A 72,089-nucleotide genomic window follows, 5' to 3' on the forward strand; every position below is an offset into this window, starting at 1 on the left:
ACTGCTCACGTAGAGTTTAAAAGGATGCTGGTTTTATTAGTTGTATTATTGACCGGTTTTTGTGCAGAATGGGGTGGCCACACCGTTCTGCAGTCTATGGTCTCTGCTGTTTTCACACTTTTCTGGTGCCATAACACCTGGAGTTTCAGTCTAACACCCAACTCGGCCTCTGCCAGGCCATTATGTGCTTCTTTCTAAATTGTGCGTGGAGTAATTTCTAAATGTTCTGTACATTGTAATGCTACAAAATTAGTTTATATCATTATATTATTATAATATCCATAAAAAAGTAATAAATAAGGTTATGACACCAAATAGATAGATAGATAGATGGATAGATAGATAGCTTATTTATAAACTTCCTAGAGTGTTGATAAATAGGTAAGAAATGGATGGATGGATGGAAAACATATTTAAAAATTTCCTAGTGTTGATAGATAAGAAAGGATGGAAGATAGATAGCCTAACTCATATACGTTTCAAATATTTGTCAAAAATAAGTAAACAGTTAGTAATAAATAAGAACAAATAATCAAAGTATGAGCAATAGCACAAATAAATACAATAGCACAAATATACAAATGCAATAAACAGTGTTTTTCACTGTAGACTTCATTGTGTTAATTAAATATTAATATTATATTAAAATATTCAAGATTAATCCTTATTAAAGTTACAAAAGTTATTCAGTCAAGAGCAGTGAGTGAATTTTTTCTTTGTCCTTTTGTTGTTTGATTAACAATGACAGACAGCAGGTTTATTAGGCTGCTGTCACCCAGATCCAATATACTGTTACACATTCGTTTTATTTCTCAACGTTAGAAATAACAGACTATGCTGATTAGTATACTCACCAAGACGGGCATGTTGACATAATATTTTGTGAATATGTCCATTCAAGCGTTATAAGACGTGAAAAAGAACTCAATAGCTGTTTCCATCCACCTATTTTTATGCGCATTTTGGAATATCGCATCAAAAAATGCTGAATGGAAAAGCCAAGATGCGCTTAAATTCTAAAAATGTGCATAAAAAACGTATGCGCTCGTTTGAGTAGGATACATTTTCTATCCGATACGAAAACATGCGCATAAACTACGATGGAAATGCATTATCAAATAAATTCCTTGATCCGCATTAAAAAAAAATCATGTGACTTTCGCGATGTAACTGTAGTAAACAGCGGAAAAATGTTGTTTGCAAAACATCTGAAATGCTGTTTTGGTCATTCAGAAGTCTATTGTGAAAGATGCTCGGTATATTTCCCTCCTGCCTTACATGACTGCGTTCCCAAACAGCAGCATCTACCTCTGAAAGCATGACAACAAGTTTCTCTGAGACGCAAATAATTTATTATATACGAAAATGATTATATATGGAGGCTTCTCCTATGTTTCTTAGTTATTTTTTAGCGGTAGTTTATCAGGAAGTGACGATTATGTTCTCTTCGACTCACTGGATGGAAGCGGTGCTTTATTCGCAAATGTTTTACGCGATATTGCATTTTTGCGCATAAATTACATTCGCAACTTTGGATGCAAACATAGCTATTGAGAGGTGGCTTTCTGGGCGTGCGCTTCGGATGTGCGCACACACAAAACTGAGTACAGAAGTGAGTTCTCTTATGCGTCTTCTTGAGCTTTAATTTTCAAATGGAAAAGGGTTTAAAAATGTGCAAATTAAATTTTTTTATTGCATTCCTGATTGGGCAAGTGACTACTGACCGTCTACTGTACTGATTGTCATTTACGCTGGACCCTGTGTCATCGGGCAGTCCTTATTGTCGAGCCCTGAATGGAATAGTTCACCTAAAAACTACAATTCCGTCATTATTTATTCTCCCTCAATGTTGTGGAAAACACAATATCCTTTCACTTCAGCTTTATATTTGATAATATTTGAGTTTGTGCACTATTAAACTTCGCACATCGAAATGCGTCACATTATATATTTTTTAGAAAAATTTTTTCAAACATTTCTAACAGTAATTTTTTGCACCAAGATTTTTATAACGTTGTGGCCAACAATTATTACAGTGTTTATGGTAAGGTTTACTGTCTGTTTTTTAAACTAAATTGAATAAATTCAATTTTTATACATTTTATAATACTCTGCAAAATTAACCAATAAAAGCTGATTTAATTTGGTATATTTATGTTTTTACTTTAAATAAAGCTAATTTTATTTACATTTATTTACAAGGCATACAAAATCCTTGAATTAAACACATGCAGTGGCTTCTATAAAAAAAAATGTAACTGCCTTTTTAAAATCTATTTTAATTGCTGAATACCCAGTGAAGTACTATGCGGAGGACAGAGGTGGAAATAACAAACCGAAAGCGCTAACAGAAACCATTTGAGTGACAGAAAGGCACAATGTTCGACTAATAAGATTCGTAAATAAAACTGATTATCTCTTTGGGAATGCATGGAGTACAGACACTTACACATACAGTTTATCATTTTTCAGCTGTGTGGCATTTATGTGGCTGACTGAAATAGAAAATCCAGGTGAGTTTATTCTGAGACATGATCTGTTTTCTTCATCAGTCTGCTATTTATCCCCACATTACACGTTCATTACGCTCTCCTCTCATCAACGTGTCTGAAGCAATGACAGGCAGTTTGTCGGAGTGGAATACCAACTGAATACATGCTATCACCGGCCTCTAAATGAATGGCTAGTGTTCTGTGCAAGCCTTTAATTCAAAACCTTTTACTACAGTATGTGTTTAGCCTTTAACCTTTTCACAGTATGTTTGTAAGCTTTACACAACCTCCCATGCATCTTCTGTGTGTTTGCCTGTGTGTACGTCTGTCTACCAGGCTCAGTCAGTACAAGACATATTTGCTTTTCTTGTTTAATAGAAATAATTTCAGATATTTCAAAGTCAAAGCCTATACACGATTCAACTAGGCAAGGAAAGATTTGTTGAAATGACAGTCAATTTGATTATTTGAAGATTTAAAGGGTTAGTTCACCCAAAAATGAAAACCAGCCCATGATTTACTCACGCTCAAGTCAGGTGTATATGACATTCTTCTTTCAGAGAAGGCTCTTCCAAGCTTTATAATGGCAGTGACTTATTGGGTCATTTTTGAAGTCTATAAAAGTGCATCTATCCATCATAAAACTGCTCCACACGGCTCTGGGGTTTAATAAAGACCTTCTGAAGCGAAGTGGCGCATTTGTGTAAGAAAAATATCTATATTTAAAACTTTGTAAACTAAAATAACTAGCTTCCCGCAGTCAGCGGTACACAAGTCGACTTCACAGAGAAAGAGTAACCCCTGATTCGATGTATAGGAGCATCGCAAGCTTTGACGCCTCTTGCGAATAGGGCTGGGCAACAAACTCAAGCCCCTCTTCTCTTATATTGAAATCCTCCACCATTTCTCTTTAAAAATTCTCGTTTTAGACTTCTAATTCATGACCAGTGTTTTGTTTTGCTCTATCCTCTGCGCTTCTGTGTTCGTCAATACGCATACTTCAAGGGTCAAGGGTTATTCTTTCACCGCAAGTCAACTTGCTGACCGCCGGAAGTTAGTTATTTTAGTCTATAAAGTTTTAAATGTGGATATTTTTCTTACACAAACGCACCACTTTGCTTCAGAAGGCCTTTATTAACCCCTGGAGCCGTGTGGAGCAGTTATATGATGGATAGATGCACTTTTAGGGACTTCAAAAATTACCCAATAAGTCACTGCCATTATAAAGCTTGGAACAGCCAGGACTTTTTTAATATAACTCCGATTTTATTCGTCTGAAAGAAGAATGTTATATACACCTAGCTTAAGGGTGAGTAAATAATAAAGGCCTTCTGAAGCGAATCGATGCGTTTGTGTAAGAAAAATATCCATATTTAAAACTTTATAAAGTAAAATTTCGACCTACCGCCTTCTGTGGAAAAGTGTTGAATGTTGAAAGTGAAACTCAAGATGCGTACGTGACGTCATGACGAGCCTACCTGGTCGTGTTAGTCTTTCGATCGGCAGGGGAACTTTCAACAATTTTTCCATATATTGAACAGGGAAGGCGGTTGGCCGAAAGTTTACATTATAAAGTTTTAAATATGGATATTTTTCTTACACAAACGCATCGATTCGCTTCAGAAGGCCTTTATTAACACCCCAGAGCCGCGTGGAGCAGTTATTTGACGGACAGATGCACTTTTTATGGACTTCAAAAACAGAGCAACTATAAATCCAATTCTAATGCTTGGATTAGCCTGGACTTTTGTAATATAACTCTGATTTTATTCGTCTGAAAGAAGAATGTCATATACACCTAGGATGACTTGAGGGTGAGTAAATTATAGGCTAATTTAAATTTTTGGGTGAACTATCCCTTTAAGAAAGCAACTGAACTAACTGAACAGGAAACTTTCTCAGAATTGTGGCTAACGTTCTGGCAAGGTTGCAAAATGATAAAATAGAGAAAACATTCAATAAAATTTCATAATGTTCACATAACAAAAAAAAAATTAAACATAAAAAAAAAAAAACTGGAATGTTAGCAAAATATTCTTGGAACATATCTTCCTTCATTTATTTTAGCTGAACAAAAACAGTCCGTTATGCTGCTTGATATAGCAAAACTGTATTTGTTATCATATTATTTTAATGTATTATCATAATCATAAACAACTGGTTGTACTAAAAATAGTTTTACTACACTTTGTTATTCTAGTTGTTTACCGAGGCTAATGAATCAGAAATCACGTACATTTCCAGGAAGTGGATAGCACCTAGATAAAAAACAAAATGTCATGAAGGACTAGATAATATAAAATAAGTTAAAAACGCCCTGCTATGATATCAGACTGAGACTGCAATATGTGTTTTGTGTCTATTTGGAATGTTTGATATTTTAAAATAATCACACAACACAGGCAATCCCATATTACGAGATACAATACCATTACAGATATTTAAACCATTACCAGCTCATAAACAATGTTTAAAATTACATTTCAGACAAAATATTGTGTTATTTTTGTCTGTTTTTCCTTCAAAAATAGTTTTAGAGGAAGCCACAGCCGAATGAACTACTCCTGAATGTTTCAGTGTTTTTGAACGAATAGTTTGAGTGAATTAATCAATGACTCACTCAAAAAGACAAGTCACTTGTTTCATTCCTGAAACGAAAAAATCGCTTGAATGAATTTAATCAGTGACTCGCTCACTCAACTTGTCGCCACCTATTGGCGTAACTTACAGAAAGATGCACTGAACAATTCAAAACACTAATATAATACAGTCAAACCAAACTTTATTCAGACCTCAGACATTCAGACATTACAGTTTATTCGCTATAGTTTAGAAAATGGTAATACAATATGACAAGAACTCAGAGTTAAACTGTGTCGAAATAAATTAATCTTGATAATGTTAGATGATATGATAGTAATGATTGTAAGGTATGTAATGGATTACAATCAAACAATCAGCTCTCAGCTGTTAAATTTAAGTACACAATTCGAAAATACCAATTTAGGTCAAGCAATGACCCAACAATTTTGTTCAGTCTGTGCTGTAAAAGGTTGCATTAGCAATTAAAGAAAAAACACTTAAGCAAAACATGGTCAGGTCAAAGTGTCAGAATAATTTTGGTCCCACATTTTTATAAATTGTACTGGTAGTCCACTGTATGAAGAATTTCTGGGTATAATATGTCACAGTTTACTTTATTTTGCTATCCTCACTTACATAAATTAACAGTGTCCTGCACCCACTAGTAAAAAATTATATCTGGTGTCTGAATATTTTTTGGTTTGACTGTATCTGTATATTCTGGTACCTATTTGCCTCAGATCTCAATGTGATGTATTATTATACTCGGCAGAAAAAAACTGTACAAATATGAAAGTTATACAATGATGAAAAATCAATGCAATTTGAGGTGTAATTCTGTACAAAAAGAAAGAAAAATTGGCGAGACGAGATCAAATGAAGCTTGCGGTCTCATCCTCTGCTATCTGTTTGTGGTTTGAGCAGTGTAGTGTAGAATAGGCATGAGTCTAGGCGCAAGGCATGGCATGGAGCCGAGATCTACCATGCTGCTTAAAGAGACTGTTTTCGGGGATGGCCCACCGCTCAGGGGCCTCCCTGTCTGAGAGAGCGGCTACGAGGCACCAGTCTCCGCAGGGGAGACATAAGCTCCAATCAAAACAGGATTATATAGACCGTAGTTTAAAAGAGACTGGTGCCCACACACAAAGACAGTTGCACTGAGGCAGATGACATGGTGAGGACAGCTTTCCTTCACACCACGTACTGGTTACAGCTACAGCAAACCAGTTTAGTCCCAGACTATCACATGGAAACTGCAAAGCCATTATACAAAATTTGTTCGTTCTTAATCCTATTCCTCATTAACTAGTTCCCCAAAGATTAGCGTAACGTCATCCAAGAAATACAAAGCAAAACTTCCCGTGCCAACAAGTGACGCACTAACACTTATAAAGCAAAAAGGTGCGGAAGGCCATTTGAGACTTTTGTTAGTTAAACCACATCCCGCCAAAATGTATTCCCAGTCGCACGATGCTGAATAAAACGACATTGTGACAGGACATGGGAACACCGCCAACGCATCTGTAACACAGGAAGAAAATTCAACGGGAGCCTGCTGTAATTAGACTAATAAATGTTTTACCATGGATGTATTGGAAACAAAGCAGGGCTTATTGCAGCGTGCATGGCTTTCATTGCGAGACCTTGTAAGCAAATGATGTCTTCCACTCCGAGTCAAAGGGCGTCCTTAGTGTAGCAATGAAACAATTTAACGGGAGCTCAAGCTCTAACCAAAAAAAAAGAAACGTTTTTGCTGCTAAGAAAGGAGGAAATGTGGAACTGCTTTTCTTGTTTTATAATCGACGGATGTTTGAAAATTTGTATAAGGATTTTGTTTAATTTAAACCCGTTTTATGAGCATATAAATCCTGATTAAAGATAGGAATGAGGCCCTGAGTGAATGTCACTGGTAAAGCACGTCGAGTTGACAATGTTATGATAATGTGTGAAACATTGTGTGTAACGTTCATAAAAAACGTGCCTGCTGCTGTTGCAGAATAGACTGTAAGGTAGTGTGTTTTTGGTTTGATGTGAGGAGTCTGGCTCATTATTGTATAGGAGCGATTTGGCCTCAGCCACAGAATATGACCTGTTTAGACCCGAATGGCCCTCTTTAATGACCCAGGGGCCACCATATCACATTCCCTCAACTTTTTTTTTATTATTAAAGATGTGGTTATTCAAAGAGTGTTGGGGGAATAAAAAGTGGCATAGAGTGGGTTAGGAATTCATACACCACTGGTTTGCTGGCAGACCAAATTATTGCCACATGAATGATGCTTGCAGGTAGGTATAGGCTGAAGGTCGGGTTAGGCCCCAGCAAGAGCAAATAAGATTAAATTGGAGAGCCAGACAGGTAACCTGATGTTTGCATTAGCAGTGCATTATGGCCTCCATGTGTATACTGTACAGTATATCCAACCTCCTACAGTAGCTTGCATTGCTCTGTAATTTGCACAGACTGTGTCCTGGGCTGGTTAATTAATCTCAAAGACCAAACCAGAAACGACTGCCTGGTGATTTTGATTGGGACGGTTATATTTAGCTGTCTGGCGTGCCACTCTGAGGTGGTTGCTGTGGAAGTAACTGCGAACCTTGGCCTGCTGGGTTGCTGACTGTCAGAGCTGTAAAAATATCCGTTTGTCAAGTGAAAATGGCCTTGAGGTGTTTCATATCTCCCCCAAAAGGATTCTCCACTTAGACACAAGCCATAATAAGAGATAAATTAGATCATTTCCACTTATTAAAGACCTGTGTGAGCTAGACAAAAAAAATCAAATGGATAGCCAAATATGTAACCTTCTTAGACTTATTTTTCAGGATTTTTCATTAGTCGTGATTGCAAAGCCAAGCATCACTAATGCATAAAAGGGTTAGTTCACCCAAAAATGAACATTCTGTCATTAATTACTCACCCTCATGTCGTCCCAAACTCATAAGACCTTCATTCATCTCTGGAACACAAAGTAATATATTTTTGATGAAATCTGAGAGCTCTCTGACCCCTCCATAGACAGCAATTTAAAGGTGCACTATGTAACTTTTCCGTCCGCTAGAGGTCGCCTATTCAAAACAAAGGCGTAGTTTAATGACATCACATTTGAGCGCAGAATCTTGGGACATGTGGTCTTCACCTCACAGCCGATGGGAATTGGGATAGGACTCGGGCAGAAATCGTGTTCATGCATGCGATTATTAATGTTACTTTAGTATGAAGCAGAGCAGGACCGAGTGTTGTGGGATTGTTAATAAGATGAAGGCAACACACGCCTCGCGAGCAGTGGGACTTTTATTATGACACAGTCACAGTCACAGCTTTTACGGTCATGAGTATGAGGAGCTCTGTTTATCATATTAGATACATCTGAGTGTGTTGAAAATTATGTTATGACGTTACTCTGTGCGTTCACTCGGCGGCTGCTATGACACTTGTTGCACACTGCAATGAGAGTAAAGCGTTTATGCAGAATAAAACCGGAAACCGAGGGGAACGCAGATATGACGCCATCAACAGGCGACTCCCTCACACGTCCCGGTTACTTGGGTAAAATAGCAATTTCACAATTTACAAATAGTTGGAAACATTTGGGATATTGTAAGTAATCAACTGAACAAAATATATAACACTGACCTAGTGGTTTTTGGATATTTTACTGCAAAAATATTACATAGTGCACCTTTAATTAACCCTTTCAAGGTCCAGAAAGGTAGTTAAAAAATTCTTAAAATCGTCCATGTGACTACAGTTGTTCAAACTTAATTTTATGAAGCGAAGAGAATACTTTTTGTGCGCAAAAAACAAACAAAATAACGACTTTATCCAACAATTTCTTCTAGCCTGTGTAAGACTCTTATGCTGTTGACGTAACGTAAAGAGTGCAGCGCTTCCAGAACATCGCTTACCATTGGCCGACGCTGTTCACATGAGCACCACGACGCGTGCGCACGAGTCGTTCTGCCATAGAACAAGGAAACACTGCACTGTTTACACTACGTCAACAGCGTAAGAGTCTGACACAGGTATAGAAGAAATTGTTGAATAAAGTAGTTATTTTGTTTGTTTTTTTGCGCACAAAAATTACACTTGTTGCTTCATTATACTAGTTTGTTTACACATTTAAAAACAACTCGAGTTGGCCAAAGTGCTTTCAATTAAAACAATATTCCAACAACATTATTCTGCCCTCAAACGTGGTTTAAAAATACCCAATGTAGGACAACTTCTAATATCCAGAGGCAGATTATTCCAGAGGCGGGGTGCACCAACAGAAAAGGCACGATCCCCTTTGGACTTTAGATGAGATTTAGGGATCTTTAAAAGTAATGTTTGAGATGATCTTAGTGGCCTTGCTGTCTGATAAACCTGGAGAAGATTCGAAATATATTTCGGAGCTAGACCATGCAAGGCCTTAAAAACGAACATTAAAACCTTAAACTGCACCCTGAAATTAACTGGGAGCCAATGCAGTGAAGCTAGTACTGGGGAAACACTGACCTGCTTCTTGGTCCCAGTCAAAAGCCTAGTTGCTGTATTTTGTAAAAGTTGAAGACGATTCAACAGAACACAAGGAAGACCCAGATACAATGAATTACAATAGTCAATAAAATTAAGATTGAACCACTGTAGTCACATGGACGATTTGAACGATGTCTTATACCTTTCTGGGCCTTGAAAGTGTTAATTTTATGACTTTCTTACCTTTTTGGAACACAAAAGAAAATATTTTGGGGATTTTTTATTTTTTACAAATACAATTAAAAGCCAATGGGTACAGTGTTGTTTGGACCATCCGCCGTTCTTCACAATATTTTCTTTTTGTTCAGAAATCAGAAGAAATACAGGTTTGGAATGGCATGAGAGTAAGTAAATGAACAGAATTTAAATTTTTGGATGAACTGTTCTTTAACTTGCATTTACATTCATATTTGCAATAGGAGTCACTTGAGGATTTTCAGAGAACAAAAACAGTATTTCATCTTCATCTTTCTACAAGACCCCCCTCTAGCAAGCTTAAATAGACATACTGGAAAATTTGCATGGTTTATCCATCCCGCTTGACAACCAGCTTTCATAATTTAACATGGCACCTTTTACACATTGAGCATCTAATATATTTTCTCAGCTGGAACTCTGGAATAGCATTATGAGCTTTGTTGAAGTGTTGAGTTGCAGAGAATCCACATCCACCGAACAGGAGGGGGGTCTCTGAATAAAGAATCTATAGAGGAAATTACATGTCCTGCCAATGAAACATTCACGAAACCCAGACTTTGCCCTTCTAACAGTGGAGAAATATTAATTTTTAATGCTGGGGAAAGTAGGTCTGGACAGACGATTTCATCTCTTGGTTAGTGGAAACTCGACAGTCCATGTTACCTCCAAAACGGAGCTACAGCTGTCAAATCAACCTGTCAGGAAATGCTGCGCAATTGCCAGGGATGAAACTATTTGCCAGGTTATACAGATGAAACCTGCTATCCAAACACATTTATAGGCGAAGGGACCTTTCAGCAGTAAAATGTGCAGAGCAAACTTCTCTCCATGAATTGTGTCTTAAAATAATACTAACGTTGCAAATCAGTATATTGATGATCCTTTCCTTTTTTCAAATAAAAATTAAGCTCATCAGTTTAAGTTTAAAGACACCCTCATATGTCTCACTCAAAACATAGTGGTTTTAGTTGGCTAAACTCAGAGGTTGTCAACCATATTGTGAGGGGATGTTTTTTTTAAAGTTTAGCATACATTTTTAAATTAACCTATACATTAAATATGCAACTCCTTTTATGCAACAAAGCAAGGGTGACCTGAATGCAAAAATATATGCAGAATTGTCTTACCGAGCATCCTAAAAATGCTACTATTGTCTGTTTGCACATATTTGTTCTTGTTCGCATTAAGCATGTACTGATCCAAGCTAAATGTAACGGCAGGGATGCATGCTTTCAACTGTAAGAGATTCAGGAGAACTATGGTTCCCAGCATGCACCGTGGCAGTCTTGCTTAAGCTTCTTTGAAATTCTAGTCAAGCTACAATATATATTTATAATTTAAATGAGTCAAATTAGTGTCAAGCTACAGCTTTAGACACTGATTTGGATGCGAATAGCTTAGTGAACTCTGTACATTCTTCGGTTCCGGCTGCAGGGCCCTCGCAGCAGGGAAACTGGGTAACAGTGAGGCAGCATAGTCGCAGACCAAAGAACCACTTTTCCGTTCCGGTTAGAACATCAAACAGGTTCTCCCCTCTCAGTGAAGCACCCACTGAGTATCCTGTTGAAAGTGCCCTAGTCATTGGCGATTCTATTACACGGAACGTGAAGATAGAGACACCAGCTACCATAGTCACTTGTTTACCGGGAGCCAGAGCACCTGACATCAAAGCAAATTTAAAAGTGCTGGCTAAAGCTAATCGTAAATTCTCTAAGATTATTATTCACGTCGGCACTAATGATGTTCGACTTCGCCAGTCGGAGATCACCAAAATTAACATTAAAGAGGTGTGTGAACTCGCTAGTACGATGTCTGAGGCTGTTTTTTGTTCTGGACCGCTCCCGGTAAAAAGGAGTGATGAGATAGTTAGCAGACTATCATCACTCAATGGCTGGTTGTCTAAGTGGTGTCTGCAAAATAACATAGGGTTCATAGACAATTGGAAAAGTTTTTGGGGCAGACCTGACCTGTTGAAGAAGGATGGCATCCATCCCTCTTGGGGTGGTGCCGCTCTTCTATCTAGTAATCTGGCACATAGTCTTAGAGCTAAACCTTGACTCACTAGGGTCCAGGTCAGGAAGCAGACAAACTGGCTAAACCGACCGTCTGCTAGCTGTCTCACGTTACCGGAGTCAGATAAATCCCAGCACATAGAGACTCTTTCACCTAGATATTATCATATAGAGACTGTGTCTGTTCCCCGAATTAGTAAATACAAAAAAACATCAAAACCATTCAACAGTAAAAATTTAATTGACGTCCAACAAATAAACAAAATATATAATACAGATGAACAATTGATAAAGCTTGGGTTGCTGAATATTAGATCCCTTTCCCCAAAAGCGCTTATTGTTAATGATATTATTACAGATAATAATCTAGATGTGCTCTGTTTGACAGAAACCTGGCTAAAACCTGACGACTACATTACCTTAAATGAGTCCACCCCCCAAGATTATTGTTATAAACATGAGCCGCGTCTGAAAGGTAAAGGGGGAGGGGTTGCTGTAATTTATAATAATATCTTCAGTATTACTCAGAAGTCTAGTTTCAAATATAATTCCTTCGAAGTTTTGGTGCTTTATGTAACGCTATGTAGTGTACATGATAAAACCCGTTCAACATTTGTGTTAGCTACTGTATACAGGCCACCTGGGCATAATACAGACTTTATCAAAGAATTTGCTGATTTTCTATCAGAGTTAGTACTGGCCGTAGATAAAGTACTAATTGTTGGTGATTTTAATATCCATGTTGACAACGGAAAAGACGTATTGGGATTAGCATTTAAAGACACACTAAACTCTATTGGAGTTAGGCAACACGTGTCAGGAGCCACTCATCGCCATAATCATACTTTAGACCTAATATTGTCACATGGAATAAATGTTGATACCGTTGAAATTCTGCAGCAGAGCGATGACATCTCAGATCATTACTTAGTATCATGTATACTTAATTTAGCTAAGGTTGCAAAGCCGCCCCCTCGCTTTAAAAATGGCAGGACAATCACTGCCGCTACTAAAGATTGCTTTTTAAATAATCTCCCTCATCAGTATCATCTGCTCAGCATCCCAGATAGTATAGAAGAACTCGATGTTGCAACAGAAACTATTGACTCTCTCTTTTGCAGTACTTTAGACACAGTTGCTCCTCTGCGCTTAAAGAAGATTAAAGAAAATAGTCCAACGCCGTGGTACAACGAGCACACCCGGGCCCTTAAAACAGCAGCCAGAAAAATGGAGCGCAGCTGGAAGAAAACAAAATTAGAGGTATTTCGTAATTCGTGGAAAGAGCACATGATCACATACAGAAAGGCTGTAAAAACTGCTAGATCTGCTTATTTCTCAACTCTCTTGGAAGAAAACAAACACAACCCAAGGTATTTATTCGATACAGTGGCTAAATTAACCAAAAATAAAGCTTCAACTTCTGATGATTGTAAACAGCACAGCAGTAATGACTTTATGAACTTCTTCACATGTAAGATTGATAATATTAGGAAAAAGTTTTTAACCATGCAGCCGTCTAATACAGCATCACATCAGACAGAGCATTGTAGTGTCACTGAGGAAAAATTACACTCATTCACTGCTATAGGAGAAGAAGAATTGGCTAAACTCGTTAAATCATCAAAATCGACAACATGTATGCTCGACCCTATACCAACTAGGCTATTAAAAGAGATGCTACCAGAGGTCATAGATCCTCTTCTTAATATCATTAATTCATCTTTGTCATTAGGATATGTACCGAAAACTTTTAAGTTGGCAATTATTAAACCACTTATTAAAAAACCGCAACTTGATCCTACAGATTTAGTCAATTATAGACCAATCTCAAATCTACCCTTTCTGTCAAAAATACTTGAAAAGGCAGTGTCTTCACAATTATGTTCCTTTTTAGAAAGAAATGGTATCTGTGAGGATTTCCAGTCAGGATTTAGACCGTATCATAGCACTGAGACTGCTCTCGTCAGAGTTACAAATGATTTGCTCTTATCATCCGATCGTGGCTGTATCTCTCTATTAGTGTTACTCGATCTTAGCGCTGCATTTGATACTATCGACCACAACATTCTTTTGAATAGACTCGAAAATTATGTAGGTATTAGTGGAATTGCATTATCATGGTTTAAATCATACCTATGCGACCGTTATCAGTTTGTAGTAGTAAATGAAGATATGTCACACCGATCGCAAGTTCAGTATGGAGTACCGCAAGGCTCAGTGCTAGGACCGCTACTCTTCACCCTGTACATGCTACCACTGGGAGATATCATTAGGAAGCATGGCGTTAGTTTTCATTGTTATGCTGACGATACTCAGCTCTATATTTCTTCACGCCCTAAAGAAACTTACCAATTCACAAGATTAACGGAATGCATAGCTGATATAAAACATTGGATGACTGGTAATTTCCTGCAACTCAATTCAGAAAAAACTGAATTTTTAATTATTGGACAAAAAAGCTCCACAAGTAGTAACCTAGAATACTGTCTAACACTTGATGGCTGTTCTGTCAAGTCCTCGTCGTCAGTGAGGAACCTGGGTGTGCTCTTTGATACCAATCTTTCGTTTGAAAGCCACGTTTCTAGCATCTGTAAAACTGCTTTCTACCATCTTAAAAATATATCTAAATTACGGCACATGCTCTCAATGCAAAATGCTGAACAGTTAGTTCATGCGTTCATGACCTCAAGGTTAGATTATTGTAATGCTCTACTGAGTGGTTGCCCTGCTCGCTTAATAAATAAACTCCAGCTGGTCCAAAACGCAGCAGCTCGAGTTCTTACTAGAACCAGGAAGTATGACCATATTAGCCCAGTTCTGTCAACACTGCACTGGCTGCCTATTAAATATCGCATACATTTTAAAATCTTACTTATTACTTACAAAGCACTAAATGGTTTAGCTCCCCAATACTTGAGCGAGCTCTTAACATATTATACTCCATCACGTCTACTGCGGTCTCAAAATTCTGGCCAGTTGATCATACCGAGAATATCCAAATCAACTGCAGGCGGTCGATCGTTTTCCTATTTAGCACCTAAACTCTGGAACAGTCTTCCTAACATTGTTCGGGAAGCAGACACACTCTGTCAGTTTAAATCTAGACTAAAAACACATCTCTTTACTGTGGCATACACATAAAACACTTTTTCAATGAAATGATTGTTAGGCTGCATTAACTAGGTCAGCCGGAACCGGGAACACTTCCCATAACACCTGATGTACTCGTTACATCATCAGAAGAATGGCATCTACGCTAATGTTAGTCTCTCTGTTTTATCCCGAGGTTTACTGCAGTCAGCCGGATCCGGGCCGTATCCAGATCAGATGGTGGACCTGCGCCCAGAGAAGACCAACACAGGACCCCGAAGTGTCTGGGAGACCGTGATTAGACTCCCCCTGAAACTGCCTCATCGACACGGCATCTCAATAAACCCGTCTCCTGCGTGTTGCCTCCGATCATTCGAATATTGCACTTTAATAATTATTTAATCAACATCATCCTCAATAAACCCGTCTCCAGCATGTTGCCCCCGGTCCCTCGAATATTCTGATCTATTATGACCTCCGAGCTGTAAAACTGCCTGAATAATAATAATAATACGCTGTTTGTTAATTGACCAGAGGAGAACTGGCACCCCGACTGAGCCTGGTTTCTCCCAAGGTTTATTTTTCTCCATTAGGTCACCTAATGGGGTTTTGGTTTCCTTGCCACTGTTGCCTCTGGCTTGGCGTGCTCAGTTGGGGACACTAAATTTTTCAACTAAACATCGAAATATATCTAAATAATAAACTAAATTAACCATTTAAACTAAATTACTGATCAAATTATTGATCTAAAGCCCACACTGTCACTGTATGATACTTGAAATTTTTCCAGAATGGCTATACAGCTGAATAAAATTATGCTGCATTATTTTCCTGTTTAACACTGTAAAGCTGCTTTGAAACAATCTACATTGTTAAAAGCGCTATATAAATAAAGTTGACTTGACTTGACTTGACTTGACTCAAGCTACTGATTTGAAAAAGTAGTTACACTACAAGCTACACTTACAAAAAGTATTGTTTTTTGTTGTGATTATTTGCAGTGCTTCTCTGTATTTTGTTGCAGTGTGAGTATTTGCAGCATGTTTCTCTATGTGGTTGTGTTGTGAGTATTTGAAGCATGTTTCTCTATGTGGTTGTGTTGTGAGTATTTGAAGCACACTTCTCTATTTGCTTGAGTATTTGCGACATGTTTCTGTATTTGGTTGTGCTGTGGGTATTTGCTGAGTGTTTTTGTATTTGGTTGTGTTGTGAGTATTTGCAGCTCGTTTCTGTATTGGTGCACTGTGAGTATTTGCAGCATGTTTCTGTATTTGGTTGCGCTGTGAGTATTTGCTGTGTGTTTCTGTATTTGGTTGCGCTGTGAGTATTTGCTGTGTGTTTCTGTATTTGGTTGGGCTGTGATTTTTGTTTCTGTATTTGGGTGCACTGTGAGTATTTGAAGCATGTTTCTCTATTTGGTTGCGTTGTGAGTATTTGAAGCATGTTTCTCTATTTGGTTGCGTTGTGAGTATTTGCAACATGTTTTTGTATTTGGTGTCACTGTGAGTATTTGCAACATGTTTCTGTATTTGGTGTCACTGTGAGTATTTGCAACATGTTTCTGTATTTGGTTGCGCTGTGAGAATTTGCTGCGTGTTTCTGTATTTGGTGTCACTGTGAGTATTTGCTGCGTGTTTCTGTATTTGGTTGCGCTGTGAGAATTTGCTGCATGTTTTTGTATTTGGTTGTGTTGTGAGTATTTGCTATGTGTTTCTGTATTTGGTTGTCTTGTGAGTATTTGCAGCTCGTTTCTGTATTTGGGTGCACTGTGAGTATTTGAAGCACGCTTCTCTATTTGGTTGCATTGTGAGTATTTGCAGCATGTTTCTGTATTTGGTTTCACTTTGAGTATTTGCTGCGTGTTTCTGTATTTGGTTGCGTTGTGAGTATTTGCAGCGTGTTTCTGTATTTGGTTGCGTTGTGAGTATTTGCAGCGTGTTTCTGTATTTGGTTGCGCTTTGAGTATTTGCTGCGTGTTTCTGTATTTGGTTGCACTGTAAGTATTGGGAGTGTATCTGTATTTGGTTGGACTGCGAGAAATTTGCAGCATGTTTCTGTATTTGGTTGTGTTGTGAGTATTTGCAGCATGTTTCTGTATTTGGTTTCACTTTGAGTATTTGCTGCGTGTTTCTGTATTTGGTTGCATTGTGAGTATTTGCTGCGTGTTTCTGTATTTGGCTGCGCTTTGAGTATTTGTTGCGCGTTTCTGTATTTGGTTGTACTGTAAGTATTTGGAGCGTGTTTCTGTATTTGGTTGGACTGCGAGAAATTTGCAGCATGTTTCTGTATTTGGTTGTGTTGTGAGTATTTGCAGCATGCTTCTGTATTTGGTTTCACTTTAAGTATTTGCTGCGTGTTTCTGTATTTGGTTGCACTGCGAGTATTTCCAGCATGTTTCTGTATTTGGTTGCACTGCGAGTTTTTCCAGCATGTTTCTGTATTTGGTTGTGTTGTGAGTATTTGCAGCACGTTTCTGTATTTGGTTGCACTGCGAGTATTTCCAGCATGCTTCTGTATTTGGTTGCGCTTTGAGTATTTGCTGCGTGTTTCTGTATTTGGTTGCGTTGTGAGTATTTCCAGCATGCTTCTGTATTTGGTTGCGCTTTGAGTATTTGCTGCGTGTTTCTGTATTTGGTTGCGTTGTGAGTATTTGCTGTCTGTTTCTGTATTTGGTTGCATTATGAGTATTTGCAACACATTTCTGTATTTGTGAGTATTTGCATCACTTGTTGTAAAACTGATGAAGATGTTTTCCTAATTTGCATGTTTTTTTTTTTTTGCTTCTTCAGTTACAGCACTTTGTGTTCTCTCGGCCACCATAAGAAATAGCTGCCCGGAGGTGTTGCAAATATGGCCGCCATATTGGTGGATCATAGTGCCAGTTGAAAACTACAAAAAACAAATGCTGTGAGAAATGACTGTCAATTATAACGCAATTGACCAAAAACGATTTATTTATAAAACGTAATTTGCAACCTGTGAGATCCTAAAGTTTTCCTCATAATTCTGTTACGTGGGTGGGTCACAAGAATTTTGAAACTCTGGAAAACGGGTTGTGTGCCAAAAAAGATTGAAAAACCCTGGACTAATGGCTTGCACAAGAGCATCTAGTGCATGATATTAAAGACATTAAACACAAGCTGACAGAAGGAAAGACAGTTCATGTAAATCATATTATATAACTGAACATCATAAGGCTCTTTATGATAAAACCTAACACATAAGCAGACATAATCATATTCACAGTTCTTGTTCATTTAGAGAGTATGTCGTAACATGGTCAGGCTCCACCAAGTGCAAATTACTCCAAGTTATAGACTTTAAAGTGATCCCTTCCTTTTCTTCATTCATGGAGCTGAGAGGGGCCATGAACAGATGAACTGTGTATGTATAGTGTTTCTTATATTTAAATGTTCAAGAGGACCACATTACCTTTTTTATGATTTTGATTGTAATAGGGTCTTATCAAAACCAGATGTATGCAGTAATAATAGGCAGCTGCATAACTCTGCCTCAGGGCTTTTCCTTACATTAAAAAAATGAGCAAAAGGAAAAGGAAAACTTCCACATGCTAACATTTACACAGTGATTTCTTTTAATTGCACTCTGCTTTTTAATTTGCCTCGGACTAATGCTTTTAAAAATGTGCAGAAGGTCTTTTATTGAAGTTTTGCCTAACGCTGGACCATGTTTCCATGCCTTTTCTTCTCTTTGGTGTATACCTGGCAACCTGCATTCCTTGTTTCATTCCCAGAGTCCAACGTGTCACACGGCATGTCGAATGAGCAGGCTTCCATCAGTTCTTTGCTTCAAAGGATTACAGTAAATTAACATTCCTTATGTTGGGCTGTATGGACAAGTCCCAGTGAATCATGTTCGAGGCTCTGGTTGCAGCCTGGACCAAAGAATGGAGGTTTAAATCTACATGACTTGCTATAGCTTACTGAAAGGAGCATTGTGTGGAAGGCAATGTTTCAATAAACGTCCAGTGATGATAAAGCTTCTGAAGCAAGTCTTCAGAAACTTGACAGCTTGAAAAAGTTTTGATGTGTATCTTGGATGACTTTTGGTACCTGGCTTGCAAAAGAAAGCAGAGATTTCATGGACCATGATCAGAATTGCATCATTGTCATGTCGTTATAGAGTCTTCAATTTCGGCTATTATAATAATTATTTATTCATATATTAGGACCATGTGTTTGACATAGTTCATGTAAACCATCATGGTGTAGTAGGCATCGATACAAATCTGGGAGGTAAAAGATTGTTCCACATTCTGTACTTTCCTTGACAGAACACTGTAACCTCAAACGTCTCTTGATTAAAAAAAAATTAAAATTGATGAGAAAAGCAACAACATAAATATTGTGGGAGTATTTATGGTTATGAGCTTCCAGTGGCGGTTCCTTCCAGAAGCTCTATATTTCTTGCTTTCAGCTTGTGGAAATGAGGGATTGAAGGCTTGAGGAAGAGCCCAGACCCCCGACCTGCAATAAAGCAGCTTTGCCGGATGACAGCCACGGCACTAGCCACAGTCGTCCTCCAAAAGGAAAAAAGTGGGCAAAGAAGTGTGCAGAGGGGATACGTGCGTGAGGAGGAGAAAACCCAAGAAAAACAAACATTGATCTGAAAAATTATGGTGCAGGTTTAACCTGAGAGTCACAGCGCTACTGTATGTATTTCTTAGCCCTATACTGAACCTCAACTTTCCATATGAAGAAAGTTCTAGTCAGTGAATGGGCGGAAAACACTTATTATGACCATGCTACTGGTGTGTGTACTGTATACTGTAAAATTAGTATTATGTGAAATCAGCTTTAATGGGTTCTCAAAATTATTTAAAATAATTCACAATGAAAAATGATTTACTTACCTTCATGTTGCATATCCGCGTGACCCTTACCTGTCAAAACTAATTTGCATAGGCAAACTCTTAATCTATATTCTCCTCAGTCCCGTGTGCAAATTAATAGGCCTATGTGAAAAATTTTATGTTTCTTGACCTAATATTTTTGAGAGAAAGGTGGAAGGTGCCGGAATAAGCTGTATAGACTACTTTTGCGATGATGTCAACAGAAGAAACTTTTAATATGCCAGAGATGCTGACATTTTTTACCACTGAAAGATCCAAACTGTGAAAGCTTTAACTGAGCTCGTATTTTCTTCTTGGGTATGGCTGCTTTCAGACATCTCTGTCTGTTTATTCATCTTGTTCTAAGATAAAATACCCCTCGATCATGACAGCGAATCCAAACTGATGGTGTTTTATGTCTCCTTGACAGCGTTTTATCAACACTAACAGCAAATGGCCTTGTTTCATTCATTTTCCCTGTCTCTAAGGCGTGTAGTCGTCTATCTTGTCAAACTAAACAGACAGCACCATCTTGTGGTGAACGGGAGGTCAACCGTTCTGCTAATCAAATTTTTGATAAGCTTACTCAATTAAGTCTACTTCTGTCAGTTTTTTTTATCTTCTAATTTTTACCTGGCAGAGGATATTGTAAAATAGCCAAAGGGTTCTATAAAGACTTAGACTAGTATGGAAGCCCATTTCTGCCATTTGAGAAAAAACAAAACATGCTTTAGTAAATCTTAATTGACTTTCAAAAAGTTGAAATTCTGACTTAAAAAAGTCATAGTTATGATAAACAAAATTGACAAGATTTCATAATTTTGACATTTTATTCATTATTTAGAATATCATAATTTCTTTTAACTTCATAATTATTATGACTTAGTATGTCATAAATATTTGTTAGTATGACGTAATTTAGACTTTTTGTGTCTTTTTTTTTATGTCAGAGCAATATAGAGGCTATAGAGAATATCATACAAGAATATAGAGAATATCATACACTAGAACACACCTAGAACACACTTAGCATCATACAAAAAATCAAAACACCTCAGCTTCCACATAACACCCTGGCATCTAAAGAACTAAAGAAGTATCAGAGCTGCTGTGAACAGCGATATTTCATGGTTTTGAAATAGTAATAGAGGCCCGTGGCCACACATCTCACAAATCTGTGAGGGAAAGCCTTGAATGTTCAGCAGATGAACACCTTTATTCTCTCGCAGTCTGAGCTTGAGCATCGCTGTTGGACTGTGGTGCTGCTCAAACTCATGGTGGTTAATTAGAGTCCTGTGGTAGCCTGGCAAATCCTCTGTCTAATGAAACCTCTTCAACCAAAGCCACAGTGTCTATACCACATTAGAGCTACAGTAGCAGACTCACAATAATGTCTCAATGTTATTATGCCTTCTCAGTAAGTAGAAAACCACATTGCTGTCTCTCTCTGGTCAGTCAAACACTGGACCTTCTGTCATTGCCAACCTAAAGGAGAGACAGCTGCCTAGTCATAGTAACGGCAGTGTCCAGGGATTACACCCAGACTGCTCCTCACACAATGGTGGGCTTCTTCTGGCTTAATGAAGCAGATGATGTTTAATCCGGAGGTGGATGTGGAAAGTCTCATCACAGAGCTCTTACATATGGAAGGCCATTTCCGCCACATAAAAAAACTGCTTTGGTAAATCTTAATTATGACATAAAAAGTCATAACTATGACATAATATGTTGAAATTATGACATACCAAGTCATAATTATGATGACATAAAAAGTCATTATGGCATACTAAGTCATGGCATGACTTAGTGTCATAATTATGACTTTATTATGACATATAAGTTATAATTATGCAGTCATAATAATGGGATTTAGAAATGGAAATTGCGACATTCTAAATCATAAATAGCCTATACTAAATCATAATTATGAGATTAAAAATTCGAGACAGATAAAGTCGAAATATGCATCAAACACTATTGCGGGAGTGCAACGTAACATTTCTGATATTTGACTGTTTTGTTGTCTTTTTGTTGCCCTTTATTTCCGACAGAACTACAGTATATCTCGAACAATGAACAGAACTGAAAATGTCATGTCCGAATCATGAACAAAAGAATGTGTCGGTACTTTTGAACAAGGCAGTCAAAAAGATTAATGAAACAGCCTAGAACATGTTCCCATACAGTCAATTCACTCGGTGCAACACAAGATGGGATATCGCACTCTTGAGCCATTTGCTGAAGACACCTCATGCCTGAAAGGCCAATGATGCATGATGACGTGGGCGGGGTTCTCGCCCTTGTCCTATGGCATGTGGGTGTTTATGGTATACTCATGAGCACTGTCCAGTGTATTTGGAATTATTGCCCACGGTAGGCTGGATCTCTCCAACCCCCGAGGCATGTGTGCGCTGCTGGCAGCTCTATCGTTCCGCACTCTGCTATGACGTGTAGCGTGTGCTCGGTGGGGGCTGTTTATGCATGTCAAGGCAAATTGTTCTTTGAAAAAGGAAAGAAAGCTTATCCAGGTCTACATATACATATAGAAATACGTTTATGTGGTGTGTCACGTTTATTTGATTGAGAATGGCAGTGAGGGCTTGTTTGAAACTACCGCGCACGCATTCCAACAACATTACGTAATGGGGGAATCCCCAAAAGGGCTAAACCCAGCCCGATCTGCCGGCGATTTGACTTGAATTGACAAAGATTGAGCTTGGTCTGGTGATAGCAGACAAGGATTTTCCATTAAAGGGTTGATGAATTGAGAAATCAACTTTCCCTTGAGCCTTTCCTTTTGATATATAAAAGGTCATGGTAATATAAGAATATCCTGTAAGTTTCAGAGCTGAAAACTTCCTTGTTAGTCAAAGAAAAGCTTTTATAGACACTAGGTGGAAAAGAATCCGACGGGACTCGACATAAATCATATTAATGGATGAGCTAATGTATTAAAGATTTATTAACGTGACTGTAGTATGAAGCAGGGTGGGGCTGAAAGCCGCTGGAGCGGAACGAGGCAGCTGGAGCGATTACTAATGAGAGACAAGCGAGACACACGGCTCGCGAGCAGTGGAGCTTTTATTAAGCCGCAGACGACCACTTCCGCTTCTTCCGGTCATGCGTATGTGGGGTAAAACAGCGTTGTTTTATGATATTAGATACATTTGAGTGTGTTGAAAGTTCGCTCAGCGGCTACTTGTTGCACACTGCAGTAAGCTAGATCGATATTACGCATGGTAAAACATGGTACCACTCGCGGTAAATCAAGAAAACAATGATTATAACAATGATTAGTTTTCTGTCGATGAATGTATCCAAACAGTTGCTCTAATAAAACACATAATATATTAAAGCGTCTTTGCGTTTCCATGGTTCCAAAAAATCAAGGGTAACGAGGGTATGATGTCATTGATAGGCGACGCACTGACACGGTACGTGTCCTAGTTAAAATTGCTTATTTCTATGAATTTAAAAATTCTTGTCAACAAAATATATAACATTGTTCCAGTGGTTTTTGGATATTTGAATAAACAATTATTACATATTGTGCCTTTAAAGTCATTTGGGGCAATGGCCAGACATGGTCTGCTCCTGTCTTTGGTTGCTGATCCAGATGCGGCAATCGACGTAGTGTTCACAACAAGGTTCCTCTGGCTGCCCCTGAGTCTGAGCAGAATTTTGACTGTCGGGAGGATGATTCTGTCTTACTGGATGCAGGCATGGAATGCTCTGCTGATATTTTTAAGCAGGGCAGATCACGGCTCCCCCATGGTGGGCGGAAGTGATGGAGGGCCCTTGTATTGATCTGTACCGGAGAGCAGCAACAAAGTTTGTCGGTAGAGTGGCCTGCCCCTCCTCCGATACAAAGAAGCTTGCAGGTTCTATTTGACTCCTGTAAAAACAGTGGTGAGAACTTGGCTGCCGATCTGTCCAGAATGGGTAGAAGTGACCATGCTTGATAGCAGGTTCAGTTTTAAGTATGTTGTCAATAAAAGAAAATGTGTTTTCAGCATAGAAGGGCTCATGTGTAATTTGTCAAAACAATCTAAATTCGTTAGAACCACGTACTGAAAGAGGAGGAAAATGCAGTGATATGCAATATCCAGCAATGTTTGCAAAAGGATGCGGGGGTTCCCCAGGGGCACGGGCGTCGGAACCATTGTATATGGGTGGGACAAGACCCACCCACTTTTTACGATCAATGATATTGGACCCACTCACTTTTATCGCCTCTAACATTCAGCACATGTCTGTTTACCTACCCCTAATCGATAAACACTTATTATTAAACACATATTAGACGCTTTATTTCCACTTTTCTAATATTTTCTTAATTTGTATTGAAAATAAATGCCTTTCCGATTTGATATGTGATGGGAAAACGGAGAAGATTAATTTCGGCGAAAGCAGGACTCGAACCGCGGGTCGATTTGTGTCAAAACTAGATGCCGTGCGTCCTACCCCTACACTACTATCGCTCTCAATGATATGGCGATTTATGTAATTTTGTCTTTCCGACCTATACGTTTACCAAGTAAAGCTGTATATTTGTACTTAATGTAATTGGCATCTATTCCAGTAAAAAAATTCTGAGGACCCACCCACATTTTTTTTGCTTCCGACGCCCATGCCCAGGGGATGCCTCGAGCGGTGGCCCTAACACTGTGGGTTCGTTGCACTAATCCAGCGGGGTTATCGGCTGCGGTTTCTTTCTCTTGTTTTCCATTTACAAGCTCTGGGATTCTGCTGGCCCAGAGTCAGCGAATGTCATATCTTGGTCTGGAGATAGATTCAGAGCCAAACAGAGGGCAGAGAACCTTCGAAGCTGTCTGGCTCAGTTTTGGCTGGGGAGGCAAGCACAGTTTTTCCTACAGTATTGAGCCTGCTAGGGCTCCTGGCCTTGATGGCTGGGTCTCCTCTTTATGCGTGGGTCCGAGCACTGGGCGCTCGGTAGCTTGGTGTATGTCACACAATATTTAGGCCTGAATCTGAATCTGTTGACAGAAGAATCCCCCTAGGCAGGGTTACGTCATGTGTAGTAGTGACGACAAATATGTCACGACATGGATGAGGAATTCTGTAAGAGGAGAGTGGTTGACAGCGCTTTAAGAGTGTCACATAAATTATCTGTAGTAGTTCTCCTGGTGCTGAAACACTTGTCCCAGCAGGGCAAACGTGTTACTCAGAATGAAAAATATGACAGTGGTGTCATATATAACCAGGCAAGGGGGTATTTGCTCTCTTCTCCTGCTACAAGTGGATGATCCATTGATATATGGAGATCTGGGATCGGTTTCGGCAGGGCCGATGTGGATGTGAATTTTTTTGCATCTGCAGAAATCATGCACTGCCCACTGTTTTCTTGATTACGGACAGGAGTGCCCCACTGGGGGTGGATGCCCTCTCGCATGTATAGCTCAGGGCTCTGCTGTGCACATTCCTGCCGGAGGAACTGATACAGCACAACCTGGACAGGGTGTGGCGGGAAGGGTCTGTCACTGATTTTGGTGGCTTCTGGCTGGCCAGCAAAGACAAGGTATGCGAGTATCGTGGCGCTACTGTTAAGGACACCATGGTGTCTTTCCTTATGCAGGGACCTACTGTCCCAGGCAGGAGGCAGATTCTACACCCTCGGCTGGAACTGTGGTCTCTAGGAGCCTACCTGTTGAGAGAGGGAGAATCTGATTGAATACAGAGCGCCTGCATTTTGAAGTGCAATGTATTTGAAGCTTGGTGGGGGCAAAGATCTTTATCGCTGTATCAGTGCCCATTTGAGAGGATACTGATTTCTTCCATAAGTTTCTCCAATTCCACACTGGAAGTTTATTGGATGGTCGTTTCAGCTTTTCATGAGGGCATTAATGGTGCTGCGCCAAAGCGTGCACCTGCTTGCCTTTTGGTTCCTTAAAGGCCCAGGCATACTCCAGGCACAGTCAAGAGTGCAGGCCTTTCAAAGTATACTTCCATGGCCACGTGGGTGGAAAGATGGATTCGGCATGGATTAGTGCTTTGGTTTTTAAGTGCTCTCTCTCCTCTCTACTTATAGCTGGTGTGTGGTGAGCACAGGGGTGCCAGGGTACTGTGGGTGCCGTCGCATTATCCAAGTGGATGCTGCACTCTGGTAATGGTTGAGGAGAGACCCCTGACATGATTGTAAAGCGGCAGAACATAGAAAACACACTTTATAAATACCTCATTCAAGTCACTTACACATGCGCTGTTGTACGGGCACCATCCGCGCGGTTACAAAAATTGGGCTGCATGCGAACGTTGTGCACGGACATCCAAAGACCCTCCTGATGATGATAATTATGTCACACGGACATGTCCACGCTTGGAACGCTGGCGGCCAAAGTATACTTTGGGCTTTAAGGGGCTCACCATTTTTTGGCTTGGTTTAAGATCTTTGTGCGGCATCACCGCGCCCGATTGTCCGGTTTACTGACTAGATGTCACTGTGGCAATGGTAGCTTAGTCCATGCACACTGCAGGGTTTTTTTTAACCAGGGGGCGTCGCTCCCTTGAAAAAGGAGATGTGAAAAAGGAGAAAAAGGATGTGGTGGTACTGGGGCATGAATATATGTTCCATAGTCATTTGTTATACAGAGTAAACCGACTGAATGGGGACTTTGAGTTATGCATATAACTACTGTTCACAGAAGGAGGGAAACATGGTACAACACCCTATGAGCCCAGTCCGAGGCTCATTGAAGGGCTAGACCGAACAAAGGGAATGACGGGGTTGGCCTTTCAGGCATGAATAAAGGTGTCTTCAGCAAATGCCGCAAGAGCATGATGTCCCATAGTCATGGGTTGTACATTGTTTCCCTCCTTCTGGGAGCAGTAGTTTAATGCATAACTTAACATTCATGAGTTAGCGGTTTGAATCAGACTCACTGATTCAGAATCACTCTGAACCATGAAACGTTTCTCCGTTATTTCTGATATCTATTTACTGACTCACTTGTTGTTCATATCACATTAAATATACATACTGCAAAGATACATATAGTTTATTATAAAGAAATAGTTTATTATACATTTTATAGTTATTATAAATTAGCAATGTTCTTCTTAAAACACATTAAAATATTTTACAAAATATTATTGATTAGGTAAATTATTGTTTAGATCCATTTGTAAGAAAAAGATTGTTTAGGTGACATGTTGGAACACATTAATCAACACAAAATTATTATAATTTTTTTTCAAACAGGCAGAAATATTCTTTCAAAACATTAAATTGTTGTGTATGTTTTTAAATGTCCGTTCATTACAGCAAAGCGCAGTAGCTATATTTGACTTGTTATAAGCTAAAATTGAAATAGATGCACTCACTGAAGCACTTCTGAACAACCATTTTTATTAGGCGATTCTGTCATTTCTCCAAGCGTGTTTTAGAGTCAAAAGTTGTGTCCCAAATGACACACTATACACTTATACACTATTTAGCCTTGTGTACTGTATGAATTATTTTGTCATTCCACTGCTCTGTCCCAAATGGAACCCTAAAGCCCAAAGTATACTTGGGACGTCCACAAACCCCGTCTGCACGCAGCCCTATTTTTGTGACCGCGCGGACGATGCTCATAGAAGTGCATGTGTGAGTGACTTAAGCGCTTGAAAATAAAATCCACCATCTTTCGTTGCTCATGGCCAAAGCAGTGGACTCTGAAAGGCTTGTGTGCTCAACTGTGCGCAAAATGGAGTGGAATGCGGAAAATGAAGTATACTTGGGCCTTCAGCCCTCACAATCTTCCACACTTTCTTGACTTAATGCCACTTTGACTGTCGGGGGTAAAAGTCTGCTGCTTAGCAAAAGTGTGCATCATGGGCACATATCGGCCCCAAAGGGCACGCTCGCGAGCACCCTTGTGAATCCTAAAATTACAAAAAGCGCCAACAGTTGAGTGAATGAAGTGTCCAACATTCCACACTTAGGCCCTGTCCCAAATGGTACCCTAAAACCTTGCGGTCTTACGAGTCCGCACTTTCATGACGTAACGCCGCTTTGACTGTCGGAACCCGCAGCAGTGCGGGCTCGGCAGAAGTGCGCATCGAAGGCGCATATCGACCGCAAAGGGGGCGCTCGTGAGCACCCTTCTGAGACCTAAAATGACAAATGGGACAATACGGTCTCGTGGGCTTAACGCACAAGCGGCAGCCATTGTAAGTCCACAAGACCGAAAGTGCATATGAAGTTTGCCATTTAGGACAGGGCCTTAGTTTTTTTCGGTTAATTAGTTGCATCATCCAGGTATTTAACGTGGAATTTTTAACACTACTTGCAGGCTACTACAAAATAGCATAGTGCATAAATATAGTACAAATTTGGACGCACCTAAAGTAATATAAGAGAAAAAAGGGAGAAAATAATAATTTATCGGCTTGTGTTTACACTCCTGTGCTTGACTGGATAAGCTTGACTGGATAGGAATCACATTTTTTACTTAACACATACTTAATAATATAAGCCAGGCCATTTGATATCATAACTATGACTGGTGTGGTGAATAAATTGATTGAGCGCCAGTCATATTATCAAATCCAGTAAGTCATTGGTTATAAATCAAGGTTAATATAAATCAGGAGAACTTCATTTAGCATTTCTCTTACTGCCAGGTTTCCATTGGAGCATTATGTAAAATGTGGTTTGGTTCGTGTTACTGTTCCATAAAAGTATGTCAGACCCAACATGAGTTTAAAAATGAAACACTCCATTTGAGCTTAAAAAAAAAAAAAGATCTCGAATGCTAACTGAGTGTTTGAGGTGAAAGTCATTTCTTATGTTGTGGGTCAGTGGTTGTGGCAAAGTAGTTTGTCTATTTTTCATGTTCAAACACGCTGACTATTACAGTCAGATGGCTGAGGAACCCCGTCATCACCACCATCAATAACATCCACAAGTTTTGTGTTTGTATAATTTATAATAACGAATGTCAGACAGATTTGTGAGCTCATTTGCAAGCTTGATAAATGGGCAGGCAAGTCTGGTCAAGCTCAAGACAATTTTATGATTGAATTTACAGCTCCATTGAAGTAACATAATAGTATATATAATATATTACATTAATTTCTCCCAATGGGCATAAGAATGATTCATTTATGATTAATCAGGAAAATAAATGATACATATCAATAGATACAAAAATAAAAAAGGTAATAAAAGCATCTCATAAAAGAACATTCTTATAGGGACCCCTATGATGATATACAAAGAAAAAATTCTTTGTATATCATGAAAAAAATAGTTTTTTTTTAAATTTCCTTTAGTATAGGCCTAGTGCACAATTTGTTCTTCAAAAGAAAGTATAGTAGTAGTGCTTATTGGTTGGGCAGCCACTAGAGAGCGCTATTAATCTTGTATCCTTTATTGTCTTTATTGTTAGCACAGCATTTTACTTCCTGAGTTATTTCGTCATTTCTTGTCTTGTTAAATTCAGCTTTTTATCATAGAAATAAAACACTAACCTGACGTGAGGATCCTTCTAAAGAGTTAGTTACATAATTTAACACCAAAACTTAGGCACATTACTTGATTCCTCAAGTGCCTAAGTGAAACCCAAAGGATGATTTCAAAAGAATATAATTAGGCCTATTATAAAAATAAGTGATACTCATGATGATAGACACACACACACACACACACACACACACACACACACACACACACACACACACACACACACACACACACACACACACACACACACACACACACACACACACACACACACACACACACACACACACACACACACACACACACACACACACACACACACACACACACACACACACACACACAAATAAACTTTTTCTTTGAGAATGACCTACATGGAAAAAAACAAGACACTAAAAGTAAAGAAGTAACACTCAAACCAGTAGTGAACATTATGGGGTTTCAATTTCAATGTAGTAGACGGACAAATAAATTGTAGAGTCTGTGTTTCAATAAGAATAAACAAGGTTACTTTATTAAGTCAGGGTCCTGTCACTTTGATTGGTATTGTTCTTTGGTCTTGTTCTTGTTGCTGTCTTCACTGAAATGTCCTACTTCCCACTTATGAAATAAAGAATATGAGCGTGTCGCATTCAAGTGCTTTGTTGTCGGAAAGAACAGGAATCACCAGGTTTATTCTTGCCTATTTGCTGGGAAAATCTTATTCTATCTATCTAAAGCCAGAATGATATTTTAGCATCCCATTCATTGACAACCATATAAACATTCATCGTGCTATCTAGATAGACAGCTTGCTGTCAATTCTGGAATTTTGGTCAAATATACATTTGTGCTGTATAAAACATACAATGAATGATTATTCATAAATGTAAACTATTTAAACGTCAAGGCGATGTTGCTGTTGTGGGAAAAAAAAAGAAAACGAATAAAGAATAGGCTACCAGTCACAGCAGCAATAGTTCTCCCCTCCGCCATATTTAAAGTTTATGGCCCGTCCAACTTGGGACTTTGGAATCAAAATGATCCCCGATCTTAAATACGACTTGAGAGAAAGTTCATGTCCAATATTTTATAATTCCGATAGCAAGTGAGGGCAGCATAAGTTTGGTGACAGGATCCTAACACTCATGTGTTTGTTTTGTCGTTGTGTGAGCGTACGGCTTTGGTGTTGTTCTCTGGGTTGTGCGCTCTTATGTCTGTGTTTTGAGTGTTCGGGGAATGGTGTCTGGATCCTAACACTTCGGTCTGTCTTGTACTTTTCTGTTTGGGCACATGGCAGATGAGGGTGTTTGTCTGCCATGCGCTTTTCTCTCCTGTGTGTTGTTTTCTGTTGGAGCACATGACTTTTAGTGCTGTTGGTCTGTCATGTGCTCTTGTGGCTTGACTCTGGCCCATGGCACTTGACCACTTGTCCACTTACATGACGTATTTCCTGTATTTGGCCCAAGTGTTCAAGTAGGCGTGAAGACTGCAAATGTGTGTATATAACTTTTGATTACCCAATAGGACACACTTATAGTGTTTACATACACTGTAAAAAAAAATTCTCCAATTGAAAATTTTCTAGTGAGCGATCACATCTAAATTTTTCAGTTGACCAAATTGAATTTCTGTGAATTGATGCAATTTAATTCAATTAAAATTCAAGAAATTCAATTTGGCCAAATTAACATTTTAGATGTGATAGCTCACTAGAAAATGTTCAATTGGAGACATTCATTTTTTTACAGTGTAGCATTTTTCTATTAAAATATGCATTTTAAAATAAACTTCTAAATGTCTGTTCAGTAGTCGCTATCTAACCGATTTTAAAATTGTTGTACTTCTAATTTAGTGATAATATAAATTGTATAAAATACACATAGCCTACTCATCGTTGCACCAATAACATGTGCAACACTAATTGTTTTACTACCAAATTATATGTATTATCTAATTAATTTAAATTACAGGGGAACATTTTCCTTAACATCTCGCATTTTGTCCAAAGCTGTATTTGAGATGTGGGTTGAGTGTGCATTAAAGGGCACTGCACTTTGCAATTTTTAAGACGTGGGGCGGTCTTGCGCTCTTCCTGTCGCGTGCATGCCCTCTCAAGTGGCTAAGACTGCAAGTCAGGGTATTTGGACAGGGCAATTGTGTGAGCAGTGAGCAAATGACTTCTGTCATGTTTGTTTGCCATGTGCCTTTTCCATGTGGCTTTCATTTGTTTCTGTGTGCCATGTGCTCTTCTGTCAGTCTCTAGTCTTGGCCCCACCCTCTTGTTACCTTATTGGTTTATTTGCCCCACCTGTTACCCTCCTGATTTCCTTCCCTGTTTATTCTCTTTGTCCTCCATCCTGTGCCAGTTTGCTATGGATGTTTTCCCCTGTTAGGCGTTGCTGTGTCCTGTCTAGCTCTTCCTTAGTCTGTTTTCCCCTACAGGGTTGTTTTTTTATTTTTATTTTATTAGTAATAAAAAGCCCACTGAAAACTCTGCTCTCAAGTCCTCACCTGACAAAGTATTTCGAATTTGACTTTATAGATGTGCAGAGTCTTAAGAACTTAAGAACAAAAAAAGGAGGAATAACTTTTATAATTTTTCATGCACTTTACTCTATATTCAATACACATTAACATACAATAACTCTGTATCATAAACATCACAAATATTTTTGTTTAAGTTTAAATAAATCCAGTGGAACTTGTCTTATACGAGGTAGGTTTTTTTGTTTGTTTTTCAATAATAATGATAGCATTAAAAAACATGATGAATTTTGAAATCTCTATTCTGAGAACTTAGAAAATCTGTAAGCGTACCTGGAAATAACATTGGCCTCCAAGCATAGCATCCAAACATGCTCTGTATTTGGGTCAGTCCTTCTCCACTTCCATGGTGTTCACACTCACAAATAAGCAACCACAAGTCTAATGCAGAATTCACACTTACAAATTAGTCAGATAGAATAAATAGTAGAGTACTCCCAGGTATTCCTGACTGTGATAGGAACAAGCACAGAGTGAGGAGTCGTGGTGGTGGAGGAATGCTGAAAACTATCAAGGAATGTCGTGAATCGACTGCGTGTATATATTGGCTTCCTCTCATGTGGATAGGATAGACGTGGTAATATGCTGATGACGAGTTGATTGGACAGATCATTTGAACGTGCTCCTCCCGAACTTTGTTAATAAAACATCATAAAGGCATACTTCTCTTGGTCTCACTGTTTCATGATGTAAAGCAGTTTTCAATGATGATGTCATCAAGATGTTGATGATACTGAAACCTCTGTGCTTGCATTCGTCTCTCTTTGTACCTTTGACCATATTCCAGCTTTTGCAAGCAGGTTTCCATAAAACCAACATACCTCTTCCAGTGCTTCGGTTAGTGGTCTTCTTCTTCACTTTATCGACTGTCTGTGTCCTGTGCACAAAGCTTTGTTTGACTTCTACTGAGCTCCTATGGGGGCATGTGTTTACAATCACACAAACACTTCAGGTAAAGTCTTGCAATCCAAATGATTGGTGACGATCAAGTTCTTGCCTTGATGTGGCATGTTCAGCAGAGAGTCTTTCGAAAGCTTCTTGTTGCTTTGGTATACATTCCTTAAACAGACCTGTGGTAAACATGTCTTTGGTGAATACTTTAAAAATACACGCATAATATCATGACTCAAGGTTTATGAATTAAATGAATTACTTACATAGCTTATGCAAAACATCAGGAGTGCCACACAGAGGACTGTGACAGCCACAACGACATAAATTGTATCACTTTCTTTCAATTCCCTTTGCTCAGTTGTCAGATGCTCTAAAAATACAACACACATCAACATCAGATTGTTAGTTTGTCCACTTTCATCATTCATTGGCCTTAAAATCTTCCTTAGGAAGATTAAAAATGTGTGAATGTTATTGCATATAGATGCTTTAATTGATGTGCTAAATTACCCCAGTGAACTTAATTTCGATTTGAAAAGCTACACAAAAAATTATGTTTTTAAGCTTAAGTGTATAAATGCGTTTTGTGCCCATTATAAATCCCCACACTTACCATAAACCTTCAGAACGATTTTGCTTTCCTGGTTCTGATGGCCAAGAGGAGCAGACAGAAAGCAGTTGTAGATTCCACTGTCTTGTGCAGTTACATTAGACAGAAGAAGGCTCTTTGTGCTCTCAATCAGCTCAACCTCTCGTTCGACACCTTCGTATTTTTCCACTTTGCCATTGTTTTCAGTTAGTCTCTTCATTACAAGACCAGTTAATATTCGGGAAGGCCCTTCAGCAACCTGTAAAACAGAAGTTTGAATTAATTAAGTTAAATGGCACTTCATTTAAAACAATACTGAACATATGCTAAATGATATATGGACTAATCTGTAGGAAGTACCCTTACGAAAATGAAAAAGCAAAAAGTAGGCTACTGAAATACTTTCAATGCACCTTGAATTTTATTTTTAGCTTATCCTGTTGCCGATTAGTTTCCCCTCCAGTGGGCGTAATAACACGTGTCTCAATTGCGTGTATCCACTGTTGTGTCCTTAAACGCTCGTTTTTTGGGGGTCGACAACTTATAAAAATTTAGTTCAGGTTTTTTTTTTAGCTTGTTTGTACACCCTTTTTGTTATAAGTCTGTAATTACAAGGAGGCAGCTTCACGCAATACAAAGTAAATGGAGAGGGTTGGTTTGTTTCCCCCGACCCCCCTGTAATAACTATAAAGTTTACTCTATTTTTCTTCCAGTTCACCGGTCACTTATTACATGTGTTTCTGGACAAACTGATGAATTCACATGATTTAAATCCGACTGACAGGAATATCTGAACTGCGGCGCGAACAAACATGGCGGCGCCCATCTCGCGTTATAGACATGTTATAGATCAAGATAATTTATAAAGGTTTTTAAAGGACAAAACACATTCACTTACACGTATTTGAGAATCGGAATATACGATAGTTTATGACATGGTAAGCAAGTTTGTGAATATTTGGAATAAAAAACGGAAAAACTAAATATATCTGTCATTCAGCTATTTTGGCGGTGGAGTCACGTGACAAGCATGACGCGTCGCCATGGAAATAATAAGATGAAGCGTTTTAAAATAGTACTCTGCGGTCAGTTAGAATATTTTAAACTTACCCGTGAAAGGGTTAATTACTACATATATCACACTGACATTTATGTGACAGAATAAAGTTTTTCAAATATTATTAATAAACCGCTTCGCTGCTTAATGCTTTTTAAAAATGTAAATTTCAATTTACGTGGTAATTTGTATATATATATTTTTTAAATATCTTAATAGATCGTTTTAGTGGTTGCTGGAGCAAAACGAACATCTAGTAAACAAAATGACGTTAGGAAAAAAAAACCCACAAGGTTCTCAATAAAATAAACGTTGAACTTTACCTTGTACCATATCACCGAGCGATACTGGACACCCGCCCTTGATTTCGCCGCACATGGCAACACGGCGTCCTCACCAATGATAGCGACAATCTCATTCCTTACACCCTCCGCCACAGCTGCAAATAAAAGACCTCATGTCAACCTTGAATCAACAGAGTCTGCGTGAAAATAGCCTCAGGAGTACGGTAACGGGTGGAGTCTTACCTAGAGTTACGAGACATACGAGGAATTCCGAGAAGTAATGCATGGTCCTGGCAATGTACGTGGTGTCGACACACTGACTTTATATGTGAGCCTACATGCTTGCTCTTAAATGTCTTTTAGGGAAGTTGGGGAATTCCCACGCGAGTGACTGAAGAGAAAGTCTGATGTCAGACTGTAGGGCATCTGATAATAAACCCGGAAGCAGTGATGAGTTTACTTTCACTATTGGCATCTGCCAGAGAAGCTCAAGCGATGAGGATTAAAGAAGTTTGCGTGCGTTTAATATCGCTATCGTTCTTTGTTTGGCCTGGTAAGATCTTATTCATACAAAGTTCCCTCGCTTCACATGTTATCTCGACATTACTTGACATTGAGGCATGACGTTATTCTAAACATAGTGCGATGACAAATGACTCCATTAGTGAGCGTTAGTAAGCCGTACGCCGCATTCACACGGGGCGTCGGCGTCAACGTGTGAAAGCGGCGTTAGAGGCACGAGTGGACAGATGCTTTTTTTTTTACATGCACATATGTTTTGTCATGTTTGGCTTTTTCTAGATTGTAATCATGTATCATTGCTCAAACATGTTTCTTCGAAATGTTTACATCTTAACAATGCAGCTTGTTAAAAAGTTATATATGCAGTTCATTTTAAAATATGTTTGGTAGAGAACGTAATATTATTAATATTAATGGGAAATCCTTTTAAAAAAGCTCAATTGCAGGCAGATCGGGAAAATCCCCTTGTGGGGATTCCCCCATTACGTAATGTTGTTGGAATGCATGCGCGGTAGTTTCAAACAAGCCCTCACTGCCATTCTCGCTTTCTTTTTTCACTATGGAGAACAATTTGCCTTGATATGCATAAACAGCATAAATTACTTATGATGAAATATTGTTTTATTTAAATATCCAAAAACCACTAGAACAATGTTATATATTTTGTTGAGTATGTGTGCTAACTTCATCCCCAAGAATTTTTAAATCCATAGACAATTTTAAAGGTGTCATGAACTGGCTTTTTCATTTTTTTATACTGTTGTCTGAGGTCAACTTATGACGTGTATAAAATCCAGACTAATGTGCTCTAACAAAGTTAATAGGGTCGATTTGGATTTCATGACTACTTTAAATGGATTTTATTCCTCTTGTCCCTCAGTGTGCACTATAGTCACAGAGACCACACAGAACTACATCTGCACGGAAGAATTTCTCCATGTAGAATCTGAATATGCGATGCAGAACCCAGACTGTGATCAGTATTGGTCAGCACAGGAACACGTGAGTAGAACGAAAATAGATTCTATTTATAAAATACTCTTTGCTCACTGACTTTCATGCCGTTCCTTCAGTCCATAGGAACGTTTTTGAGATTCACCGCGGAGTGTCACAGTCCATGCAAAGAGTTGTTCCTGGGGAGAATCATTCTGACGGAATGTCTCAATATCACCCTGGCTGTAATATGCTCAAAAGTGAGTCATTTTCTGTGCACCACAGGTCATGTCTTGTATGAATCTTCATTTGAATAGCACATTAACCAGAATTTACATCTTTTTACATTTTAAAGGATCATCTGACTGAACACCGTGTGAATTTTTACGGTAAGTTTATTTTCTACCAATAACAGTTTATTGTCGGGTAACAAGTTAATGTTTGTTTCTTGTTATTTAGGTTTAATGGTCTCTCAGCCACTGCACAACCCTGTGAAGAGAGAACGCATTGGTAATAAAAAGCAAACACTGTGTGTGTGGGTGGGTGTGTGTGTGGTGGGGGGTAGGTGTGTGTGTGGGTAGGTGTGGGGGCACTACCATCAAAAGTACTGTTTAGTACAGAAATATTTTTGTTTTCATTTCAGAGGATTTCTCTGTTTGTCTTTTTTTAGGCATTTTCCTGGCCATCACCTTGCTGGTCGCAGCCATTGCATGTCTGCTAGTTGTCGGATGTGCCAACAAAAAAAACAACAGAAGCAAGCTACTCACTAAGATAAGGGATGAAGTGAGCCTTCAATAGAGATTCTCTTAAACCTTTTACAGTTTTTACTTTCTTTTTGTTAGCTTCATCACGGCAGGGATATATTTGTATGTAGCATAGGAATTAGAGATGTACCGATACTACATTTCTCAACCGATAGCCGATTATTCAGAATGATTCAGAACTAATGCTGGAAACTGTACAGGAAACCCTCTCATTTGGTACATTAATATAATATTAGAGATTAAAATTAACAACAGAGGTATTATAATGAGCTGCTATTTTCGTTCAGATATAATAATTACACTCCGTTACACGTAAGGTCGTTTTCATAAAGGCTTGTCCTAGTGATACATTTTTTCAAACATAAATAAGCTCCTCTCTAGTGTTTTTTTTCTTTCTGCAAAACACTGATTGAGTGATTACATGAGACATTGTTTTACTTTATCATTCAACATATCTTTTGATGCTCATGGAAAGTTTTTTTTTTTCTGCGGGGCTGTAACTTGTATTGCAGTGGGAGTAAAGACTCGAGATATTTATAAAGCCTATAATAGTAGATAAGTGATGCTTAAAGGGTTAGTTCACCCAAAAATGAAAATTCTGTCATTAATTACTCACCCTCACGTCGTTCGAGACCCGTAAGACCTCCGTTCATATTCGGAACACAAATGAAGATATTTTTGTTGAAAGCTGATGCTGAGAAAGGCTTCAGACAGGCCTCCATTGGCATTCAGTACACTTATACTCCCAAGACGGATAAAAGGCACTCAAAACATCGTTACAAAGTCCATCTCACCACAGTGACTCTACAATAATCTTACGATGCGACGACAATAGTTTTTGTGCGCAAAAAAAATCAAAATAACACCTTTTTCCAGCTTGTTACTGCCTTCCGTGTGTGCCTCCACGACGCATGCGCGAGAATATGACGCAGATCCGGCGTTCGGACAGATGACCCAGAAGTGATTTGTTTACAAGCAGAGGAAGACGCGCGTATCTCAGCTGTTGGATTCTACATTGATCGTGCTTTAGGTCTCGGCGTAGTGCTCAAAATGGGGTTAGAGTGTGCATTTCATGGATTCCCAAACCCCGGCGCTACGTCATATTCTCGCGCATGCGTCGTGGAGGCACACGCGGAAGGCAATAACAAGCTGGATAAAGGTGTTATTTTGATTTTTTTTGCGCACAAAAACTATTGTCGTCGCATTGTAAGATTATTGTAGAGTCACTGTGGTGAGATGGACTTTGTAACGACATTTTAAGTGCCTTTTATCGGTCTTGGGAGTATAAGTGTACTGAATGCCAATGGAGGCCTATCTGAAGCCTTTCTCAGCATCAGCTTTCAACTAAAATATCTTAATTTGTGTTCCGAATATGAACGGAGGTCTTACGGGTCTCGAACGACATAAGGGTGAGTAATTAATGACAGAATTTTCATTTTTGGGTGAACTAACCCTTTAATAAGTGTTGGAGACCCATGAAAACACTTAATTTGGGTTTGATGTCTCACCCTCTGAGTCTGACCCTTTTTAAAAAGGTACAATTATGACTATGCTGCCCCTAAAAATGACACAGCATATTACTATATTAATGCAGCTAAAATAATACGTAAAACGTTTGTGTACACATAGCTAAGTGTACATGGAGACGCATGAAAACACCTAATTTGGGTTTGATGTCTCACCCTCTGACCTCTTTTTTGCAAGGAACAATTGTATATGATTATGCTGCCCAAAAAAAGACATACAGCCTAGTACTGTATTAATATAACTAATGCAATGCTTAACACATTTATAAGCTAAGTGTAATTGAGACACATGAAAACCCTTCATTTGAGTTTGACGTCTCACCCTCTGACCTTTTCTTTCAAGGTGTAATTATATATGATAATGCTGCCCATAGAAAAATGACATACAGCATAGTACTGTATTACTAATTAACTATTTATTTTTGTGTATTTTCTTTGTTTCATATCTACCTCTGATGATTGTATGTTTCAGTGTTAGTATTAGGGGCACTGGACTGGCACATAAAACTGAGAAATTTTTATTATTTACAGTTTTAGAAAGTATTATTTGCGCAAAATTTTCTAAATATATATATTTTTTTAAGTGGATTTTTTTTAATAGTCAAATGAAACGTATAACAACATCTGTTATACACTATAGATAAAAAAAACCTTTATTTTAATATCAAACTTTAAATTATATACAGTTCCTTGCATTATATACAAAATATCAAACCAAGTATCACTGGCAAACAAATGATTTTAGAGCTTTTCTGAGTCAAAGTTGGCTTTAAGTTCATGATTGTATGAAGTCATTTCCTGGCAGAATAATCACTGTTGTTGTTCATTATGTCAACAATAAACACAGCTATTCCGAAAGTGTCAAAGACTTTGTCTTCATTTTTGATCAATGTGTTTTACATTTTTGTCATAAAATGTTTTGATATATATATATATATAAATAAATACTGCTTGTTTTGATAACCTGTTTTATACAGAAAATACATTTAATTGTTTTTTTAATTGTGGATAAAAGTGTTCAAATACTAGGGCAAGTGTATAAAACAAGACCAAAGAACCAAATCAAACACATTGCTAAGTTATATGTACCAATACTACTTGTGTTAATGGATTTAAACGCTCTCTTTTTACATTGAACATTATAGAATTTGCAGATTATTAAATGTTTAGTGACGTGAATAAACTTTATTTCCCTGTTATAAACGATTTTGTAGTCATTCAAAAATGTTTGCTAATGGCCTGAACACTGATCCAAAATGTTTGTGGTTACACTATAGTCATGTCACACAATCATACACAGTTTACAAAAATGTATCTTTAATTCAGCTTGATGAATCAAAAGGGAAATACATATTTCCCTGAAACTACTAGGCAAAATAACTGAATTGTCTCTAAATAATTTAAGGCTTGTTTTTAGAGAAAATAAAACATGATATTTCAGGGCACAGTAGATGTATATTTAAGATGCTTTACACAATTATTTACATGTCTGTACTGTATACATAATGAAACCAAAACATTTTTGATGAATGAAAGCAAAAGTGCTGGTAGTATTCATGTGTAGTTTCAATTGAGGCCTTCAGTAAAACAAAACCCGAAAGAGACTTGATCTCCAGGACTTGACTCCAGTCTGCACCCAACAGCACTATTTTCATGGTTTCTGCTGGAAAGGCCCTTCTTGTCCCAGGTCAATCACAATCCTCCCTGTTCTCAGGCCTGGCTGAGGGGGCCTTTGACCAATCCCATCTCTTTGCGCACTACAGGTGCGTGAATGCTGCAGTCTCGCGCCTCGCACACGCCAGGTATTCCTGCATCACCAGCCATGCCAGGCTGACCCACAGGCCCGGGAAACCCACGAGGTCCTCGTGGCCCCTCAATGCCATCTTTAGGTTCTGCTGGATGGCCTGGCAGTCCTGTTGGGAGAAATACACCACGAGTTACTGTAACTACATCCGATCCACAGTTATTGAGGGAGATTTCAGACCTGTAGATCTTTTAAGGAACAATGTTTCGGTTCACTTTTACAAGGCAACATTTCAAAGAGTACCAAAGTGTACATACACTGATGAGCCAAAACCATTATGACTACCTGTCTAATATGCTGTTGGTCCTTTGTGTGCCGACAAAACAGACCAACCCCACCCCACCTTCTTGGGCTTTCAACACCCTGTTGCTTTTTTTCTGGTTTGTCTCTCCTTGGATCACTGTTCTTCTCACCACTCACCACTCACCACTGCTGACTGGGAGCAACCTTCAAGCCTAGTCGTTTGAGAGATGCTCTGACCCAGTCGCCTGGCCATAACAAGTCTCTCAGGTCTTTACTCCTCCTGCCCATTTATACAGCATCAAACACATTGACTACGAGAAAAACATTGACTTGTTCGCCATCTAATCACCCCAGATCTTGACTAGGAGATGCTCAACAGATGTTTCACCTGTGTGATTGGTCATAATGTTTAGTCTTATCAGTGTATATATATATATATATATTGGTCTTATATTGGACTGATTTGGTGCAGGGAACCCGAGCATGATTGCTATGTTCATATAAGCCTAAATGAACTGAACTAAGGCTGAAAACGGCAGTTTCCAAAACACACCTTTTAAGTGAACCAGGTGTGAAAACGCCCCAAAAAGCAGCAGACAGAAAAACTTCTTACCTCTGAGGCCTTGGTGACCATCGTGCCCTGGAAGACCTTTTCCAGCATCACCTCTCTGTCCTTTCTGACCTTTAGAACCTTTGGAAAAACACAGAGAGCTCATTTGTATGCATAAACTGCTTTTATGTTAAGTTAAAACACTTTTAATAGTGATGTTGGCGCAGTACCTCGATCCCCTGGAGCTCCTTTCTGGCCCTCCAGACCTTTTATGCCTTGAGGGCCTCTTTCTCCTTTAGCACCTACCTTTCCTGCTTTACCCTGAATGAAATGCAGTGTGTTATTATTTTTTTTTAAATGTAAGTGCTTTTATATGACAGGTTTATGGTGACTCATATATCAGCTCACTGGTTTGCCTGCACTTCCTGTGGGTCCTGTGACACCTGGGGGTCCGATGAGGGTACGGTTGTTGATCGGACAGCCTTGTACGCATTTGGCACGTATAGATGCAGCATACTGGGAGATCTGAGCAGTGACCACACCTTGACACAGCTGCAATATCTGCTCATCCGTCAGTCCTGGACCCTGCACAGAGCACAGAGTTGTAGGTTTTCTGCGTTCAGGCCTAAAACAATTTCGCATACCCAACATTTATTTATTTCTCATTATAATCATGATGATACGCACAGTTTCACCAGGCTCTCCTTTCGGCCCACTCTGTCCTTTCCCTCCCAGGTCTCCTCTAGGTCCCTCATCTCCTCTGGGACCTGGAAGACCTGGAGGTCCAATAGGACCAACAAGCCCATCGCGGCCGAAACGACCCTTCACGCCACGCTACACATAAAAAAAAGTATTTTACTTGAAGTAAACAATGGGACCTACTTCTTTTAAAAAAAATGTTTTTTACACTAATTTCTTTTTTAAATTGTGACAAAATGTTTTTATTTCAAATAAGTTATGTTATTTCGAACTTTCTATTCATCAAAGAATCATGAAAAAATGTGTGATGGTTTCCACAAAAATATTAAACACTGATAATAACAGGAAAAAGGAATATCACTATATTAGAATGATTTCTGATGGCTCATGTGACACTGAAGACTGGAGTAATGGCTACAGTTATTTAAAAAATATATATTAAAATTGTAATAATATTTCACCTATTACTGTTTTATAATAACATTTCAAAACCATTATATGAAATGTAATATTATTATTATTGGAATTTTTGTTTTTTATTAAATAGGACAATGAAAAGTGAGAGGAAATACTGTGGAGTAACAGTGTAGTCCGGATTCAAACCTGCATCCTTGTACGTCATGAGCTTGTGGACTACCACTGTGCCACGACTCTGACGTAAAATAGCTTCACTCAACAGTGATGACAAACCTGGCCTTTGTCACCACGAGATCCAGCATTTCCCTGTGAAGTAAAACAATGACGAAAGTGTGGTTAGAATAAAAACTGTGGCTAGTATAATGGAAACAGGAAGAGAAACTTTGATGGCTGTTACCTTATCTCCTTTAACACCCTTCCCTCCTTTTCGTCCTTGTGTCCCCTAAAGGAGTCATGAATTCAATAAAATAATTAATTCCAAATAAATCATTTTAATTGTGACATAATCTAATGCTTATAAAAAGTTTGTGGCTAATATTATACTGATATGATATGCTTTTTATATTACCTTCTCACCATCTGTTCCTGTTTCCCCTTTGGCACCCTGTAAATCAGAACATTTGGATTTTTTTTAACTAATTGCACCTGTTCTAAGAGTCATAACTGTGTCATCAATCAGATTTGGAAAGCAACAAATAGTGAAACTAAGCATCTGATTAATAGACGGGTTAATCGTTCAGAAACTGAAATTAGTTGCATACTGTGGGACCAGGCAAGCCTTTTGGCCCGGGTTTCCCCGGAACTCCAGCATCCCCACTGTCTCCTTGTGGACCCTATGGAGGGAAAACAAACAATCTCAAGCTTGATCTTTTTATTAAAGAAAAAAGAAGAAATCCAAGTTGATGTTCTTGTTATGGCAAAACATACAGTATTGAACAATGTTTACAGTTCCGCTTGAAGTATATTTGTGTTGGTCACATATAAAAGAGTAATCTTTTATTGCCTTTAATAATGTAGACTAAACTACATGTTTATGTCGTGTTTAGACTATGCTATGCATAGTTTAGTACAGTCTCATTTCCTTTAGGCGGAAAAATTGAAGGGAAAATCCATATAATCTGAGAAGTAAACACGCCTACACTGCATGATGTTTAAGGAAACAGGTTCAGTGTAACGAAACTGCTGAAGGTAAAAATAGAAGCTAGTGCAGACAGATATTAGTTTCACTTTCTGTCTCGGGACTGGCGTACAGTTAGGTAAATCCCCACCATTCAGGGACTTTCCCCTCTGGATCACTGTTTCACCAAAATAACCAGATAATCTAGCAGATTTTCTGGTGATTTCCAACAATCAATTTTCTGGTGATTTCCCACAGAATAATAACGTGGCTTTTGTTTTGATCTAGAAGAGATCACATGTCATGTCAACAGATTAACCTCTTGTTTGGCATGGTTTCTGTTTGTGTCGCAAGCATTTGAAATATTTAATACCAAACTCCTATCTTACCACACTTCCTACTCTTCCAGATGGCCCCCTCAGGCCACGATCACCTTTCAAACCCTGAGGAAAAGAGGAAGATGGAAATTTTCAAACTTTTTGGAAAAAAAAAAAAATCCTTTGAAACAATTTCTATAGTAAATTACACAAATAATTACAAAGAAATGGTAAGTGATTTTTCCAAAGTTGTAAATAAAACACTATATATACTCCTTTATTTTCTCTTACCTTGGGTCCAAAAATCCCAGGCACCCCCTCAACTCCTGGAACACCTAGAGGACCCTGGAAAATATATTATTATTATTAGTAGTAGTAGTAGTAGTTCAGAAGAAAAAAAAAAAAGAGTACTTCAGGAGTTTTTTTTCCCCACAATGACATTTGCATCAGAGACCGTTTGCTACTCACATCCTCTCCCGGCTCCCCATCACTTCCTGGCAAGCCACCTGTACCTTTAGTACCCTGAAGATGATAGCAGACGGAAAGAGAAATTTGCCTACTGTAATACCAAAAGTTAGTCACCAAGTGCTGATTCAAGGAAAAGCTTTTAGTTGGAATTGTCAAATATGAAGTGTTTGCTTATAGAACATTGTGAGTATACATATATTATCATAGACAAGGCAAACGGGAATTCCACTGTGCTAATCTCTCTCTTAGTTTACGGTCTGATAACCATCATGTCATTTTATCAAAACAGACCTTTGGTCCTGTCACGCCACGGTCTCCGGGAACTCCTGTATAACCCTGATAACATAATGAAAAATAGTTAAATTGAGATTACTACTGGGTTTTTTTCTAAATGTGAGAAAGAGAAAGGTTGCGAGTGTTTTGTCACCAAGTAACCCTGCTCTCCACGGTCTCCTGAGAATCCAGGTGCTCCCATCTGACCCTGATGATGCAAATCAGAAAATGAAGGTTTAGTCAGCAGCAGTAATAATAGGACTAATAAAGTGTGTCAAACTAATAATGACTAGTCTATGAATTAGGTGCCAACCTTCTGTCCCTCTCGTCCCTCAGGACCCTGTTTTCCTGTTTTACCAACGGAACCCTGTTGAGAGATGGGGAGACTCAAGACAAGCCTGGACAGATCAAGACTCAACTGGAAATGTATTAGTTCTGTTACATGAGAAGATGACAATTTTAGACTTGTATGAAATATAAATATGTTTTAAATCAGGGGTGCCAAACTCAGTTCCTGGAGAGCCACAGTACTGCAGAGTTTTGTCCCAACCCTGCTCCAACACACATAGCTGTAGTTTTCAAATAATCACGGAGGACTTTATTAGCTGGATCAAGTGCATTTAATCAGGGTTGAAGCTGAGTTTTGTACCCAAGTATAGCATGAGAGACTGCAAGCCACTGCTGTGTTTGCTTGAAATGTCATGCCACAAATAGTTCCACAGTTGATATATCAATTGCAAAAAAAATTAACAATAAAAACCCCCACACATGCGGACCGCAAATAGGAAATGAAACTCGTGACATTAACATTTAGTCAGAATAGGGAAGCACATCTCATGAATTTTGACATATAAAAATACGTGTTTACTTGAAGGGACTGTCCCCCTAGAGCAGTGGTTCCCAAACTTTTTCCTGAGGCATTTAACATCCTTCTGTGCACCTCCTATCTTCCACTTCACTGTCACACCTATTCCATTAAGTGACCCTTCAATTGATTTTCAGGTGCATTTTTTAATGCAGTTTTTCTAACCCTGTTAAATGTATCATGTTTTGTCCAATTCTGATTCTAATTCTAAGCAATAAATTAAACTAAATCAAACATTTCAATCAAACGAAATCAGTATCAACAAAAGCCATCTTTGTGCTGCAGTGGCACAGGCTGCATCTAGATGTATTTACACACTGTTTAATGCAGCTTAGAGATGGCAGGAATGCAATTAAAATGGCGTGAATAATGTTATGAGATAAAGGTTTAAATACAAAATGTTCAATTGAGAAAGATGAAATGATGGTAAAAACGAAGCGATACTTTTAAAATATTAAATCAAAACTGCCAGTAGGTGGCGGCAAGTCACCGCGTGTGTCCGAAATCGCAACCTATACCCTTAAATAGGGCACTATTTGAGGGGAAGGCCATTTGTAGTGGTGTCCGAAACCTTTGGCTGGATCCCAAATAGCACCCTAAACCCTCACGGTCTTCCTCTGAGCCCGCACTTTTGTGACGTAATGCCGCTTTGACTGCTGGGTAAAGTCCTCTGCGTAGCTCACAAACTTTGCGTCGTCTGAGGATTTTTTGGTCAGAGGCTAGAGACTACAGCCAGTAGGAGGAGCTAGTTCCGCATGTTTTCAACCCGCCAATAGGGGTGGGATCTCACTCACAGAATGTGAATGCGCATGGCCGGTCAGCTTGGGCATTCATAACGGAGCGGTGCGGAGCAAAGTGAGTGTTTCAACTTTTCAATGAATTCCTATGAAAGTTAAGCTTCCATCTAGACTAAAAACTAGGGATGCACCGAATCCAGGATTCGGATTCGGCCGAATATTGGGCTTTTTGAGGGGGTTCGGTTTCTGCCGAACCTCAGAATTTTTTTCCACCGAACCCAAACCCTATAGGCTTGCACTATGCGCGCCCCGCGGGTCGAACGTAATGATGCCGCCGTTGAAAGTGAAAATGGAACTCATGAACAGAAAACGTGGCAGTAGCTACTTTAAGTCAAAAGAAGGCGATTCAATTCGAGCTACATGTTCAGTCCGATTTGTCTCATGATGACAAGGACCCTAAACAACAGCCGCTGTTAAAACATTTGCGTATGAAACATCCGAGATAATAGGCTACGAGTTGTGCGTGAAGGAATCTACAGACATTTAGATCAGATAAAATATAAATAAAAAGAATAAAATACATAGGCCTACACTAAATATTTTTCACTTAAATAATAACCAAATTAAGATGACAAAACGAAAATACACTGAATCCGTAAGCTTTGAAGAATGTAAGCTTTGGTCAAATGAAAATATTTGGTAGCCTAGGCTACCTCAATCTACACCTTGTATGTTTTTTGTTTGTTTGTTTGTTTTTTAATTAACATGTCTAAGTGATGTGGGTTAGTCTGGAGCGCAGCCTGTTGACAGTTAAACCCGCGTCAAAAAAAAACCTCAATCCTTCTTTCTCCGCAGCACGCGAGCCTCGGCTGACAGCGCGCGCGCTCGTGCCTCCTGCCTCTCCGTTGTGCTGTTCTTTGAAACGACAGAGGATGACTCGGGGTAATTTTTCTATAAACCATCAGGAAACAGCGGCGAGAAGAACATACGCGACAATGTTTACTTTAGTAAACTTGACCAAAACCACACTATTAAAAGCCTTAAACAAGGCTTCAGATGGCACTGGTGTCCCGGGAATACAGAGATAACGCCTCAGAGTGGCCAGCCTCGGGAAGCGCCGTTCATTTGCTTTCCACCAGTCAGGAGCTTGTACTACTGCTGTATTTTTCTGTCAAAATGGTTCCACACAGTAAGCTTTTCCATTGCTTCATTTTGCGAGATATATCTGGTTTGTGGTTGCACATGTCAACGCGATCCGTAAACAAATAATGCTATACAGCATATTTTTATTAACCATGCATCAAAAAACAAACAAACAAAAAAGCGTTAAAAACATTTAAACCGTTTAACTGGTAGTATTAATCGGTCAAAGTTCTTACTTTAGGTTAACGGTTAAATGGTCAATAGTATCCCTACTGCTGTGGACGTTGTTTACTTCGTTAATGTGTTTACTGTGATAATGGACTGAGGATGGGAGTAGGATTCGGTATTCGGTTTTGGATTCGGCAGAATCTTAACCACTGGATTCGGTATTCGGCCGAACCCCGAAAATCTGGATTCGGTGCATCCCTACTAAAAACACATCTCTTTATTATGGCATACACACAAAACACTTTTTCAATTAAATGATTGTTAGGCTGCATTAACTAGGTCAGTCGGAACCGGGAACACTTCCCATAACACCTGATGTACTCGTTACATCATCAGAAGAATGGCATCTACGCTAATGTTAGTCTCTCTGTTTTATCCTAGGTTTACTGCAGTCAGCCGGATCCAGGCCGTATCCAGATCAGATGGTGGACCTGCGCCCAGACATGACCAACGCATGACCCTGAAGTGTCTGCAGAGACCGTGTCAATTAGACTCCCCCTGAAATTGCTTCATCGACACGGCATCCTCAATAAATCCGTCTCCGGCGTGATGACTCCGATTGTTCGAATATTCCTATTTAATAATTGTTAAATCAATATGTCATCTTCAATAAACCCGTCTCCGGTGTGTTGCCTCCGAACTTTCGAATATTGCACTTTAATAATTGTTTCATCAATACTGCATCCTCAATAAACCCGTCTCCGGCATGTTGCCTCCGGCGTGTTGTCTCCGTCTCCTGTAAAGTTTCCAGAATAATAATCATACGCTGTCTGTTAATTGGCCAGAGGAGAACTGGCACCCCGACTGAGCCTGGTTTCTCCCAAGGTTTATTTTTCTCCATTAGGTCACCTGATGGGGTTTTGGTTTCGTTGCCTCTGGCTTGGCATGCTCAGTTGGGGACAATACATTTTTCAACTAAATATCCAAATAAATCTAATTATTAAACTAAATTAACCATATAAACTAAATTACTGATCTAAAACGCGCCAGACTGGACACGTGCCGTGAATGACTGACGCGCTTACCTCAGCTCTGCTCAGCTCTTCTCGTGATGAATGAAATCTGACTCCTCCTGCTACGGCCTGGATTACCATCTCTCTATTTATATATATTTATATATATTCAGTACATATCCATGTCCTGCACTTATGCAACCGTTGTATATCCTGCACTTGCTGCTATTGCACTTCTGGTTAGACCTAAACTGCATTTCGTTGCCTTGTACTTGTACTTGTGTAATGACAATAAAGTTGAATCTAATCTAATCTAATCTTGTGCCGTGACTTTCGTTTGGCTCACTTAAACTTTATTGAAAAGACACATTCAGTTTTTAATTGTCGTTCTACTCTCTAACTGAAAGAAATTATTTTATTACTATGAAAATCAAAACGACGGTGTCAGGGTGGGCAAGTGATATAACCAGTAGTCGTGGCTTTGGAAGTGGCCTCGTTGAGCAGCGAAGCAAGTGCATTCTGGGAGTTGCTGTCTTTCATCCACATGAGACAAAAATTAATTTTCTGTCTTTTCTCAGTCTAGAAGGCACCAAATTCAAAAATAATTTCACATTTCTACTACATAAATGACCCAGTTTAAATGCACATTCATCTTCCCAGCGCTGAAGTACCATTTTAACAGACACGCGCACGCGGCAGCCATTGTAAGTCCACAAGACCGAAAGTGCATAGAAGTGTGCCATTTGGGATTCAGCCATAGTGGCTGTTATGGAGTGCACTCATTAAATCCCATAATGCATCGCAATAATGAGTATAGATGTATGCTCAACGGCTAGAGAATACACACAATGCTCTGTGAGAGTCGCATGCCGAATGAATTCCTGCATCTGACCAGAAGATGCGCCCAGAGCTGAATCATCCATCCATCCATTTTCCAAACTGCTGCCAGTTAGCTAAATTAAAAAAAATGATTAAACAGCAAGCACAAACTATGCAAAAGTAGCAGCCCTTCCGGTGCACTCAGTGTCCAAAGTCGCTCACTTGTTTTCATTCACTCCCTCAAGTGAACTATATTAGTGGACTAATGTAGGGAATAGTGAATGAGGGTATGGGGGGGGGGGGGGGGTGATTTCAGACACAGCCACTCTTAATGAGTCTTAATGAGTGAGTTATCGAGTCATTCATTCATTCAGTAATGAAGCAAGTGGCTATATTTATGAATGAGTCATTGAATCATTGACTCTCCCGATTCATTCAAAGCCACAGATTCATTCACTAACGAAACATCACTGTGTGTTGGAGACACACAACAGCTCTACTGCGGCTTTCATTACGACTCTCAAAATAGAGCACACAAAATTGACAATACTGTGTTTACAATGTGCGTCACTTAATATTATCTTTTTGTTTGTTGAACTGTTGTATAAAAATTGTCAAATGTTGGAAAAAAATCATTTGCATGTATTATCATGTTATTAAATCAAGAACTCACACAGGGTATGTTTCTGTATCGAAGAGAGTTTGTGTCTTAAATTGATCTCTATGCACAGTCTGTCAATATTTGTTCTTCATGCTAAGTGCTAAAACCCCAATTTAAAAAGGTACATTGTCAAGAACGGCAGTAATGTAGTGCTATTTGATTTGCTAAGGCAGCAGACTCTGCACGCAAAATATGCACACTGCTTATGTGGATGCAGTAAGTTTTGACCGCAAAAGATGAGGTAATTTGGTTTGATGTCATGTATTTGACATTTTACAGCACTACCATTTTCCCGCTTTTACACTAGATGCAGCATTTTGCCTGTTAGAAATACATGCTCGGTTTTTTTATTTTAAGGTTGGGCAGAATTAAATGAACGGTATAAACTCAGCATTTTGTTTGCGTACCCCCTCTGTCACCCCGCATTCCCAGAGAACCACGGCCCTACACTCTAAAAAAAAAAGGTTCTAAATGGCACCAAAAAGGGTTCTTCGTCGTAATCATAGAGGAACCACTTTTGGTGCTATATAGCACCATATCTTAACATATTCTGTATATGGTAGCGGTGCTATATAGCACCTTAGTCAAAGAACCGGTGTAGAACCTCTGAAGAACCGCTGAAGAACCACTGAAGCACCAAAATTGGTGCTATATAGCACTTAAAAAGGTTCCCCTATGATTACGAGCCAAGAACCATTTTTGGTGCCATATAGAACCTTTTTCTTTTAGAGTGTAGTGCAACTTTCATTTCCTTTTCCTTTTTCTTTCATTTACTCTTATTGATCGGTGAAATCATGATAAATAAATACAAAAAGTGGAAAATTTTAATTCTTTGTAAATATGCTAATCTTTCTGTAGAGTTTCCGTGTGGACCTATCGACCTGCTTTGAACCAGCAACCATCTGGTCGCTACATTTAAGCAAGTACACCACATAACATTTGTTAAAGATGAGGAGTGACCTACCTTAACACCTTTACCTCCTGGTTTTCCAGATTTACCCTTTGGGCCAACAGGACCCTGTAGTGAGTCAGAAAAATATTATCTCAGAATGATTTCATAGAGAAATCTGGGATTTTGTTAGAAATCTATTATATGATAACAAGATGCATTAGCTAGACCAGGGGTTTTCAAACTTTATGATGCCAAGGACCCCCTAATATGATGAATCTTAAATCCATCTATATATTTTTATGTATGATTTTTTTTTATTAGATAAATAGCAAGTGTGACATAATAACTACAACATATTGTTTACAAACTTAAATTGGCTATACTTAATGTTGGATGTATAAACCTGAAGAAGAACATTTTTAATAAAAAACTATTTTAATAAGCAACTTTCACAATAAACGTATGTTAGCAGCTTACGTCCTGCGTTAGGAACCCAATTGAGCAAGATAAAGGGGACTATATGAGAAAAACTCACCAGAAAGATACAAAGTAAATACATACAATTCTGGAAAGTATATTATACGGCAAGACAGGAGAGAAACATTAACAAATGTAACAGTTAGAATATTTGGTTGACTTTATCCATTTTTGCTTTGTCTTTTCTGGGGACCCCTAAGGACCTTCTGGGGGACCCATGGGCTAGCCTACACAGATGCTGCTTTGACTTATAAGATGGAGGCCTAGACCATCTCAGCTATGTGATCTACATCACTGACTGAAATGAAAAACATTCATAGTAATGTGGCGAGGAAACCCTGGTTACGATGTGTTACTGAAGATGCTATTTTGCTCACAGTCTTTCCAGAGAGACCCACTCCTCCACGAGGACCCTCTATTCCGACGTTACCCTGCATGGAACAAATAAACTCAATTTCAATCACATTTATGAATGCAAGCCATAATATCTCAATTGTATAATAATATCTATATTAAGTAAATAAAATAATAAGAATAAAAACCAATATTGGCCTAATTTGAATATTTATAATATTAAATTGCATTGAATATCATTGTGGATAATCCTTAGCCTACATATAATATAACGGCTATAACCAAGAATCTTTTCCACTCATCACGATCTAAAGTGTTTTTAAGAGCGACCTAACAAATGATCTAACACTTTTTAGTTGACTTTAATTCACAGTCTTAATTGTACCTTAATTGTAAAAATCTCCAATCTGTACTACTATGCCTTTGTCACCCAAGTTAAGATACATTGATTTGTATAAGTACAAGTTATCAGAGTGCAGTTATCTTTCTCTTTAGTTGCATCTTCCAAAATAATCCCCCAAATAAACATGAACAATAACTAGGCCTAGTGGTATTTTGGTAAGAGCTCAAATGATGTTGTTGTATATATATAACCCCCTAAAATGGTTTTGAAGTCACCAATATGACCATTAGTGTTCTCTTTTTTGGGCACTTTTAATTTACCATACTTCTTATCAATGCTATTACAAAACTGTTTTAAGAACAAATTAAATGGTCAAATAAAGCCAGAAAAATAGTAAAACAGGGCAATTTCTTAATTTATTAATGCCGCAATGCACTCTGGGAGTCAGCATAATACCTGTGGCAGAGAATAAGTCAAGTATACTTAAAGTTTTATGGTAACCTATACAAGTACACAAGGTACCTAAAGTTGTAGTAAGCTTTATCAACTCAAAAATGATTAACTAATTTGCTTGTAAAATTTGATGCAATGCATTTCCACAGATTTTCTAAGTAAACTCAACTAAGTTACAGTGCATTACCTTCAATCCGGATAAGCCAGTTTCACCTGGGTCCCCTGGTATCCCGGGGAGGCCCTATGAAGAAGAGCAAGAAAACTACATATTAGAGACTCTTCCAGAATTATCAATTCAACACAAAATAATATAGGTAATAGTAAAGTTTTTCAATAGTCTTGGCTCACAATTGCACCATCGAAACCAGATGCACCATCCTCTCCATCAGGCCCAGAGTCGCCCTAAACAGAAAGCAAATAAGGTGAGCCAGTTCTTTGCCAGTTGCATGCTTTGAAAAACTCCTGATTATGAACAGGATGCAGACTGAACAAGTGTTTTCTCATGTCACTCACCTCAGGGCCAGTGTCTCCTCCTCTTCCTCTTACTCCTTTGGTTCCTTTGTAACCCTAATAAAACGACATCCAGTTTGCTTGCACTTAATTATTTAATGTTGCATAACACCATGAACATTATAATCTGATGTTTTGCTCTTACCTCCCTTCCTTGGACCCCAGGGAACCCCTGTTTGCCTTGAAGACCCCTAGAACCCTATAAGAAAACATAATCAAATTGAAGCACGCATTACACTTTATAAGAAAGCAAACTATAATATATGAATGCATGGCAATAATCAACCTTGGGTCCAGCGAAGCCTCCAAATCCCGGCTCTCCTGCTTCACAGTCGCATTCAGTGGGTCTCTCCTGCCCCAGCTCAGCGTCTCCTCCGTATGGCACCTGTGTTATTAAGGTTTTATCCTCTTTGGCGTAATCAAACGATTCCACGACTGTGGCATATGGGTATGTTTCCTCAGTGATCATGGTGACCACGGTGGCTGCAGGCGCATAGGGGTCGAAGCCAGATGCTGAGTCCTCATCTTCATTGCTGCGTTTGGACTCTGCAGGATACTTAACTGAGGAAGCAGAAAAAAGACACTGAGGCACCCATTGCTCCTGCAATCCACTGGATATATTGGTATAAAACACATTTTGGTGAATTGTAATCTAAAAGGTATAAAAATAGACCTTAGATTTTTAATTTTTTATGTCATTTACACTTTAAGGATTCTTTGGTAACACTTTATTTTTCTGTGTCTTTGTTACATATTGTGGCGCTGACGATGTTTATTCTCAATTATAAATAGGCTTACTTGATTCACGTGCTGTTGGGGGGAGGTGTCCGGGAGAGAAATAGAGAAGGGGGCGGGACACATAAAAAAGTTAGTTGAGTGGCGGTGAGGAGTTAGTCTCGATCTCTCTGGCTTTTTGTTGTTTTTGGAAAGTTAAGACACCTCCTGATACCCGTGTTTTAGGTTGTACATGTTCAGGAAATAAAACACAGCCCGTTGGGTGTTTGAATACCGGATTCTAGTCTCCTGTCTGCTTCTCTGGAAAGTGCACAACGTCACAATATATTACATGTACTTACAATAGTAATAACAGTAAATTATGCATAATTACATGCAACTAAACCTCAACCAAACCCTAATCCTACCCGAACCCTTTAGTAAGTACATGTTGTTAATTAATATTACTCAGTACTTAAATATATAATTACACTGTCACAATGACACCTTAAAATAAAGTGTAACCGTTTCTTTTGCTAACATTAGTAAACTACATTAGTTGCCATGAACGAACAATGAAAAAATACTTCTAAGCATTCATTAATCTTAGTTGAAGTTAATTTAAACATTTAACAAATTTCTCATTGTCATTGATGATATTTACAACCTTAACTAATGCTAATTAACGGGACCTTATTATTAAGTGTCACCATAATAATATAATAAATATAATATAATACAATATATTTCAGAATACAAAACATTTCAGTGTTGTAATTGTAGATTAACTACGAGAGAAAAATGTATATGTAAATTAAAGAGAAAAATGTGAGAATCTATTTTGTAAATGTCCAAGTATTTTTGCTCTAAAAATAGGAAATTATTTGTAATAAATTAGTTTAGTTTAGTTAAACAGATGCTGAAACCAAAGTGCTGTACAAATATAAAACAAATTAAAAGACTAGACAAAAAACAACATTTACCAATGAAAAATGTACATCCTCAGAATACAATAAATACAAAGAGGATTTAAATGATATTGTATTTTTTATTTAAGCTATATTTATATTTATATTGCATAAAGTAAGCAAAACTGTTTTTTATGCATTAAATAACAATAATACTATGATGTACTAGTGATGTGAGATTTATGAATTTTTAACTTTTATATATTTTTTTTAAAATTTGCATTTATTGCAACACCACTAATTAATGTTCAAATTGCAAAAGAGGGTTGAATGTTGTTGAAAAGTGAATATCAAAATAAAAGTAGGTAATACAGCACGACCACTGAGGTTTCATTTTGGTGGATTTTTTATTTAGTCTTGTTTTTTTGTAGTATGAACAGTGACATCTTATTTACCACTATCAGTGTATCCAGAATGCCCATCATATCGCCCGACTAAGGAGCCTTCGTACAGGTGTTCTGCTCCTGCAATTGCAAAGGGGAGAAAAAATAATCTGCCATTTTAATGTTTTATTGGCTATTTATACATAGTTAGATGTAAGCATGTTGGTGGTGATGTTGTCTCACCTGATTGTAAACCAGAGTAATCTTGCTGGGCCTGAGTGGGCAGGACACACAACAGGAACACAGAGCTGAGTGACACAGCCAAAACCTGACATCAACAAATCAAACAAATGCATAGGGATTTGTTACAGTAACACATCATGGTGGCAACTCTAAATAAGTCAAAGAAAGTTGATATAATATAATGATTTATTAAAGCTGCTGTGCGTAACTTTTTTTGTGTTCAAGATTTACAAAAATTATATAACGAGAATGTACAACATGAATCCATTTTCCAAACCGTGTTTTTGTCTTACCCTGAATCATTATGGTACACGTATAATAAGTGTTTATTATAGAATCCATACTCGCCATAGACGTAAACAGAGAGAAGTAGCTCCGGCTGCAATGTTCTTCCACAAGACGCATGCAGTTTAGTTTATTAACCTCTAGAGTGCAAAAAGTTACAGACTGCAGCTTTAATATAATAACTTATACTACTGGGCTGCTTAATGCTTGAATCTGATTGGCTCTGACGTTCTAAGGAGTGCGTGTTTCAGGGAAGCGCCTATGGGAAACGCACGGCAAAATTAGTTAAAGGTCTTGACCACATTGCAGTTCCATATCACTTCGCCAAATGATTTCAGTGCTTTCAGTGACTGAAGCCTACATTACTAGAGGCTTTGGTTTAGATGCCTAAGAAATTAGTCCTGCACACAAGAGCGTTTTAAGGACAAAATCTGGCAAATGTCTTGAAATACATCATCAGTGGTACATCAGTGGTAACCGTCGTATAAGCGGAATAATCCTGGGCCGGAAAACATAATGCACACCCGGGGTGTAACGGCCACGCATTACTAACTTACCTCGGGTGTGCATTTTTCTAATAATTCAACGGCCCTTCGTCAACTATTCCCTAATGTATTAAATGTAGTGGTACAAATGGATTCACAAACTTCATTAGCGATACGGACAATCCATTTACATATAGAACAGTGATCTGTCTTTTTAGCTGGGCCAGGAGGACTTAGACTGGGTAAACCCAGCCCGATCTGCCGGCGATTTGATTTCGCCCAGCAGCTCAGGCTGGAAACCTGTATAATATTTTTTATCCTGCTTCTGTTACAAATTTGCGGGGACCAATCACAAACCGGCTTATCCACCTGGCGCGCTATTGGTGGGTTTAACACAATGACGGACAGAGAAGCGATGGATCGTTGGTCTGATTGGTTGAAAGACTATCCAATTGCATACAGAGTCATTTGAATGATGCCTGTTGATCACGCCTCTTGTGCAGTAAAAATTCAGAGCAGACTCCCCAGACCAATGTTCAATCCTAAACGATTGAGCTTGGTCTGGTGATAGCCAGACAAAGGAGGACTCCCCTAAAAGACGTGGTTCCACAAAATGTTTCTTCCTTTAACTTTTTCCTTGCCACTATAACTTATAACGTAATTTACAAGTGGTGTTTCCACTTTGCTAAAAGAAATTATAATTTACATTAATCCAGTTCCTTGTTCATGCGGTCTTTTGCTGGAACGAATGGAAATATGCAGTAGCCTAACTGACGCAGATTTCTTTTTTAAAAGAAAGGCCTCTGTGCTTAAATGACCTCTCTTCCTGTTTTGCACTTCCTCATGTGATTAGATCAAATGTCACTAATGAGGTCATGGACCATCATATTAAAAATAATAATAATAAAATTACAATTATTGCAATTAAACCCTGCTGACAAAATCGTTTTCAAAAAATGGCGATAAAGATAAATGTGTGATCCCACAAATAAACATGAACAATAACTAGGCCTAGTGATATTTTGGTAAGAGCTCAAATGATGTTGTTATATATATATAACCCCCTCTAGTGGTCATTGTTAAACAGAGGAGCACGTGTTCAAAACTCCCTATAGAAAATCACCTTAGAAAAATACTAGAGAAAGACATGAAAGTGAAATCTAGATTTGTATCACTTGTTAGACCTCAGTATCAGTTTATCTTAAGTTTTTTTTTTTGCCAGTTTCAGCTGCATGCTCAAGTAATAGCTATTTATAGAGTAAAATATTTAGCCAAGAACATACAGTATATGTAAATGTAAAATTGGCGGTCTAGGGGTGATTTCAATCAGGTCCTCTGAATACTGCAGTTCTCATGTTGCTCTCACATTCCAGACTAGACTGTTGAAAGGCCAGTTTTCCTCTCTCTCTCTCTCTCTCTCTCTCTCTCTCTCTCTCTCTCTCTCTCTCTCTCTCTCTCTCTCTCTCTCTCTCTCTCTCTCTCTCTCTCTCTCTCTCTCTCTCTCTCTCTCTCTCTCTCTCTCTCTCATTCTCTCTCTCTCTCTCTCTCTCAACTGTATATGATTTGGCTTTCTTAGTGTTTCCTTGGACTTTGTTGTCCTTCTTTATTTTTCAAATGTTACAAAATTTAGTTAATGTTTCTGGTACTTACATACTGTTAACATGGATATATTTTCATTGTCAATGCATCTTTTTAAAATGATTAGCCATTTTTTCTTCTTTGCAATTCACTTAAATAGCAGTACTGCATGCTCATCTCAGGGCATACAGTACACATCATGTGACCTTTGACCTTTCCAACAAATAAAAACTGCAAAGTAGTCAACTGGCCTTTTTTTCAGGTCACTTGTTAAATGGCAGATAACCAACAGGATTAAGTTCAAATTTAAGCAATGCCTTTTCAAAAGCACATGACATTAAATTGACCAAAATAGACAGTAAATATATTTATAATATTCCAAAAGATTTTTCTAATAAATGCTGTTCATTTGAACCTTCTAAACATCAAAGAATACTGAAAAAAACATATAATATTAAGCAGCACAACTGTATTCAACATTGATAATAATAAAATATATTTCTTGAGCACCAAATCAGCATATTGATTATTTTGAATGATGGTGTATATTCAGTTCATATGACCTCCCATTAATCCAGTGACTAAATTAAATATTCTTTAGAGAGAAAAAAACATATTTTCAGAGCTATTTAAGTGAATTGCAAAGGAGGAAAAAATGGCTAATCATTTAAAAAATTATGCATTGACATTGAAAAATATATCCATGTTAACAGTCAATGTAAGAACCAGAAACATTAGCTACAATTTTTTTTAACACAAAGACCAGGGAAACACTAAGAATGCCATCTTACACAGTTTGCATATCAGTTGAATTTCTTCTAATTCTCCACAACCTGAAAGACTGATAGAGCAGAGCTATTGACTCATAGGGCCAAAGTATTGGCTTCCCCACCAACCCACAGGCCCTCTGGGACACTGAGGTGCTGTATGAGTGATACGCACACGATTTCATCGCGCTTAAAATCTAGAACTGGCCTTTAACTGCTACCAAATAACTTTAGTAAATAATTACTAAACAATTGTACTAAAATCAGAGTATTTATGTAATATGATTTATACAGGTCTGATAGGCCAAGTAGCCAAAATAATAGGTTGTTGATGACACGCATTAAGGAAAATTAAACTGTATTATTAAAGCATAAAAGCATGTCAAACTATTTCTGTAGCCTGTGATATCTCCATGCACTTGATACCATTTGACAGTTGTAGATAAAAACAAGCAGACTATGCCTGAAAGTTAGATTATAACAAAAAAAAAAATTACTAATTAACAGCCCATAGGGTGAAAGCATCATCAAAATGAATTCTCCTCAGCGACCCACACTTTGTTAGCTTTTTATAAGACTGATCTTGAAACCAAACCAATATGAACCCGACAACAAAACTACTGTAAATTGCCAACGCATGTGATCTGAGCAACTGAAGCATATGTGAATCATGCTTTGCATATCTCAAAGGAGTAGGCTATGATTCCACTCTGAATTCCCCCTACATTTTTGTTACCCATCCTGCATCTTACCTTCACCCTGGAGGCTTCCATGGCCAGCAGCCTCCTGCCCAGGTTTCCAGGTGCTTTACAGACACGGAGCTCTGACCCCTTGGTTTAGCTCAGTCAAGGGGCTTTTAGAGAACGCAGAGAGCACTGTTTAATGAGGAGCTGCAGTGGTCCTCAAAGCATTCTCCCTCCTTGCAGGCGATGCTGGTCCCCCCCGTTCTGAGAGAGACGAACAGACCTCCTGGTCCTTCACCAGAATCTCCCAGGCTCCCAACTCTCCTCATCTGGGTGAGAAATACCTGAGCCTTCCCCAAACAAACACACTCCTCAGAGAGTAGTGAGGAGTAAAGGCACTGTAAAAAAGAATACTCCTATCAGAGCGACATCACAATTCTTTTCTGACATTAATTAGAATTTATTACATTAAATTAATTATGTAGAATGCATAGTTTATTACTTTAATCAGTAAACGTGAATTGCAAGCTGTGATTTTCAATTACCCTTTGACCTCCTTGAAAAAAATGTGCCATTGATGTAATAGATTTCTCAAAATCCATACCAGGTGGTTATCCATACCACTTAGCAACAGAAAGTGGGGCTGGAAATATCCAATGAACAGCTAAAGCTTGAATAAAAATTAGGTTAAAACGAATGTTAGGAAGATCGTGAGCACCAACTTAAAAAAATGTCAAATGTAAAGTAAAAATGTAGAGCTCTAATTATACAGCTACATCACTCACCTTAGACTAGCATATGATTATACAGGCTACTGATAATATACTACCGCTCTAGTTTGGGGAATAAACTGAAAACTTGTATTCAGCAAGGATGCATTCCATTGATCAAAAGTTCAACTATTTTACTTCAAATAAATGCTGCTTTTGCGTTTTCTACTCATCAAAGATTGATAAAAACATGCATCACCTTTAGCACAAAAACATTAAAGGTCCCATGGCATGAAATTTTAATTTTATGAGGTATTTCAACATTAATATGAGTTCCCCTAGCCTGAATATTGTCCCCAAGTGGATAGAAATGTTGATCGGTGTAAAACCGAGTTCTGGCTGTCTTTCTCTGCCTTTGAGAAAATGACAGGCCAGACTAGCCAATCCTGAAGTCTCCTGGTTTGACGTCCAAGCAGGAACGGTTACCTCCCTTTCCTCCACCCAGAGAATCTGGCGCGCCCATGCAAGCGCTCGAGAGATCATGGGTTGTGAACGAGTGAATGCTGGCAGTTTCTCAGTGTTTGGATGTACAAATGAAAACAGATGTCTTTTTTCAGTTCCTTCTGATCTGTGATCAGTGATTTCTTATGTGTAGCTAATTATTTATTATTCGTGCACACACTGCGGCTTCTCTCTCTCCCGACAGAACAGTGTTTTCTATCTTGTGAGTCAGTGTTTTTGTACGTCCTCGTGGCGTCTATCTGTTCTTAAATGTGCATACAGTCGGGAGTTTCTGCTTAACATCGGCAGAGCCACATCTTTAGAAATAAACCTCACGCACGCCAAAGCTCGGCCTTCAACATCCCCGACCCCCAGTACTGCATCTGGCCCACAGCGGAGGCACCAAACGCGGCGTGAGATTAAGCAGAAGGGGGGTAAGCGTGAGGGTATCCGGCTAGGCTAGCCAGCTTTCCCCACAATAAACTGGATTACATTCGATTACTGCTGTTGTGTCTTTGTTTGCGCTGTGTAAGTTACTCAATGCGCGTCATTGACGCTTTTCATATGATTGGAACATATCTAGAAATAATGCTTTAATCAAACTTACTAACTCGTTCATCTCGCTGTAATGGTACATTGCATGTGTTACAAAGTTGGTAGAATAATGATGAAGAGGACTCGGTGTGACTGGGACTCGTGTTTATTCAGAACTCTCAGATACAAACACAATAAACTCGCGCTGACAGACAGCGCTTTCATAACTCAGTAGTTACTATAAATAACTTTGTTAGCAATCGCTCCGTCTCCGTGATGTCCGGATCGCGAACGAATCATTCTTTTGAATCGGTTATTTTTAGTGAGCCGAATCAGTTCACCAAATCGGACTGAATCGTTCTAAACGGTTCGCGTCTCGAGTCAGCGCTGATCCATAATTTACTAAAGTTACTAACTTTCTGACATGAGTGACAGCCCCTCCGACTAGAAATAAACTAATAACCTGAAGTATATTCTTGTAATTACAACAGTTCACCCTGAACTGAGACATGCTGAGAGAACTGATGAGAAGTGAACTCAGGTCCATCCGTCTCTCTGGCAGCAGCTCGTGCGTCGTAGACCTCGTTAAACCACGCCCCCTCCGCTCATATTAAATGCAAAGATGTCAGCCAATCACAACAGTGGGCGTTTTTACTGAATTCTCACAGCAGACACGCCTCTTGAAACAGGGCAGTCAGCCACAGGGCAAACAGCAGTATAGACAAAATGCCTTTTATTTCTAAATTATGACATTTTATGATGTAAAAATCATACTAACAATATAAGTACACCTCAGGAAACACTATAAAATAATAGAAAAATGCCATGCCATGGGACCTTTAAGGTTTCTTGAGCACCAAATTAGCACATTAGCATGCTTTGTGAAAGATGAGGTGGCACTGAAGACTGGAGTAATGGCTTTCCCATCAGAGGAATAAAAGACATTATAAATATATTAAAAGAGTAATTTAATTAATTAAAATTGCAATAGTATTTTAGAGTATTATGGTTTTACTGTATTTTTGATAAAATAAAAGCAGCCTTGGTGAACAAGAAATTTCTCTCACATTATTTTAGTTTTTGGATCTGATGTAGTTGGTTCCTCAACTACATCAGACATTCATAATAATAACAGAAAAAAAAAACTTGCCATAGTTTTGTCCTTTGTGGCAGTAGCCAGTTTTACATATAGATGCCAATTATTAAATGTAATCAGTGTTTTAAGAGGCTACATCCCATTAAGCTGATCTGATGTGTGTTGGTCTGCCTAACCCCTCTTTGTTTGGAATAATTTTATGTTACTCTGCCTTATTTGGGAAAGATGGCCTACAGTAGCCTTAAGTTATCTCATTTTCTAAAATAAACACTTGGTGGTTCTTAAAGATCTTGACTCTAGCCTATTTCTACAGGTTTTTTTCTCAATACAGTTCATTTAGAGTTAGTTTCATTTCTACAAATGGTCCAAACTCTGCAAGATTATAGATAAAAGATTCCCATTCCCCTGCCATTCTGTGATCGGCAGGATCTCTACTCAAAATCATTAAACAAAAAAATCTACAGACCCCAAACTTTTGAACAGTGGTGTAATGGACGTTAAAATTCAAGAAATGCACAAACAAATATTTGAAACATTTTTATTCACATTTTATTGTAGCATATCATCCAACTAAAAACATTAAAAGAAAACAAACCTGAAAATTAAATAAAATTAAAAACCCTAAATAAAACTTGTGCTCAAAATCTATTAATTTGTGATGTTAAATAACTCAAATTTCAAGACTTATTTTTCTTCTTCTTTTTCTTGTGATGTCTCTCCACATCTGGAGAGTGGGAATCTCTGAGGACAAAAAAAAAGGAGAGAGTAATATAGTCAGTCTATCACAAACTTTGAGTGTAAAATAGCGAAATGACACTATGACCGATTGATCAAGCGGAACTTTGAAAATGCACAACAAGAATTTAAAGGGCCACTGAAGTGCCTTGAAACATGACCCATTATTTAACGTGTTAACATAATTTCCACTGAAACAAGACGACAAGGCGGGACATATCAAACAGCTGCTCCCCTTTTTTTAAATATCCAATAGCATTTAGCTAATATCACAGCTCGGCCAGAGCCGTTGAGCTCGGTAAAGCCACAGTTTCCTCCTAATCTCTAACCGTTTCTCCTCCTAATATCCTCCATTATCGCTTTAAAATGCAGCATTCCATACAGAATTCAAATGGGTCCGATACGTTTTCTGGTCTGCTTCGACTCGCGCATCTGTGCTATCATGTCTCTGGACCGGAGCATACTGTGTGCACGCTTATATTATATATAGAATATTTACACTGTCTGAGTCATTCCCTTTATAGTACACTATGTGCCATTCACCATGTAGAAAATTGTAAATGTGTGAACAAGTGATCGATTTTAGCCGCATCTTCATTGTATATTTATAATGTAGGAGGCAGGATGATTTAGATTCTAGAGAGCATTTGATTGGACAGAAAATCTGATGAGAAGCTGAACTGCAGCATGATGTCATCAAAATCATTTATCCATATTGGCGGAAGTGAGAGACCAAGTTTTGAATGCTAATATCTTCTAAATTTTGTTTTAGTTTTGGAGCACACTAGCTTATAGATAGCATTCATGTATTTTAAATTTCATGGCGACTTTAAGAATGATGGACTGATCAATTAAGTTATGACTGGATATTTATTTTCATGTTGTTTAGGTCAGTGGTAGTGTTGGCCTTACCTCTTACTCTTGTGTTTTCTCTCTCGACTGCGCTTGCGACTGCGGCTGCGTTTGCGGTGCCGTTTATGCCCATGCTCATCTCGGGAGCTGATACGAGACTCATGTGACTCAACAGATGCAGAGCGGCCTTTCTCAGATTCCCCTCTGTAACTAAAAACCAACATAAAGTCAATATCAGCCAATCTGTGCTATTTCTGTCAGGGAGAAAAGAGATTTGCTGTACTGAAATCAGACATGTGACCTGTGGGATGACTGCTGTGATGCTTTGGACTCCTCATCCTTCACTTCCTGCCAAACCCTGCCTAGTTCTTCAGAGTGGATGTCAATAACCTCCCGAATTACCTGAAAAAGGTACGAAAAGGAATACAATTATGCAGAATATTGTCTGTGGCTCTCAAACCATCCACTGTGTGAAGACATTTTAATTCAATATGAAGGCAACCTACAATAGCTATGATTACATACAAAGTTGAACATGTAGCTTGTGCGCACAAATGGAATATCACATAAAATATTTGTGAATAAAGCTGTGAGTCGAAGAGAACAAAATCGTCACTTCGTTACACTGACCCTAAATATAAACTGGCACTAAATATCACTAAAAGTAGAAGCTACTGACATTATATAATCATTTTCAAATATAAGAAATTACTTGCGTCTCAGAGCGCACTGGACAAAACGCAATATCTTGCGTTCAGAGGCAGATGCCAGCCCTATTCACACGGGATTCGTATTATCTGGGGACCTCATGTGATTTAGAAATTACACCCCCCCCACATCTGAATTTTGCATGGCGCATTCGCACGGGATAAGCAAAGCCTGTGATTTAACTCGTATTTACTGACTTATCTCCCCGATATGAAGTTAAGACTTGTAAATGTTTTTTTCGTTATAGATATAGCTGTATGATATATCATAAACAACAGCTTGTTGCGATAGTCTATGTTACACTGGTTACATCACTTTCCCACAGTCGTTTTGATTTTTTATAGTATTAAAAATCATTTAATTCAGTTAGAGAGCAGACGCTACAATTAAAAACTGAACAGAGCACAGACCAGCAGCAGGAATCAGATTTGATTTATCACGAGAGTGAGGAGTTGACAATATGACGACGGAAGATTTGGTTTCAAAGCTAAATGTAAAAGCGCCCATTTAAGCGATCTTCTCATTGTACTGTTCTGTTTTTGTGTTTTTCATTAAGAATAATATTGAACACACCTTTCAAGCAATTCGCTCCCAAATTGGCTCCAATTCTAAAGTGAAAGTATAATGTGCACAGCTGCACAGACATTTATAATGGTGCACGTTATGAATGCAGTCTCCATTCTTCGCAAAATATGGATAAGAATGCACACAAGAAACAAAATTCTTGAAAAAATTATTTACGACCCTCCAAATCCTGGCCAAATCACAGCGATGCCGATTCACACGTGACTAATATTTTCACAGGACCTCTGTGTTCGGTGAAATATGGTAGGTCATTTGCGGGGGAATTTTTACTTGACAAATTACAGACATGGCCGATTCGCACGGGATTAAGATCACAGACAACCTCAGCAATTATTACAAATGACTAGAGGTCACCAGGTAATACTAATCCCGTGTGAATAGGGCTTAAGACAGTTCTGGGAAGTAATAATACCAAACCACTTTGATGACAGACTTTGCTCAGGCATTTCAGAACAACCAAAACTTGGAATTTGCTGATTTTTGATGTGCATCAAGGAATTTATGTGGTAAATGTGTTTCCATCGTAGTTTATGCACATGTTTTATCGGATAAATAGACACATTTTTAAAATGTATGAACATCTTGGCGTTTTCATCCAGCAATTTATGGAATATCACAAAATGCGCATAAAAATAGGTGGATGGAAGTATAGCTAGTGAGCACATAGATAGTGACATGAGACAAAAATAGTGTTTTGTGGGTAAGTACACCCTCCAAGAGCAAAAACAAACTCAAATCACTGACCTCTGTGTAAGACTTCTTGGTGATGTGAACGTTTTTTGCTCTGTAAGACTGTCTGCGCCTCCTGTAGTCCCTCATCTCGGCCAAGACCTCCAGATGAGACTTTGGCCCACTCTGTTTCTCTCCTATAGAATGGATTAATCAAACAAAACAACATTCTTTACTTATATCAACCAGATATTATCAAGTAATTGGCAATCAGTATTTGTGAGATAAATGGACTTGATACTGAAGCCCTTAAAAGTGGAGGCATTCAAGAGATTTTCTCCAAGTTTGGAGCCACTTAGATCTTATGCGAATCAGCTATAGTTGGGACCTGCGATGCAGCTCCACCTCAGGGCTCCATGGTGTACCTCTGCCTCAGGACTGAGTGGGTCTTGTGGTGCAGCTCCACCTCTGGGTTCAGTGAGCCCCAGCCAAGTATTTAAAACATTTTCCAGCCCAAGATTACTCCATTACATTTTATAGGCAGCTGCCATAATTACTCAGACTGAAAATGTATTTCCATGAAATGCTTACACTTAAGGTCTGTTCACACCAAGAATGATAACTATAAAGATAACTTTATTAGCGTCCACACCAGGGACGTTATAGCAGGATGGATTCTGATTGGCTGTCAATGTTTTTATCGTTATAGCTTTAATATTGAGAACAAATTTTAGAACTATATCTTTATTGGTATCTTTATAGTTATCGCCCTTGGTGTGAACGGGTCTTTACACTTGAAGCGTCTGAGTTTTGGGTGAATAGACTTTTTCAAAGGAGCGACAGAAATCACTCAGATTTTATAAAAAATATCTTAATTTGTGTTTTGAAGATGAACAAAGATCTTACGGGTTTGGAACGACATGGCGGTGAGCAATTAATGACAGAACTTTCATTTTTAAGTGAACTAACCCTTTAAAAATAAAAATTTATTTGAAAATCAAGCCCAGACAAACATTTCCCCTTCATTTGACCCATGATCAGTGGTGATATAATGGGTCTGTGTGTTCAAGTACCTTTTTTAAGCTTTGCAACAAGGTCTACATAAAGATCCTCGTTGTTGGATTCTCTCTTTGCACTCTGCTGATTGGCTTCTTGTATCACATGTTCATAAACGGCCATTCGTTCTGCCACAGTGAGGTCACATAATGCCCGCTTATGATTCTGAGGTATGTAAGGGAGATCTGTAGATGTGTCACCTACAAAAATAAATCAAATTTTACACAAAATCACAATTATTAGTCAACAACAACAAACAAAATAACATACTGAATCTGAAGACTCATTATCAAAGTGTGTTCATTTCAGGGACGTGTTTCCGAATAACATTTTAAATGACCAGTCTGCAAAAATTAAACCCAGTGCAGAACTAGTGAGTCAGAAAGACACTCCCAACACGTAATGGGACAAATAGACCTATAGATTTCTGCTTTTTTTTTTGGCCTTATGTAATTTATGAATGTTTAACTAATGTGTACCAGGGTGAAATAAATTCGATCAAGCAATATTTAGGACCAAGTCTTTAAAAGGATATTGAGCCAAAGGATACAGCAAGTATGAGTGGAAAATTGTCTAGACCAGACATCCTTTAAAACTCACCCCTGTTACTGGGGAAAAAACAAAGAACACAGATAAATGTTGAAAATATTTGGGGGAAAAAATAAAATAAAGACATGGATATCATTGATACACACATTCTGGCACACACAATTTTAAATGTGCCATATTGCTTGTTATCCCGATAAGTGCTGAAATGACCCAATCCCTGTCTAGAGAGAGGAGCTGGCTATCTAAATACTTACTTTGTGTGTGTCCTGTCGAGCTCACGTGAGGAGCATTTTCCCGGGTCTGCAGAATTACTTGGTGAAATGTGTCTATGTCTGAAAAGTGATATCAGTCAACGTCAAGCAACTTCACACAGCCTTGCAGAGCTCTTAACATTGAATGGTTGTGAGGAAGGTCTTTCACAAAGTCAAACAAACTCACCCATGCTAATGGACGGAATGTTAGCTTTCTCATAATACACTGAAGGATCGATCATTTCAGCCTGAAAATAAATGACAGAAAAAATTTAAATCTTGTGTTCATATTATCCGATATGAGAGTAAGTCACGGTCCTTAATGTGGTTCATTATTCACCTGCTCTTCTTTTGAGTATCCCAGCTGACTGAGCTGACAGGCGGCTTTGTGTTTCTCCAACCTGTCCAGCGGCACAGTGTGGTTTGGATCGAATGGACACACTTCCATCTAACAAATCACAAGGTAATACAGGTATTTAAAACGTTCAAAGCACAAGAGATGTAAAGCTTACTATTTTACAGATTTACCCTTTCATAATGTTACCATATTAACCATACTCTCTTGTAGATCTATATTAAGTATATATGCATTAAGAATTAAAGACAATTTAAACGTGGTTTTACGAGTAGTAAGTGAATATGTGATAACTCATGATGGTTTAGATAAAAAACAAGATTTCCAAACAGTTTTTTATTAATTATCAGAAACACAAATGACAGTAGTGTGTGGTATTTTTGCCGGATATAAACTCGATCATGGGTCATAAACACAAGGGCTACAAATCCATTCACTGCTAAATAAGTAATTTTCTTTATAGTTTTGTGTTTGGCTGTTGTTTCTCTACCTGAACTGCATGTGTATCTAATTCCTGACTCCATCCCAGCGACTCAAACAATTCCCTGAGTTCGGCTTGACAACTGTCTGTGAAGTCTGTGAGCTCCTGCAAACGCTGCATGCGCTCCTGGAGACCCAGCGAAAAAGTTGTTTCACACATTTTACATTACGAATGCCCGAAAACAACCCTCTTGTTTTACGATTGTTGTCTGGGTGCGTGTTCGTTGGCGACTTGGCGCTTGAAGATGACGTTTCCATGACGTAGCCTCGAACTGTGGTTGCCACAACCGAGAAAAAAACGTTACTATGCGTTTCATGCGAAAAATATTTAGAAGATATTGATTATGATTGACTGTTGGGTGGGAAATGTATATATTTCTCTAAACAAGGTAGGCTACCTAAATAAAAAAAATCTCAGAATTTAACACAGAGTAACAAATCTGATTTTGATGATATGTTGGGGGAATAGTTTTGAAAAACAGCACTTGCTTGAGAAAATAGTAACGTTAGTTCCCTTTCGAAAGGGAACTCTCGCTGCGTCTAGCTGACGCTATGGGGAACGCCCTCGGCGTGACTGGTGTCTGAAGCTACTATCGAATCACGGCAAAGTCTTTGACCGACGTCAGCCCATGACGTCATCAACGTGCGACCCGGAAGTATAAAAGGGCGCCGTGCCAACACATACACATCTTTCTCGTCTTCAGGGACTGTCTGTTTGAACTGCTATACGAGTTAAGGTAAAACAAATTCAATTATTAATACACACGAGTGTGTATTTACTGCCTGGGATCAAGAGCATGCACAGTCAAGTTCATTTGAAGTTGTTTGTGTGTGAGTGTGAGCGGTTTTCAATCTGAGATCGTTCCACTCTAGTCTGGTTTTTTTCCTGAGGGAAGAAAGTTTGGCATCTGGGACTGGATGATGCTGTCCCGCTCAAGCTGAGGCTGAGCGTTGGCATACATCATGGGTTCTCAGATGCAGCTCGCCGATCGTCGCGACGATCTGGCGGCTAACGAGACTAAACAGCAAGTGCTCTTAGGGATGGCTGGTGAGAGTGGTATGAATCCTCTCAGCCACCTTGACCGTGTATGTTGAGCTGATGAATGTTATGGAACGTGCTGCGGGCAGGCTGCTGCTGCCATGTTGGCGCGTTAGAGGAGAGATCGCTCGTGATAAATTGCATGATCGATTTCTCCTTGGCCATAAACCATCAGCTCAGATGAGCCTTCCATTCCTTCTTGATCTTCTTACAGAGATCGAGAGGGCATGGAAGAATCCATATTCTACCCAATGTTCATCAACATCAGCGTTTTAACTTCGCTGATGTCGAGGGGATAGGGGAATATGGATATGTGTTGAGGCTACCGACTGGCGAGGAAAGTTTGCGAACTTTTCTCGCATTTCGTGGGCATCAACACTGAAGAGCTCAAACTCTGCCTTTCTAAATCACGTTGTGCTTTAATGGCAGGGGCATACACGGCAGCGGGTCAGGCTGGTGCTGCTTTTCACACCATGGCGGTGTTTCAGGCGTACCAGGCGGACCTACTGGAGGATCTCGACCAGGGGGCCGGGCTGTCCCCTGAGGCGGTTGCTGAGCTGCGCCGCACCACAGATCTGTCTCTCCGGGCCACCAAGCAGACTGCTGCTGCTATCGGCCGCTCTATGGCGGCTATGGTGGTTACGGAGAGGCATCTGTGGTTGGGCCTGGCTGATATCGGGGAGAGAGAAAAGGGTTTTCTCTTCGATTCGCCGGTTTCGCCTACTGAACTTTTCGGCACCTCCGTGGAGGCGGTGGTTGGAAAGTTCAGGGAGGCGAAGGCGCGCTCAGCGGCATTTAAGAATAAAACATGCATACCGCTGAGATCCGCGCCCCCACCCAGGCAGGCGGGACCTGGTCCTTCACGGTCTGAGGACCGTAGGCAGGACCAGAGTGCTAGCGTCTCCTCTCGTGCCCCCCCCCCCTCCTTGGAGGAGCAGGGTACAGAGGAGATGGGATTCCCGCGGGAAAAAGGATCTAAGGGAGGTGATCCAGGACAAACGTTCTCAACGAAGGCGTTGGTGATGGATCACTTCCCTTGAGGGCGATTACATCATAGCCCTCTCCTTTTTCCTTTTTAATGTCTTTTTATGACTTTTACCCAGGCGCTTCTTACATCAGGCCTGAGGCAGGCCTATGGTGAGTAGAACTATGTTCTGATGGCCCGCCCGGACTTGCTCAGTGAGAACGCCCCTTTCAGGCATTCAAGGGTGGTAGAACATGGTGGTGAGAACCGCACAATGAGTCTTCGCTCAGCATGCCGCAGGTGAGAGTGGTCATTTTTGTGTGTTATACTAAAAATATGTATTTCTTACAGACCCCAGGTTCCTGTATAGAGTTGGGTTTTCATCAGAGAGAACTGTCTATTCCCCTGCTTAGTTAGGCTTTAACACAGCACCATTATCTGGGCTATGTTTGTGAGTGTGTGTTGGCTTTCCCTGGTTGGTCAAGATGGCGCCAGATAGGCCACCGCTTATGGTTATCAGAAGATGGGCCTCCTCTCATTTTGAGAGTAGTGTTTAGGCCGCCGCTCTTTTCTTTGAAATGTTTGCGGATTACTAGGCGGTAGCACACTTTTCTGATAGAATGTAGTGTTTGTCTACCGCCTAGGGTTACTATGTGTCTTCGGTTCCCTAAGCCACTGCAGGTTGGATTAGTTTGTCTCTGTTACGACTGAGCGCTGCGGCGTCAGTTGGTATGTGGATGAAGGAGGCGCGTTGCTGAGGCACCGTCACCTTTTTGTTGTACTTAGATCGGAGGCCTCCTCTCATTGAGAGTCGTTGGTTTTAATAGCAGTCAGTTTGTTTGTCTGGCAGTTATTTCTCGTTTTTTTTTTTTTTTGCGAAACTCGTACAGCTTGTAGGCTTCTACAAGCCTCCCTGGAACGGGTCCCCATAGTAATGGGTAGCTATCATGTGTTAGGCCTCAGCAGGCCTCCATGAAAACGAGCCGTAGGGTCTAATATTACTACAACCCACATTTTTCAAATATGGCTGTCCCAGTTAGCAGGAAGGATTGCACCGTTCTCAAGATTAAACGGTGACAGTGGTAGGCCTTATCAGGCCTCTAGTAAGGCAGGTGACAATGCTTAAGCATCAAGGTACTACTAGCCTAGCTGGCTATCAGGTTAAATAGGGGTAAATACACTCTCCTGAAGGTCGGCTGTCAATTGTAGGCCTCAGTAGGCCTCTTGAACAAGGCGCATTATCAGTTGGAAGGCCTCAAACAGGCCTCACTGGAGGTATGTACCGATGTGCGCATCAGGTCAGCTAGCCTGGAGGCTATCAGGTTGTAGGCCTCATCAGGCCTCCCCGAAGGCCCGCTGGTAGGTGTAAGGCCTTACTAGGCCTCCTTGAGGGTGAGCTCTCAGGTTGTGATCACTACCAGAAGCAGGTTGTAGTCCTCATCAGGCCTCCCTGAAAGGCCTGCTGTTAACTCTAAGACCTTACTAGGCTTTCCTGAGGGTGAGTTCCCAGATTGTGGTCGCTCTCAGAGGCAGGTTGTAGGCCTCATCAGGCCTCCCTGAAAGCCTGCTGTTAATTCTAGGCCTTAATAGGCCTCCCTGACTCGAACAAGGTAGTAGGCCTCATCAGGCCTCCCTGAGGTGTTCCTGGGGTCCAGTCATCTGAAACAGTTAGCACGCATTGCAAACAGGTAGCAGGCCTCTCAAGGCCTCCCTAAAGGCTGCTTATCAGGTAGTAGGCCTTAATAGGCCTCCCTTGAGGGCGAGTTCCTTAATCAGGATGCTCGAAAAGCCTGCGTAGCTTGACTGTCGAGTCCCAGATGGTGGTCACTCGAACGAGGTAGTAGGCCCCATCAGGCCTCCCTAAGGTGTTCCTGGGACCCAGTCATTTAGCACGTATTGCAATCAGGTAGTAGGCCTCTCCAGGCCTCCCTAAAGGCTGGTTATCAGGTAGTAGGCCTTAATAGGCCTCCCTTGAGGACGGGTTCCTTAAACAGGATGCCCGACTAGCCTGCGTAGCTTGACTGTCAAGTAGTAGGCCTCCATTAGGCCTCCTTGAGAAAACAAGGGTAACCTCAGCAGGCGGTATTGCTGTCAGGTAGTAGGCCTCACTAAGGCCTCCCTGAGGACGGAGTCCCGAGCCTGGATGCTTGGGTTTCCAGCATGGCTTGCGGTTAGGTAGTAGGCCTCTATAGCCCTCCCTGGAATACCCGCTATCAAGTAGTAGGCCCACAGGGCCTCCTTGAAGTTGAAGTTCCTGAGCTAGGCACTTTGATTACCAGTTCTCTGTGAGAACTTGTGGTAGTTGGGCCTATAGCTGGAGGTTACTCGCCAG

The 72,089-nt window shown here is 39.2% G+C and overlaps 4 protein-coding genes across 7 annotated transcripts; 1 reads left to right on the top strand and 3 right to left on the bottom strand.

Moving 5' to 3' along the window:
* Positions 1-31,792: 31,792 nt before the first annotated feature.
* Positions 31,793-34,993, bottom strand: cd83 (CD83 molecule). Of its 2 annotated transcripts, XM_079836063.1 has the most exons (6): positions 34,803-34,993; positions 34,599-34,714; positions 33,243-33,477; positions 32,893-32,999; positions 32,733-32,805; positions 31,793-32,648 (listed from the first exon to the last, which is right to left on the bottom strand). In XM_079836063.1, exons 1-6 carry the CDS (start codon positions 34,843-34,845, stop codon positions 32,638-32,640), a joined length of 585 nt encoding a protein of 194 aa, XP_079692189.1. In that variant the 5' UTR covers positions 34,846-34,993; the 3' UTR covers positions 31,793-32,637. The 2 variants fall into 2 exon arrangements, with proteins under 2 accessions (XP_079692189.1, XP_079692188.1); XM_079836062.1 differs by having other exon boundaries at positions 32,545-32,805.
* On the top strand, positions 34,763-36,897 carry LOC307138445 (uncharacterized protein). 2 transcript variants are annotated; one of them, XM_079836744.1, is made up of 6 exons: positions 34,763-34,857; positions 35,962-36,083; positions 36,155-36,274; positions 36,370-36,403; positions 36,474-36,524; positions 36,685-36,897. In XM_079836744.1, the coding sequence occupies exons 2-6, from the start codon at positions 36,039-36,041 to the stop codon at positions 36,810-36,812; spliced, it is 378 nt and encodes a 125-aa protein (XP_079692870.1). In that variant the 5' UTR covers positions 34,763-34,857; positions 35,962-36,038; the 3' UTR covers positions 36,813-36,897. The 2 variants fall into 2 exon arrangements, with proteins under 2 accessions (XP_079692870.1, XP_079692869.1); XM_079836743.1 differs by lacking the exon at positions 34,763-34,857 and adding an exon at positions 34,895-35,112.
* Positions 36,898-39,608: 2,711 nt separating this feature from the next.
* LOC307139184 (uncharacterized protein) lies at positions 39,609-58,763 on the bottom strand (the record flags this gene model as incomplete). The annotated part of the gene is made up of 25 exons (XM_079838077.1): positions 39,609-40,217; positions 40,965-41,042; positions 41,132-41,222; positions 41,310-41,486; positions 41,589-41,735; positions 42,291-42,323; positions 42,415-42,459; positions 42,586-42,621; positions 42,779-42,850; positions 43,524-43,577; positions 43,743-43,796; positions 43,920-43,973; positions 44,211-44,255; positions 44,347-44,400; positions 44,506-44,559; positions 50,563-50,616; positions 51,345-51,398; positions 52,305-52,358; positions 52,466-52,519; positions 52,631-52,684; positions 52,773-52,826; positions 52,914-53,188; positions 54,705-54,770; positions 54,876-54,960; positions 58,743-58,763. 25 exons carry the CDS (start codon positions 58,761-58,763, stop codon positions 40,015-40,017), a joined length of 1,968 nt encoding a protein of 655 aa, XP_079694203.1. The 3' UTR covers positions 39,609-40,014.
* Positions 58,764-62,036: 3,273 nt separating this feature from the next.
* snrnp48 (small nuclear ribonucleoprotein 48 (U11/U12)) lies at positions 62,037-68,042 on the bottom strand. Of its 2 annotated transcripts, none has more exons than XM_079836792.1 (9): positions 67,765-68,012; positions 67,260-67,367; positions 67,107-67,167; positions 66,923-67,000; positions 66,137-66,319; positions 65,139-65,260; positions 63,403-63,503; positions 63,162-63,311; positions 62,037-62,255 (listed from the first exon to the last, which is right to left on the bottom strand). In XM_079836792.1, the coding sequence occupies exons 1-9, from the start codon at positions 67,912-67,914 to the stop codon at positions 62,192-62,194; spliced, it is 1,017 nt and encodes a 338-aa protein (XP_079692918.1). In that variant the 5' UTR covers positions 67,915-68,012; the 3' UTR covers positions 62,037-62,191. The 2 variants fall into 2 exon arrangements, with proteins under 2 accessions (XP_079692918.1, XP_079692919.1); XM_079836793.1 differs by having other exon boundaries at positions 62,044-62,255; positions 63,162-63,305; positions 67,765-68,042.
* Between the last annotated feature and the right edge of the window lie 4,047 nt (positions 68,043-72,089).

This window comes from Gobio gobio (genome assembly GCF_949357685.1).
Source record: "Gobio gobio genome assembly, chromosome: 15".
NCBI classification, from domain to species: domain Eukaryota; kingdom Metazoa; phylum Chordata; class Actinopteri; order Cypriniformes; family Gobionidae; genus Gobio; species Gobio gobio.

Bases quoted from the DNA above. Each gene is read 5' to 3' on its own strand.
- cd83 (XM_079836062.1), bottom strand. From the start codon at position 34,845: ATGCATTACTTCTCGGAATTCCTCGTATGTCTCGTAACTCTAG. The intron at 33,478-34,598 runs GTAAAGTTCAAC...TCTGTTTTACAG, and splicing joins GCTCGGTGATATGGTACAAG to GTTGCTGAAGGGCCTTCCCG. The intron at 32,806-32,892 runs GTAAGTAATTCA...TGTTTACCACAG, and splicing joins TGATGTTTTGCATAAGCTAT to GTCTGTTTAAGGAATGTATA.
- LOC307138445 (XM_079836743.1), top strand. From the start codon at position 35,010: ATGAGTTTACTTTCACTATTGGCATCTGCCAGAGAAGCTCAAGCGATG. The intron at 36,084-36,154 runs GTGAGTAGAACG...CCGTTCCTTCAG, and splicing joins ATTGGTCAGCACAGGAACAC to TCCATAGGAACGTTTTTGAG. The intron at 36,525-36,684 runs GTAATAAAAAGC...GTCTTTTTTTAG, and splicing joins TGTGAAGAGAGAACGCATTG to GCATTTTCCTGGCCATCACC.
- snrnp48 (XM_079836792.1), bottom strand. From the start codon at position 67,914: ATGTGTGAAACAACTTTTTCGCTGGGTCTCCAGGAGCGCATGCAGCGT. The intron at 65,261-66,136 runs GTACTTGAACAC...TCCATTCTATAG, and splicing joins TGTTGCAAAGCTTAAAAAAG to GAGAGAAACAGAGTGGGCCA. The intron at 63,504-65,138 runs GTCAGTGATTTG...TACCTTTTTCAG, and splicing joins CCAAGAAGTCTTACACAGAG to GTAATTCGGGAGGTTATTGA.